The sequence below is a fragment of the Rosa rugosa genome, chromosome 5 (assembly GCF_958449725.1).
Source record: "Rosa rugosa chromosome 5, drRosRugo1.1, whole genome shotgun sequence".
NCBI classification, from domain to species: domain Eukaryota; kingdom Viridiplantae; phylum Streptophyta; class Magnoliopsida; order Rosales; family Rosaceae; genus Rosa; species Rosa rugosa.
The window spans coordinates 10206518-10267465 of record NC_084824.1 but is presented as its reverse complement, the minus strand read 5'-3'; the positions used below and the strand labels follow the sequence as shown (position 1 = coordinate 10267465).

At 40.0% G+C, this 60948-nt stretch overlaps 6 protein-coding genes, 1 long non-coding RNA gene and 1 pseudogene across 8 annotated transcripts; 3 read left to right on the top strand and 5 right to left on the bottom strand.

Annotated features, from left to right (window-relative positions):
- Positions 1-442: 442 nt before the first annotated feature.
- LOC133711176 (acyltransferase Pun1-like) lies at positions 443-6685 on the bottom strand. The gene is given in 4 exon segments (XM_062137336.1): positions 443-952; positions 3385-3392; positions 5890-6192; positions 6195-6685. Coding segments are annotated over 4 exon segments (1275 nt in total). The 5' UTR covers positions 6649-6685.
- A 1024-nt stretch (positions 6686-7709) lies between these two features.
- Positions 7710-8436, top strand: LOC133711175 (ABC transporter C family member 6-like; annotated as a pseudogene).
- Positions 8437-9496: 1060 nt separating this feature from the next.
- On the top strand, positions 9497-10806 carry LOC133712214 (uncharacterized). The gene is made up of 2 exons (XM_062138330.1): positions 9497-10224; positions 10310-10806. Exons 1-2 carry the CDS (start codon positions 9676-9678, stop codon positions 10544-10546), a joined length of 786 nt encoding a protein of 261 aa, XP_061994314.1. The 5' UTR covers positions 9497-9675; the 3' UTR covers positions 10547-10806.
- Positions 10807-14963: 4157 nt separating this feature from the next.
- On the top strand, positions 14964-16137 carry LOC133707943 (uncharacterized). The gene is made up of 4 exons (XR_009845436.1): positions 14964-15171; positions 15348-15437; positions 15783-15864; positions 16005-16137. It is a non-coding gene; the product is annotated as an uncharacterized LOC133707943 (long non-coding RNA).
- Positions 16138-18030: 1893 nt separating this feature from the next.
- Positions 18031-20951, bottom strand: LOC133708528 (acyltransferase Pun1-like). Its single transcript, XM_062133993.1, has one exon. The coding sequence runs from the start codon at positions 19474-19476 to the stop codon at positions 18142-18144; it is 1335 nt and encodes a 444-aa protein (XP_061989977.1). The 5' UTR covers positions 19477-20951; the 3' UTR covers positions 18031-18141.
- Positions 20952-21148: 197 nt separating this feature from the next.
- Positions 21149-25027, bottom strand: LOC133708527 (serine/threonine protein phosphatase 2A 59 kDa regulatory subunit B' eta isoform-like). The gene is made up of 3 exons (XM_062133992.1): positions 24721-25027; positions 22893-24566; positions 21149-22000 (listed from the first exon to the last, which is right to left on the bottom strand). Exons 2-3 carry the CDS (start codon positions 24108-24110, stop codon positions 21686-21688), a joined length of 1533 nt encoding a protein of 510 aa, XP_061989976.1. The 5' UTR covers positions 24111-24566; positions 24721-25027; the 3' UTR covers positions 21149-21685.
- Positions 25028-26801: 1774 nt separating this feature from the next.
- LOC133709654 (serine/threonine protein phosphatase 2A 57 kDa regulatory subunit B' theta isoform-like) lies at positions 26802-30732 on the bottom strand. Its single transcript, XM_062135464.1, has 3 exons — positions 30473-30732; positions 28657-30293; positions 26802-27434 (listed from the first exon to the last, which is right to left on the bottom strand). Exons 2-3 carry the CDS (start codon positions 29863-29865, stop codon positions 27075-27077), a joined length of 1569 nt encoding a protein of 522 aa, XP_061991448.1. The 5' UTR covers positions 29866-30293; positions 30473-30732; the 3' UTR covers positions 26802-27074.
- An 808-nt stretch (positions 30733-31540) lies between these two features.
- Positions 31541-39252, bottom strand: LOC133709653 (probable thimet oligopeptidase). 2 transcript variants are annotated; one of them, XM_062135461.1, is made up of 20 exons: positions 39026-39252; positions 38811-38932; positions 38445-38608; positions 38248-38338; positions 37987-38166; positions 37339-37419; positions 36874-36954; positions 36108-36200; positions 35267-35347; positions 35029-35191; positions 34777-34897; positions 34617-34689; positions 34019-34126; positions 33343-33440; positions 33198-33243; positions 32944-33040; positions 32636-32709; positions 32456-32560; positions 32206-32286; positions 31541-32069 (listed from the first exon to the last, which is right to left on the bottom strand). In XM_062135461.1, exons 1-20 carry the CDS (start codon positions 39174-39176, stop codon positions 31959-31961), a joined length of 2121 nt encoding a protein of 706 aa, XP_061991445.1. In that variant the 5' UTR covers positions 39177-39252; the 3' UTR covers positions 31541-31958. The 2 variants fall into 2 exon arrangements, with proteins under 2 accessions (XP_061991445.1, XP_061991447.1); XM_062135463.1 differs by lacking the exons at positions 31541-32069; positions 32206-32286 and adding an exon at positions 32806-32843 and having other exon boundaries at positions 32454-32560.
- Positions 39253-60948: the final 21696 nt, after the last annotated feature.

Sequence of the window (60948 nt, the reverse complement as noted above, 5' to 3'; positions counted from 1 at the left end):
GCCTATTTGGAAGGCCGGCCCAACCCGGCCCTTTCAGCCCTAGCAGCTCGAGCCTTTCGGGCGGGTAAGGGTCAGCATATTTAAGCCCCGACCCGACTAAGGCTAAGGCTTAGGTTCTGATATAACTGCAAAGCTAATCGATCTATGATTATTGGACTGTCTTATTCTCTTAATTTGACCTTCATGGTCATATTGCTTTTTATACGTTGTTAAGGTTCATCTGATACTGTACCAAAATAGAGTGGTGGGTTACAAAAGTTCTTCAAGATTTAAGTTCAACAAGCTCTTTCTGGGCTAGTTATCTAGGTATATTTACTTTATCAATGTCAATGGAAAGATACCGACATTCTTATTCTTAAAATGATCGAAAAACTCGTACTTAAAACATGGGATTACAAAGATCCTTTGAAAACAAGCACCAACTTCAATTATGTTCTAAAGATCACATATTGTAGTCTATATTAGCACCGGGATTCAGAGAAACAAATGCAAGAAGCTCTGCATCACGCTCAAACACATCCATGTGTTGCTTTTCAAAATTCAGATATGCTTCAATCCCTTCCCCATTCCTAGTATCAATCAGAAAGATGCTATTTTTCAGCACGCAGCTAGCAATAGTGACCCAAACTGGCTTTCCCCAACCAAAGTCTGCCTCATACACTGGGAATCTGCACCAACTGCTACATCTATACATAACCAGGTTTTGTTTTTGAAACAGTTTCCTTGAATCCTTCATACACTCCATAAATATGAAAGGCCATTCTTTTCCAAATTTATCGGCATATGTAACACAGAAATGGGCCATCTTCTCCTTTATTTGAGTCACTAGGACATGCAACTCTATCACACTCTCATCCTCCGCTGTGGGCATTGCATAGAACCAAACCATGCTACCTACTGAGTTTTTCGGCAATGGAGGAACCATTCTACCACGCAAATCCACCGTCTGGATCTATTTAGGAATCAAATCCTACATGATCTAGAATACTTATTGTTAGATGATTTGCTGTATCAAGTAGTTATTAACTAGATATGTATTACTATAGTTAGCAGCATAGATAGTCCTACAAGTTAGGGGATTAGCTGTATAAAACGTTGTAATCATTCATCAATTTGTATTAAGAAAACACTTCTTCACATTCTAAGAATTCTATATGGTATTAGAGCATATGCTCTTGGGAACCTAGAAACCCAAAAACACAACTTACCTCATGGGCGGAGAAGAAGAACAGAAGGCTGAAGTTCAGTAACAGAACTCTTCCAAAGCCTCGGCACCATGGGAGAATGCCAATCACCCTTTCTTTCTTCATCATTCAGATCAACCAGGAGATGTCCTAGTTGCACAACCTCTGATGGAAGATAACTACACGACATGGGAGTAGTCGATGACTATGGCGCTTACCATAAACAAACAAAAAGGGTTTTATTGATGGAACCCTCACCAAGCCAACTCACAACGCTTCTGAGCAGCTACAGTGGGAACGATGCAACACCCTTGTGAAAACCTAGTTACTAGGAGCTATGTTGAAGAAGATTGCAAGTAGTGTAATCCACTGTAAGGATGCGCGAGGTATGTGGTTAGAATTGAAAGAAAGATTTTCTCAGATCAATACAGTTGCACTTTTTCAAATTGAAAGCGCCATCCATGGTTGCGAACAAGGCACAACAACAATCACATCATTCTTTACAAAGCTTAAAAGCTTATGGGATGAGAAAGATGCACTCTGTGCTTTCCCTCCTTGTAGTTGCGAGACTGCTTCCAAAGTCAATGATTACATCAAGACGCAGAAAACCATGAAGTTTTTTGTGGGGCTGAATGAAGGCTATGTGCAGACCAGGAGTAACATTATCGGTATGGATCCTTTACCAACTCTTAACAAGACTTATGCTATGGTCCTTCGTCAGGAGAAACAGACAGAGGTATCATCAGGAAAAACACACAGGCCTCAGAAGCTTCGGCATTTGCTGTGAAGAAGTCTTCTCGTGAAGTTCAGTTTACAGGAGGAGATACCAAGTGGTGCGAAAAATGCAAAATGGACAACCACAATACCAAAAGCTGCAGGGCACACCTCAAGTGTACATATTGTGGCCTCAAAGGCCATACGTATGACTACTACCGCAAGAGAAAGAAAACATTGGCAGGAGAAGAAGGGAGCTCGAAAGCAAACTTTGTGGGAATGTCTAATGAAGGCAATGAAGACCTTACTGGTCTTCCTTTATCACAGAGTGAATGCAAGCAGATGATGAGATTTTTGAGCAAGGTTAAGGTCGCAGCTAGCAAGACCAATGACGACCATCAGTTGCTAGAGATGTTGAACACTACACAGTCATCCTCTACAAATCTTGTTGGTAACATTCCTAATTTTGAAGAGATGTCAAGCAAAGCATTTGCTCTCGCACAACATAATAAAGATGTGATTTGGATATTAGACAGTGGAGCTAGTGACCATATTGTATGTGATCCTATCCATCTTACATCATCTCGGCCTGTCCATAATCGTACAGTCAAATTACCTGATGGTACCATGTTGCAAGTCTCTCATATTGAGACTATAGTCTTTTCCTCACATTTTATGCTGCATAATGTCCTATGCGTCCCATTGTTCTACTTAAACCTCATATCTAGTAGCAAGCTCGCGTTAGATTCATTTTATGTCACCATATTCATCAAACAAGTTTGTTTTATACAGGACCTTCAATCAGGGAGGATGATTGAGACGGGAGCTAAAAGTGAGGGACTCTACTGCCTCAATATGCCCAAGAAAGGAACGTGTAATGTGGTGAAGACCAAAACTCAAGACTTGTGGCATCAGCGACTCAGCCATCCCTCTAGCAAGGCGACTTCTTTGTTTCCTTTTATGAAAAATATAACTTGTGATCTTAGTCACTGTTTCATTTGTCCTCTAGCTAAGCAAACTAGACAGCCTTTTCCCTTAAGTTTTTCGACTAGTACTTCTTGTTTTGATTTAATTCATGTGGACATATGGGGTGGCTATCATGCCCCATCTCTTTCTGGAGCTCAGTATTTCTTAACAATTGTTGATGATCATTCCAGGAGTACTTGGGTTTTCCTCATGCATCATAAGTTCGAAGCAAGATATTTACTCATTCATTTTATCACTTTAGTCGAAACACATTTTGGGAAAAGAGTCAAGATTGTTAGGAGTGATAATAGTCCCGAGTTTAAGTGCGCCAAATTCTATTCTTCTAAGGGTATTTTACACCAAACGAGTTGCATTAATACGCCTCAGCAAAATGGCATCGCTGAGCGTAAACATAGACATTTGTTAAATGTTGCTCGTGCACTTCTCTTTCAGTCACACTTGCCTAAACCTTTTTGGGGGGATGCCATATTGACGGCTGCTTACTTAATAAATAGGACACCAACACCACTCTTACAAGGGAAAACACCCTTTGAGAAGTTGTTTCACAAACCACCGACCTATTCCCAGCTTCGTGTCTTTGGTTGTAGGTGTTTTGTTTCCACCCATCCGCTGCGACCTAGTAAATTTGACCCTCATTCTACTGAATGTGTTTTTCTAGGTTATCCTCACGGTTAAAAGGCTTACAAGGTTTATAGCTTAAAAGACAAGAAAACATTAGTATCTCAGGATGTGATCTTTTTTGAAACTGAATTTCCTTATCAGACTAGGACTCCCACATCTTTGACTCCTGATAACTCTCAGCCATTAAGTCACTTATTTCCTTCCTCATTTAATTCGTCCCAAACAGATCACCACCTTTCACCAAATCTTTTCAAATCTGAGTTTGATTCCAATCCCATCACGTCACCAGATCTTCCAGGATCACAATTTGATTCCAATCCTAACTCTCCAAATCTTCCAGGATCACAATCTGGTTCCAATCCTAACTCTCCCACCTCTTCCTCAACCGTATCACCTACCACTCATTCTCTAATCATCTCAGACTCTTCCACTTCCCAAGACGTCGCTCCACAACCACGACGGTCTACAAGAGCCACCAGAACGCCGACCACATTGCAAGGCTTTCACATTGAGGCAGCCCTTCCTTCTCGCTCTACACCATCGTCCTCCACGAGCGAAGTTCAACCATCAGGTACTCCTCATTCCATTGCTCATGTCTTATCCTATGACAGACTTTCTCCCACACACAAAGCTTTTACTGTCAATCTTATTCTAGAAAAAGAGCCACAGTCTTTTTCTCAGGCCGTACTTGAACCAAAGTGGAGAGAAGCCATGAATCAAGAAATTCAGGCCTTGCAAGCAAATAAGACATGGAGTTTGGTACCACTTCCTCCCAGCAAGAAACCAATTGGCTGTAAGTGGGTCTTTAAGATCAAACATAATCTTGATGGCACCGTGGAACGTTACAAGGCTCGTTTAGTTGCCAAAGGTTACAGTCAAGTTGCCGGAATTGATTATCGAGAAACCTTTGCTCCTGTAGCCAAGCTCACCATAGTTCGTATCCTTCTCAGTTTAGCAGCTTTGCAGGGTTGGCATCTCCACCAATTGGATGTCAACAATGCCTTTCTCAATGGTGACTTATATGAAGAGGTTTTCATGAAGCTACCTCCTGGTTTCAGACGAAAGAGGGAGCATAGAGTTTGTCAACTTCACAAATCACTGTATGGATTGAAACAAGCATCCCGACAATGGTTTTTGAAGCTTTCTACTGCTCTTAGGGCTGGTGGGTTTAGTCAATCCTGGTCAGACTATTCACTTTTTGTCTGAAATGACCAAGGAAAATTTACAGCCCATTTAGTATATGTTGACGATGTCATAGTAACCGGGAAAAACTTGGAAGACATCTTGAAGACGAAGCAATTTCTTGCAAGCAAGTTCAAGCTCAAAGACATGGGGCAGTTGAAATATTTTCTCGGCATTGAGGTAGCATGGTCTAAACAAGGTATTGTTTTCAGTCAGCGCAAACATGCACTTGAAGTTCGTGAGGATGCTGGTTTTCTAGGAGCTAAACCATCACGGTTTCTCATTGATCAGAACTTGGTGTTACGGCAAGGTGAGGGAATATTGTTAAAGGATGCGTCTAATATCGGCGATTGGTTGGAAGACTCATGTATCTTACAATCACTAGACCAGACCTTGTGTATGTAGTGCACATTTTGAGTCAATTCATGGACAAGCCTCGCCAACCTCACTTGGATGCAGCTTACAAAGTGTTGAGATATTTGAAACAAACCCCAGGTCAAGGGATATTACTGCCTTCCACCGGACAATTAGAAATAAAAGCTTACTGTGATGCAGATTGGGCGCGTTGCAAGGACACTCGAAGATCTACTACCAGGTACTGTATTTTCTTAGGCAATGCACCAATTTCTTGGAAGACTAAGAAGCAAGGAACTGTATCTCGTTCCAGTGCTGCGAAATTACATGGATTAGAAATCTGTTGAAGGACTTGAATGTTAACTACACACGTGCAGTCAGATTATTCTGTGACAATCAGGCCGCAATTCATAGAGCATCAAATCCAGTTTTTCATGAGCGGACGAAGCACATTGAAATCGATTGTCACGTTGTCCGGGAAAATGTACAAAGAGGATTGGTTCAGACCGTTCATGTCAAAACACAGGAGCAGCCAACCGACTTGTTCACCAAGCCGCTGAGTTCTAAACAGTTCACTGTTCTCTCGAGCAAGATAGGTGTAATCAACATACACTCTATCTTGAGGGGGAGTATTGAGGAATCAAATCCTACATGATCTAGAATACTTATTGTTAGGTGATTTGCTGTATCAAGTAGTTATTAACTAGATATGTATTACTATAGTTAGTAGCATAGATAGTCCTACAAGCTAGGGGATTAGCTGTATAAAACGTTTTACTCATTCATCAATTTGTATTAAGAAAACACTTCTTCACATTCTAAGAATTCAATAGGATCAAAAGGGTACTAGGATTCAACAAGGACCCAGAATTCGATTTCAATGCAGATATGGCACATCTATGAATAAAAGCAGTCACAACTTCAACTTTTGAGGGATTTTGCACTCTGTCACACACCATGGCTTTGAGGGCAGCAAGTTTTGGGGCAACAAACACGAATCTCTTGGAAACGTAATCCCCCTTCTCAATCACAGATTGCGGTAGCAGTGGAATCTCACCTTGGGGGAATACAGTTGCTGCAATAAACTCAGGAGACACATATTGATCAGCTTTGTGATCACGGGTTATGGCTGCTCAGTCGTTGATGAAGTGATCATGGTGGAAGGTGACATACAGATAGTAATTGCCATTCCACCACAGTCGAAGAAGCTTACTTGAACAGCCAAGATGACAGTTAAATTGGAGTCATCGTTCCACTGTAAATTGTCTGTGAATAACAGGTCAGAGATCTTGACTTTGATTCTTGCTTCTACAAATATGACTCCTTCATCATTACAATCAATGGAGACTCTATCTATGATCCTACCGGAAAGTAGGTAGTATTTGGCTAGAGTTTCTGACAGAGATTTATTGAGCTGATTGGATTTATCACCAAAATTAGGATTATGATCAGAATCAGATTCTTCCTTGGGGTAGAAGTAAACAACTGGTGTATAGGTACGAGGATTTATCTGTTCAAGGAAAGAAAGGTAGTATGTTCCGTGATGTGGTAGGGTTGGAGTGGATGGTTTGATGGTTTCTCTGGATATTATTTCAACTTCCATCATGACTGCTATTGTTTGATGCTAAAGATCCAAAGTTGCATACCTTACAATGAAACATGTATGTATAGGATGAAAACTAATGAGGTCATATCCCTAATAATTCACTTCTGAATGCTGTGGCTCCACATTGATTATCAATGTAAATTATGACCCTTAAACAATATAAGTTGAAAAGGAAATCACAACTGAAGATAAGGAAAACTTTATCAAGTTGAAGATATTATACTAATTGGAGAAGTATATACCTATGTATTTTATTGGCCAATGATACAACTATTAAGTAGTGACCAACATTGAAAATGATAGAAAAGTTCTCTCTTCACTATTTAATGTCAATGTCTAAGGGCACTATAGATTATGGAAGCCATGATCAATGTAGAGATGGTCATATCATAAAGGCCAAAGAGACAAAGGTACCATTCTATTTATAAGATTATTTAAGAATTAAATACTGTTTAATTCTTGAATTTTTGCCCAAAAAACACTTCAGTCCCTTACTTTCTAATTTCACACATTTAGTCCTTGTAATGTTGAGTGATTTGGAATCTATGCAATGTTGAAAACAAAATGATATCTGTTGAGAGAATTCTTCAATTCACAGGAGTACAAAGTGAGGCACCACTTGTGATCGAAGCTTCTACGCCAAACTCAGAATGGCGAACTGAAGGACAAATTGAATTTCAAAATGTGCAAGTTCAATATAAGCCTGAAGATCTAATGGTATTGAAAAGGATCACTTGCACATTCTCTAAAAGGATGAAAATTGGAGTGGTGGGAAGAACAGGAAGTGGAAAGTCCACTATGATCCAAGCCTTGTTTAGAGTTGTTGAGCTCTCAGGAGGGAAAATTCTCATTGATGAACAAGACATTTCTAAACTAGGCCTGCTGGATTTGGGGCCAAGTTTAGGCATAATCCCACAAGACCTGACTATATTTCAAGGAACTTTGAGGAATAATCTGGATCCTCTGCAGCAACATTCTGATCTAGAAATATTGGAGGTTGCCATCTAAATCCTATATTTACTACTAAAAGATATCAGATGGTGGTCAATTAATTTTACTTATATGACTTGATATGTATATGGTCACATAACTCATGTTGTGAAAAAATGTCGACTTGGCAACTTAGTGCGGCAAGACCAAATGCTCCTGGATGCACCTGGTATCTACCTAATCATAGCAATTCCACTGTCATTATAGTATAGTTGATTTAGAACTAATATCTGGATTGTAAATTCCAATGCAGTTTCTGAAGTAGAAGAAAACTGGAGCGTTGGACAGAGGCAGCTTGTTTGTCTTACCAGAGTGCTTCTAAAGAAGAGGAAAATTCTAGTGCTAGATGAGGCGACAACATCTATAGATACAGCAACAGATAATGCAATTCAAGAGACAATAAGGAAAGAGACAAGTGAATGCACGGTTAATTATCATGGTGGCTCACCGGATTCTGACTGTTATGGACAGTGACATGGTTCTAGTTCTTGATGAAGGTAAGAATTTATAGCTTAAAACAAACAAAACTTTTGCTTCAAGAAAAGAATTTTCTATTTTTTATTGGTCTAAAACTTTTCACAGATAGTATACATACTGCAGTTGGAATATATGTCATCTAGAATTTGATACGGCTTGCATTAGTGACTGAGTTTCGTTCACATTTCGGTTCATACAGGTAAGACTGTGGAGTATGATTCTCCTGCTCGGCTAATTAAGGAAAACTCTTCTGCATTTTCGAAGTTGGTTGTGGAATTCTTGAGGAGATCTTCCATAAGAAAGAACAACTGCTCATCTTGAGAATTCATAGAGCTTGACATTTTTGCGTTAGCTGTTCCAATTAGAATTAATGGTTGATTAATTGATTGACTTGTAATTGTAGATTTATTGATTTGTAATTGTCGGTGATTGATTGTAATGATAGGAGTAATTAATGTAGCTGTTAAATGTTTACTTTTTATATACTTGATGCAATCCTATTTAAACCTCAGATGAACAGAAATATAAAATTATTCTCCTATACTTTCTGATAGACATTCCAGAATGTTGATGAGTTGATCTGTGGTCAATTAGTCTTCGTTCCAGAAGCTAGGTTATGTTCCTGAATTTTCCTAATGTAAAGTTGTTGTTCCCCCAACTATGCCATTTATGGTCTAGAGCAACTTACTGCCACTTTTTGTGGGTCATTGTCTCCTATAGGTTTGTATTTGAGATTCTCATTGCACCAGGTGTGGATGTGGTTCAGAATGAGAATTATGAATAGAGTCAAGTGTATACAAAGAACCAGTTAACGTCTAATTGGGCTTCACATGAGCCATTGGGCCCTCCTTCACGTGCATGCATGGACCAGTCTTGTAGAAATACGAACAGTAACATGTTACTCATGAGTCATGACCCATCAGCACCCATCTTTTGAAGGTCCGAAGATGATGATGGTGGTGCAAGTGACATGACTGTCCCAACAAAAAACAGGGAAAAAAAGAAAAGAAAAGAAAAAAGGTGCCGTAGGGTTGAGGGAAGTGGTTAAGAAGAAGAGAATAGTGGAGATAGATTGGGTGTCCTAAAGAGTAAAAACTGTAGATTTAATTACCACATAAAGAGATAATGTATGTTTACACTTACACTAACTAAAGGTGAAAAGAAAAAAAAACATTGTTTTCTCATTTCAATACATTGATCAGTAAAGTAAAACAGACAAGACATTTTATGAAAGTAATGGTAAGAGATATTTTACACCTGCACCCTGAGTAATTCACCTGCATGCATAAAAAGTTTTTTTTTTAAACTTTTTTCCACTTTTTTTTTTGTTTAAACCCCCATCCACGCCATTCTCTAAAAAAAAAAAAAAAACCATCCACGCCGAAGGCTCACCTCACCAAATTTGGAAGAAACAGGTTGATCATGCAATTCGTCACCCTACAACCTACACAATCGGCGCGGCTTATATAAATGCGTGGCCCCTAAATGCGTTAGCTAAGTAGGAACATACTTGTTCTTCATTTTCAATCTTCTTTTCAGTTGTAATCGAAAAAGAAGGAGATGGCAATTACTGCCTTTCTGTTCTGGTATTATGTCTATTTAATGCCTGTAACTATGGACATTAGGATTTTCAAACACTATCTCCAGAAAAAGAACTTCGATAACACTCCCTATGTAACTGCACCGCTTTTCATCTCTACTCCCATCCTTCGCTTCCATACTCATGGCCGGTGCAATTGGCGTTTGTATCCCAATTCTAGGGATGATTCCGTCTTTGCAACCGGAGAAGAATATCTTCTTCATCATCAAGGCCTTTGCCTCTGGTGTCATATTGGCCACCAGATTTATCCACATGCTTCCGGACTCTTTCGACTACTTGACCTCACCGTGCCTGAAAGAAAACCCATAGGGGAAATTACCCTTCACCGCCATCGAAACTTTGATGGTGGATTCCATATATCAATTGCTACTTCTTATTTCAAAAAGGCTCAGAATCAGATCAATGGAGAGCATGAGGGGCACATACATGTTCATACACATGCCACTCATGGTTCGCTTGATACGAATTCGGCTGAATCACAACTTCTTGGGCACAGAGTGATTTCAAAGGTTCTTGCACTTCAGATGAGTTTGCTATGATAATTTTTGTTTAGTTTTATCACTTTTATGTATAATTTTGATTCATATGGTGTAGGTTTTGGAGTTGGGAATTGTGGTGCACTCAGTTAATATTGGAATTTCATTGGGTGCTTCTGAAGGTGCTGAAACAATTCGACCTCTTCTAGTTGCTTTGACTTTCCATCAAGTTTTTGAAGGCAGGGCCATGGGACTTGGTGGTTGCATAGCTCAGGCAATTTCTCCCCCAATTACTGACGGTCTGTATAGTCTGTGGCCTTCTTTAGTACCAAGTCAGTATCAGCATCTGGCTTAGCAATGACATGGCAAGTCACTGGCATGCACCTTTCCCACAGTAATGCCCCAAATGTAACTTTTTCCATAGGAGCTCTTGTTACCCTGATGATAATAATCTTGTGGGGGGAATTTTGCTTGCGTTTTCTTCTATTTGCAGCAACTGAGAACGACGTCATATATGAGTCGAGGGAACGAACACCCTGAAATGATAAGATCCATACGTCTTATGAGTAAAGTAAACACAAATACAACACAAAACTAAGAGTAATATTAAGATGCGTACTTACACTTTGTATAATTTTAAGCTTGTCAATTTCTTCAAAGATCCAACTTTTGTGGTCTGAATAAATCTCCATGAAAAAACCAAGAGGGGTTGTGAGGAAAAAAAGAAAAAAGGCCACCCAGAAACCAAAACCTACAATAATAGATTTTTTGTTTTAAAGTTTCTTTTTGTAATATTTATGTCTTGGTAATTATTGAAGTTAGAGAAATATGAGGAGTTATCTGCAGATGAGGGTAGTACGAAGTTATCTGCATAATAGGATAGTGGGAAGTTAGTGGGAACATTTTTTTTCTTTTAACTGTTTACCAATATTTTATTATTTACTATAGTACCCTTCAAATATTAGAAATTATTTAAAAATAATATATGGTATGGGGGTCTTTGTGTCTTTTCACGTCTACTTTAGCTAACAAAATGGGTTCTCTTAATAATAATACTAGTATTCTTCATACATGCTTTGCATGTGTAATAGTTTTTTTTTTTTTAAGAAAATTAAAAAATTTTAAAACAATTATTGCAGAGAAAAAATAGTGGGAGAGAAAAGTGGAGGTTGTGAGATAATTTTTTGGATTAAATACTTGTTACTCCTCGTACTTTGCCCTGAAAAACAGTTTAGTCCCTCGCCTTTTAAATTAAACTGGATAGTCCTTATTCTTTGCAAATCTCATACAACAGGTCCAAAATAATCCGAAATGACTATTATGCCCCTCATTTCCTATTATATTTTAATTTTTTTTTCTCTATTTTTTTAATTTTTCTCCCCATTTTTTTTTTTTTATATTTTCTCTCTCCCTCCTCTCTCTCCCCTGACCTCTCGCTCCCTCTCTCTTCTTCCCTCTGCAACCACCGGAGAACACCTGCAACCTGATGGCCACCTCCCCATGATTCAACCCCTCCATCCCTAGCTCCAACGCCTTCATGGCCTCGCCGCGCAACTTGTCGCCGGTCTCTCTGACCCAGCCGAGCTCCTCCTCGATGACTTCGATGCCGGAGAGATCGTAGTCGTTGTAGAGCGCCAAGATGGATCCGCCACCCCGACAACACCGCCACCCCGAACGCTAAGACCCAGGAAGCTATGTCGGCTTCGGAGCCCAGAAAAGCTCAAGAACATTATCAGTAGAGCGCTGATAGGAGGTTTGGGATTTGGGATTTCAGAAGATTGAATGAGGATTGAGGTTTGGGATTTGGGATTTCAGAAGATTGAATGAGGAGCGAGGTTTGGGATTTGTTGATTTCGTATTTGAGATGAACTAGTTGGATGGTTTTCTGGGTTTTCGTCTTTTCGAATTGGGGAAGAAGTGAAGATAGAAGGTTTATGGTTTGCTGGGATTTCAGATGAATGAGATGATTGAATGAGGGTTTGCGGGGATTGGCCGATTTGGTATTTTAGATTAAATGAGGGTTCTCAATTTTTTTGGATTATTGAATGGGGGAAGAACGAAGAAGGGAAGAAGTCGAAGAACAGAAGAACTGAAGAAGAACAAGATGGAGAGGCTAGGGTTTCGATTTTGGGTTTGGTGAGGTTGAAGCAGGCGTTGAGGGAGTGGGAGTGGGAGCGGGCGGCGTCGTGGTCGACGATGAGAGGGACGACGAAGAACTGGTGGGGGGAGTTGGTGAGCTTGATTTTGCAGAAGCAGGGAGAGGAGGTTTTGAGTTTTTCAAATTTGGGGATTTGGAGAGAGAGAGAGAGAGATCGCTGGCCACGAGGCTCGGGCCAGGGGAGGGCGATGGTGACGGTGGCGGGTCGATGGTGAGGAGGCCGTAGGTGGAGGAGGTGAGGGAGATAATGTGGGATCAGCCACTGCTAGCGCTGCTGGTGCTGAAGAGAGAGGGAGCGAGAGGTCAGGGGAGAGAGAGAAGGAGGGAGAGAGAAAATATAAAAAAAAAAAATGGGGAGAAAAATTAAAAAAATAGAGAAAAAAATTAAAATAATAATAAAAATAGGAAATGAGGGGCATAATAGTCATTTCGGATTATTTTGGACCTGTTGTATGAGATTTGCAAAGAATAAGGACTATCCAGTTTAATTTAAAATGCGAGGGACTAAACTGTTTTTCAGGGCAAAGTACGAGGAGTAACAAGTATTTAATCCTAAATTTTTTTTAAATTTTTTTAATAAAAATTCATTTTGTAATTGTCATATTTACCCTTGTGATTTAATTTATTTTCAAAGTTTTTTAATATTTTAGGGTTAAATCTGTCAAAATTTTTTGTTTGTAAAAACAAAACCTCTTCTCTTAATAATAGTATAGATATAGACAAAATGACAAATTGAAGATTTTTCTGAGAAAAAATAAGTTCGAAGATTGTCCAATTTCACTTACGATCATTGAAGGAAGTCAGTTATATGATGCTGAGATACATATAGCTGACTCATAAACAATTCTTAGGACCACACATGCATGGTCACAACTTGCAAGTCGTCTAATATTGCAGCCTTGGCGGTTAAGACTATGAGAATTGAGAAGGCAAATGTTTGTCAATTATGAAGTGAGAAAGGCTGGCTCTTAAAATTTGTTTTGTTTTGTTTTGTTTTGTTTTGTTTTTTTTTAACTGAAGTATAAGCGCTTGAAGATGAAAATACAACAAACTTGTAAGAAAACCGAAGTTAGAAATCCCGGATGTCAATTCTTGCATAAGACATCATACTATTATACAAGGGGTGTGTGTGTTTGGTGGGGTGGTAAGGCTTTAGTCTCATATATAAGAGGTCAGGAGTTCGAGCCCCATCAAGGGTGGGAATGGGGTGGGGTTTTTTTTAAAAAAAAAAAAAAAAAAAAAAAAAGTCATACTATTATACAATGTCCATTGGATAAGAAGGTTGTTAAATTTGTTAAGTCATAATAGCGAGACTTTGGCTTTGATACCCTACGAAAACAACTGACTGCAAACAGGGGTCGGGAAAGATGAACTGAAACCTAAGATGGAATTTATTGGCTACAGGGGTCGGGAATTGGCTGGGGAAGAAGAACGGGGATGTTCTGTTGTTGAGAAGAGGTGAAGAAAATAAATTTATAACTGGCGATTGCATCATGCAATTTCTAGCTTCTGACTCTCTACCAGCTAGGACCATGTAAGAGTAAGAGAGTTACTTAACTTTCAAAAACCATGCAACAGAAACACCAAATGAAGCAAATTTATTTAGTTTTCCCACAGTGACACAGTCTGTCCCTTTATCAAAAAGAAATTTTCATCATCATTACTTCGGTGACTGCAAGAGTTGGTGAAATCCTAATGACTCAGCTATCTGTGACCCATTCCATATATTTGCCACTTAGTTACTTCAAAGTTGATCAAATTGTTATCTTTTTTTAGCTCATATGAAGCAATTTAATATTGGAAAATTGAGGGAAGCCACGATATTCAAGCACCTAATTCCCAACCTGAACTGAACCACATGTGGAACAGTGGAAGGAGTAACATGGACAAGAAAAACCTTGACCAAAAAAAGAAAAGAAAAAGGAAGGGGATCGGATCATGACAGACAAATTAAGAGTGTTACTGGTTATACCTAGCTTAATGGTGAGACGAGGTGAGGAGTTTTATCTCAGAACAGGGAAGACCAAGCACATGCATTGCGGCATTCCACATGCACATTTGGCTATTATATCCTTCCTAGCTAACCATTGCAAGTGGTCTAGTGGTTATTGTCTAGTTGGGTGTGCTCCCCAATCTATGTTCGAACCCCGAAGTTGTCAAAGTGGCCAGGCACTGTGCTGCAATGCACAGTTGGAGCATTTCACATGCGCCGAAGGGCATGCCTTTGGGTTCTCCTTGGCAAAGTCAAAAAAAAAAAAAATCTTTCCTAGCTATTCTATAAATTTTAGATCTTAAAGATTTTTCCAGATGTGGGTTTAATGGTAATTAATTGCCAGGATGTAATTTAGAATTACATGAAGACAATCTATTCTCATAATTTGTTATGGTAAGTTTGTTCAAAATAAGGTCAGTATGCTTCTCCTACATAGTTATGGACTTATGGTTATTGCTTTATGGATTTATGGTTATTGCTTTAGAGTTTCTTGTACGATAAATAATTAATATGTTGTCATGCATGCATGTCGACACCAAAAATTTGCACAAATATTCTCCCTTATAAATATATATATAAATTTTTTTTTTCTTCCCTTTTTTTCTTTTCTTCTAGAGGAAATGGAAGACAAAACTCTCACCCATCAAAGGTACTGAAAGCCGAGATCACTTCAATCCGAAGAGTTTGCCAATCCTTTGATCCTTATAAAGTACTTCACTACTACAATTTGTTGATCACCAAAGGAGATGTTTCTATATAGCCAAGGAGAAAGATGAATGGTTCCGTTCTTGATTGGTTGATTGGAAGTACAAATTTGAGTGAAGAGAGCGTAAGAATTTAGAGCCTACCTTCATGGATAGATACACTAAGGATTTCAGTAGATTCTAAGTTGGATTTGTGAGTTGCTCTTTTTTTGGTCGAAGATCTATGAGTTGCTCTGGTTGTAAAATTTGTGGTGGTTCTGTTTGTTTATAGATTTGTATTAAATGAGTATTGTTTTCGCAGTGGGATGACTCGCTAGGTATGGCAGTTCACTTGTTTCTAAGAGGAAAAGTTAAGAGATGGAGCTTACATGAAGAAGACTGGTGTGCAGAAGTATGTCCTTGTTTTTATACTTTCTGCATCTATTTTTCCAGCTTCTTGTTGTGAAAGGGACGTTCCTATTTTTAAATTTTTATTAAATTGGGGTTAGATGGTCATTGTGTAGGTCTTAGCAGATTATTGGTAATGGTTTTGTATTTCTTTTCAATCCTATCAAGCTCGTTAGTCGGAATGTTTGGTTGCTTCATAATTCTCATCTCTGGAAAGATTATCAGAATTTTATGTCCTTAGTACTTACTGGCAATCATGCCTCTATTGGCTGAGTAAGTAGCAATCGCGATTAGTTTTAAGCAATTTCTAAGTTCTCATCAATTAATATTGTATCCTTTTCTAATGCAGGTATGGCAAAGGCAATTGGAAGTTTATCTTAAATACATACAGAGAGTCAGAGATGTGAGATGTATTTGAAGAAAGAAATGAGGTACCTACTTTTTGCAGTATTTGGAATGGCTGTTAGCCGCGTACATTAACTTACGTGTAAAATGGTTTTTTGTTCATCTATAATGTTCAGCTTCAAGCATCTGTATCGTTTTTAAGACATTTGAGGATCTTGTGTTTCAGGTTGATCCAAAGGACAAGTGGAGAAATATGTGGAAGTAGAGGCACCTGTGAATAGTCTGCTACTCGGTTGATTTTTTGTATATATTGATGCCTTGTGCCTATGAATTGTAATAAAGCCAACCATTGTGGTTAAGGCTACTTTTTTTTTTTTTTTGGTACAATGGGGGTCAGAGACCCAGAAAAGAAAGCAAAAAACAGAAAGAACTAAGAAATAGCTGTGGCAACAGCTCTCGGCCTTACAAGGCCATTAGTATCATCAAGGACGTCTTGGACAATGAAGTTAGTATCATCATTGTGGTTAAGGCTACTTTGAATCTTCATTTTGCTACTTTTTCGATGGTGGAAGAGCCTGCTAGTCGACTCTTGTTTACCTTGGGATGAAGATGCATTGTAAATGTAATGGGCTGTGATACCGTGAAATTCTTGCCGATTGTTGTAAGGGATAATGTTCCATAATGTGTCACTAGCTTTCTATTTTCCTAATTTCTTTTATTTATTTTTTTCTTCAGCAGCACTGTCAATGGAAGTTGATATTAATCCAGAGCTCCCAAGGGAAATCATACACTACCTAATGCTTCCCAGGCTACCGGCCAAGTCTCTTATGCGCTTCAAGTGTGTATGCAAGTTCTTGGCATTCTCTCATCCCACCAGAACTTGCATTGCGGCAACAGCCACACTGGTCACCTCTTAACCGAAACTTGGTACAGACCCAGACAGCTGAAAATGCATGTTCTCCTCACAAATGGAACGAGAAATTACTACTCCCAACACCCGACAACATCATCATGCAAATTAAGAATGATGTAAATGTTGGACGATCGAGTTTGGGAATGCATACAAAGTTTGTGGGATGGGATTTAGGGTAAGGCTAACTGGTAACGGTAACGGCAATGGCACGGGTAACGGATAATGGCGAACGGGTAATGATCAACGGGTAACGGTGAATGGGTAACAATCAACGGATAATGGCAAACAGGTAATGGGTAACGAGTAATGGCTAACGGGTAATGGGCTTTGGTCCAAACAAGAAGGGAGACTAATTGGAGTTAGGGCTGTCAATGGATCGTGTCGAGTTGGGTTTGTGTCGGATCAAGGTATATGTTGTGCCACAAGAGACAAACCCAAACCCGACCCATTTATTAATCGTGTCAAAAATTTAAATTCAAACTCAACCTATTTATTAAACGGGTTACCCGTTTCCAACCCACTTAACCCATTTAATAAATATGTCGTGTCGTGTTGGACAAAATAACCCATTTAATGGTTAACACTGCGACCCATTTAACTAAAAAAAGACATAAATTGATTAAATTTACTAAGAACTCCATAAGACAAAAAATATAAATAATTATATATAATTCATAAATAATTAAATCCAATAATAATGAAACAAAATAATTCAAATTGTCCAATCCTAGGATCAAATACTCCAAACGTCGTTGGTGGGTTAACCCGCGGCCGACCCATTTATTAAATGGGTCATGACGGGTTAACCCGTTGCCGACCCGCTTTCTAATCGTGCGGGTTCAACCCGCTTTATTTCGTGCGGGTTTCGAGTCGTGTTATCGGGTCATGTCGAAATTGACAGCCCTAATTGGAGTTGAGACCAAAACAAGTTTCGACCGGGGCTAAGGCTTAGAGTTTGGGGTTTAAAATAATGGCCAACGGAAAAGGGATAACGACCAACGGCTAAGGGATAACGGCCAACGGATAACGGTGAACGAGTAACGGGTTTTGGTCTAAACAAGAAGGGTTTGGACGAATTGTAGTCGAGACTAAAACAAGTTTCGACCAGGGCTAAGGCTTAGGTTCTGATACAACGGCAAAGCTGATCGATCTATGATTATTAGACTGTCTTATTCTCTTAATTTGACCTTCATGGTTATATTGCTTGTTATACGTAGTTAAGGTTCATCTGAAAGATTACTGTACCAAAACAGAGTGGTGGGTTACAAAAGTTCTCCAAGATTTTAGTTCAACAAGCTCTATCTAGGCTAGTTATCCAGGTATATTTACTTGATCAATGTCAATAGAAAGATTCAGACATTCTTATTCTTAAAATGATAACTCGTACTGAAAACATGGGATTACAAAGATCCTTTGAAAACAAGCACCAACTTCAATTATGTTCTAAAGATCACATATTGTAGTCTATATTAGCACTGGGATTCAGAGAAGCAAATGCAAGAAGCTCTGCATCACGCTCAAACACATCCATGTGTTGCTTTTCCAAATTCACATGTGCTTCAATCCCTTCTCCATTCCTAGTATCAATCAGAAAGATACTATTTTTCATCACACAGCTAGCAATAGTGACCCAAATTGGCTTGCCCCAACCAAAGTCTGCTTCATAAACTGGGAATCTGCACCAACTGCTACATCTATACACAACCAGGTTTTGTTTTTGAAACAGTTTCCTTGAATCTTTCATGCACTCCATAAATATCAAAGGCCATTCTTTTCCAAATTTCTCGGCATATGTAACACAGAAATGGGCCATCCTCTCCTTCATTTGAGACACCAGGTCATGCAACTCTATCACACTCTCATCCTCCGCTGTGGGCACTGCATAGAACCAAACCATGCTACCTACTGAGCTTTTCGGCAATGGAGGAACCATTCTACCACGCAAATTCACCGTCTGGATCAAAAGGGTACTAGGATTCAACAAGGACCCAGAATTCGATTTCAATGCAGATATGGCACATCTATGAATAAAAGCAGTCACAACTTCAACTTTTGAGGGGTTTTGCACTTTGTCACACACCATGGCTTTGAGGGCAGCAACTTTCGGGGCAGCAAACACGAATCTCTTGGAAACGTAATCCCCTTTATCAATCACAGATTGCGGTAGCAGTGGAATCTCACCTTGGGGGAATACAGTTGCTGCAATAAACTCGGGAGACACATATTGATCAGCTTTGTGATCACGGGTTATGGCTGCCCAGTCGTTGATGAAGTTGATCATGGTGGAAGTGTCAGCTACTTTGTGTGACATACAGATGCCAATTGCCATTCCACCACAGTCAAAGAAGCTTACTTGAACAGCCAAGATGACAGTTAAATTGGAGTCATCGTTCCACTGTAAATTGTCTGTGAATAACAGGTCCAGCACCTCATCTTTCGGGTGCTCGAGAATTTCAGAGAGCTTGACTTTGATTCTTGCTTCTACAAATATGACTCCTTCATCATTACAATCAATGGAGACTCTATCTCTGATCCTACCGGAAAATGGGTAGTATTTGGCTAGTGTTTCTGATAGAGATTTCTTGAGCTGATTGGATTTATCACCAAAATTAGGATTATGATCAGAATCAGATTCTTCCTTGGGGTAGAAGTAAACAACTGGTGTATAGGTACGAGGATTTATCTGTTCAAGGAAAGAAAGGTGGTATGTTCCGTGATGTGGTAGGGTTGGAGTGGAAGGTTTGATGGTTTCTCTGGATATTATTTCAACTTCCATGCTTGTCATGACTGCTATTGTTTGATGCTAAAGATCCAAAGTTGCATACCTTACAATGAAACATGTATGTATAGGATGAAATCTAATGAGGTCATATCCCTAATAATTCACTTCTGAATGTTGTGGCTCCACATTGATTATCAATGTAAATTATGACCCTTAAACAATATAAGTTGATAGGGAAATCACAACTGAAGATAAGGAAAATTTTATCAAGTTGAAGATATTATACTAATTAGAGAAGTATATACCTAAGCATTTTATTGGCCAATGATACAAATATTAAGTAGTGACCAACATTGACAGAAGAGTTCTCTCTTCACTATTTAATGTCAATGTCTAAGGGCACTATAGATTATGGAAGTCATGATCAATGTAGAAAGGGTCATATCGTAAAGGTCAAAGAGACAAAGGTACCATTCTATTTATAAGATTATTTAATAAGTCATGGTTACCAGAATAAACACCTACAATAAAGCAAAGTTAGTGCAACAACTTCAATTGCCCTTGATCCCTACAATATTAGGACAAAAAAGGCAGTTGTGGCCATGGCTGTTCAGTTGAACTTGTTTGACTGTGGTGGTATGGGTACTGGTATCTTCATTTCACACCAGATTGCGGATGGTGCAACGCTCTTCTTTCCTCAATGCTTCGGCTACAACATCACCCAACATTACCCCTTGCCTAAGTTCAGCCTCTATATTTCCACCTAGGGACATAGAATTCATCATGCCATCCAATGTGATTAGAAGAGAAAAGATTTTGACAGAGGTTTGTGTTTTATGCATCCAGTTTAGCCAGGCTTAAAGCCAAAGCATCCAAGGGCTTGTGTGTGGACGATGCTGCTCCTACTTGTGTGAAGCTCTAACAGCCCTCATATGGAATCCGGTATGAATGCGAAAATGGGTACACCAGTTGAGTGTAAGCCCTAAATGGTGATTTCCCATGGGGATAATTTAAGAGAGAGAATGGTTTCGCGTTTGTGGTTCAAATAAGAAAAGTTAAGGAACACCAACTTTGATTATGCCAAGAAACTACAGAGTGAATGTGGGTATTCACAAGCTTGCAAGCCTCTTGAGGAAGTAAGTGCATTGGTTTCTGGCGAGGTGATTTTTTAAGGTACAGCAGTTGGATAAGGTTTTGATTTTATAACACTGATTTTGGATGTGGAATTTGGAAAACCCATGTGGGCATGCATTCCTAACGTGCCCATCAAAATGCTGTGATATTTATGAGTAACAGATATGGTGATTGAATACAGGCATGGAAGGCCTTGGATGGAGAAGACATGGCTAAACATGAACGCAATCATGAGCTTCCGGAGTTTGCTTCTCTGCCACTGAACTCCTAAGCTTGAGCAACTAGGTTTCTGGTTCTTTTCCAATTCTATGGTTCAAGTAGTTCATGCTTATTGTTCACATAATTGAGAAAGTTTATCTAGAGTCCTTGGCATATGTGCCCTGTCTCACTACTGCTTTCATCATACCTATAATAAAGTTGAATATAATTTCTTCATTCATTCATTTCTAACTATGACATGAAAGTAAGTAAAAGGCCAGCAAACTCATGATGATGTACTAGGTCAGGAAACAGAAAATAAGAGGGAAACATGCTTGTCATAGTAGACGAATAATAACATATATTCAACTGAAAGCCATTTTTGCGCATAAATCAATATGTATATAAAAAGATCACACACAAAAATGATAGTTTCTGACCAAAAGACGGGTATTATAATACATAGAGGCATATTGAAATTTGAAATGAGACTAAACAGTTTCAACAAGTACCTTGAACTAATTAAACAAAAACTCCAAGTGAATAGAATTACCTATATTTAGTAGCTTCTTCATGTTAACCTTTACAACCATCAACTATACCACTATGTTCACCATCCTGAATATGTAATGCAGCTTCTAACTCCTGTTCTGTGGTATCTTGCATACGGGTATCTGTGCAACTCCAAAATCACAAACTTCAATGCTGTCTACAGTGTCTCCTGAACATGAGGGTGCAAGCCCAAAAATAGAGGGATGAACAGATGAGATTATGGACCCATCAATTAGTGTTTGACCTCTCAAATCACGCAACCACATGATACTCCCTCCTGAACAATCAAATACAGCAGTGAGAAAGAGGTATCAGACCGCCATGCTACAAGAATATATGGCTCTCTATCATTGACTTGAAGATGTTTGGACTGGGTTCAGGCAGGAAGCTACTTCCCACTGACAGCTTTGGAAGCAGCAATCTCTTCTAAGCGCTTCCAGGTGGTTTCTTGTTTTGTTTTAATCTCCTCCAGTTTTGCTTCATCTTCCTGAAATTTGAGCAAACACTCCTCAAATAGCTCAGGATCAGCATCAGAGAAGATTTTGCGGATGTTCAGCGACAAACTGTGTACTGCTTGGTTCCAGTGGTTGCGTCCATTCTTCTCCAAAGCAGGAAAGATAATGGGCAGTATGACTCTACGGTTTTGTTTGATTAAGTTCTCAATATGTTCATTGTTCCACAAAAACAAGGCCCTCTCTGCCACCTGTAGAAGCAAAAGCATCATTCAGCTCAAGGTTTTGGTTCAGGAAGGATCAGATGGGCATGGCATTTGAACTCATCAGAACAAACTAGAATCTCAATCCTTACTTATTATCTTCTCAATCAGGAGTTTATATAAAAGAGAGGAATTTAACTAAAAATTGAAAGGCAATTAAGAAATTGAGGTCAAGTCCAAAATTATTTCTTCTTATGCTTAAATAATATTCTTAAATATTTCTTGAGCCATGACAAAATATAGAGTCAACAATTGATCCCGTTAAATAATTAACCTCCAAATTACATTATTTATTATTCAGAACTGCTCGGTAGGGCATACCAGTATTTGAATCCTATTATGCCATTACCATCAGTCAAATTGTTCATAACGATAGTAAGATAGCTGGAAAAAAAAAATTGGAATCCAGCACATAGCAGTCGATCACCAGTTGGAATTGTTCATCAGAAAACATGTTTGACCAAAAAAAAAAATTTAGATAACTAGATATGCAGCTGCAGATATGACTCAGATACATTTTATGTATATCTAATCTTATATCCCAGGTTTAAGGTTAATCTCTTACATCAGTCCAAAACAAGCAATTATCTGTGAATTTCCAGTAATAATGTTGAAAGCGGAAATGCAACACTGCAAGGATTTACAAACATATATCTGGAGTTACTAACATAGGGTCTACCAACTTAACACAACAACAAATTAGAAGCAAAGGGGGCACAAGGGTAAGAAAGATATAGGTTCCCTCACACAAAAGCGTGTTTCCAGAAAGTGACAGAATTTGTTTATGAAAAGAAGTAAAGAGCTTACTGGGTACAAACATGCCTAATATTTTAGAGCATAAGAAAAAAATAGTAAACTAGTTGAAGACACAAATCACTACCTGAAAGTGTGAATTGCTCAAGCAACGGGCTATTTGGCGGAAGAGGGGTACCATACATCTTTGAAATTCTGCAGGCTGGGTAGCTTCTAAAATTTCCTCCAACTCACTTAAGAACATGACTTCCTTTGAACTACTAGTGATCGGCCAATACTTTAACAAGCCTCTTATAACAGTATCTGTAAGTTTGCAATCTTTCTCTACGAACTGAGTAATGCAGTATGACAACTGCTGATGGTACATTGATAAGCATTTAGGTTTGTGAAGGGGGATCAGAGCCCGAATAAGAAAGAGTTTGTGCTCTTCTTTAAGTGGAAGAGCAAATCCATTGATTATGCTGCCCAAAACCTCTAGCATCTCAGCAATCCCATTATGCTTTTCTGTTTCAAAAATGAAACGGAAGAAGATGTTGTTTATTCCTTTCCTTATGAATGGGCGATGCACCATAAACTTCCCATAGATTCGATGCAGAATTGTTTTTAGATACTCTCTCTCCCTAGGATCTTCAGAATCAAAGAGATCCAACAACTTGAGAATAAACGACTGATCAATGTACCTCTTAGCCAACTTCGCATCTGTCTCAGGAGATGCAACAAACCTGAGAAAAAATTCGTACACAATTTGTAAGTGTGGCCATGCAGGGTCCATCAAAGGCTCATCATCCTCCATATCAAAAGATTCCAAAACCTTGTTCTCACGGGGTTGTGGAGAGAGTGACCTGAACAGATTCACACTCACCATCTTTATAGCCTCTTGAATGATAGTTTCATTAAATTTTCCACTGGCAGAACTAACATGATCCACCAGCTCAAGCAATGTCTGCCGTTTGATGTCTTTTTCCTTCAGATGCTTTGCTGGGTCAGTGAAGTCAAACACAGTGCAACACAAATTCAGCTTCTTGATAAACAAGATCTGCTTCTCAGAGCCAGGCACATCCCTAAATGCCGGCAAGGCTTCATAAGAAGCAGACACAGAACTACCATTCAGCTTTGAATTTACAACTGGGGGAAGCTTGCTTCCACCACGATTTGCAAAACGCGAAGCACCATCGAGGTCCGAAACGGGTATGCTGTTTGCGTTTATTGGCCTATCACTTGCTAAGTCACTCTTTCTTGAACTGATTGAAGCATTTAAAGAAGATGCAGATGCACCCCCTAATTCACGATTGTCAGCAGACTTCGAGGGCTTCCTTGGAAGCCTACCAAGTATCTGCTTGATCATGACTTGATCAACAAAATGACCACAAACACAAATCCTATCAAACGCAGCAGGCTCCTTCAAACCAAAACCCAATCCACACCTCAAATCAAAGAGTCAGACCCCAATACAAGCAACCCATTACCAATGAACAACATAATCCATCTTATTCGAAATTGAAAACCCAGATAGAGACACCCATTTCCATAAACTTAATCACAGAAGCAATAATCAAAGCAACCAAAAGTCTTGTTTTTGATGTATCATTCTTTCTCTCTCTCTCTCACACTCACCGAGTCAAACCCAGAAGCAGAAACACCTTATAATTCAAAAACCAATAACAAGGTCCCAAATAACAACATGTAAACACACCAGAAGCTCTTATCTTTAATCTTCTTCCAGCTGAGCAAACGTTGAAGAGCTTTGCCAAATCAGCAGCTACCCAAGTTGGCTCAGTGGCTGACACGATCTGGGTGCGATCTGAAACACAAAGATTGCATCCCACATCAACGAAATGATCAAATGAAAAAAAGCAATTCACAAAAGAAAAAGCAAAGAGCTTTGCAAGCTAAAAGCAAAAGAACACAGAAACAAACATAGAATATAGTATCCAAAATGAAGGCTTGACACTCACAGAAGCAGAGTCGAAGAGAAGCAAGAAAGCAAGGTTCTTTTTCTGTGTTTCAGTTTCTTTGGGTCAGAGAGATATGGAGGAACAAGACAAGCTGACCACAACAGCCCTGTGAAGGACAAGACTTTTGACAATGTCACAAATCCTTATTATATGTTTATGTTTAAAACCCTTAAGTGAGTCTCAGAGAAGGTAAAGAAGAGAAAATGAAAGCTGGGGAAAAGAGAGAAAATTAAGGTGAAGGCTTTCACTTTCCAATCCCAATACACATAACTAAGCTCACAGTTTGGATTAAAGGAAATTATTTTGTTAAACAAGTTTTAAGTGCGATGTGAGTCCCTTGTAGGAAGAACAATGCCAGCAACATCAAAATCGCCAACTCATCAAACCACAACCTTATTTTGGGACGCTAATGATTGTTTTAAGAGTGTCCCAAAAGAATGGCCGCAACAACAATCCTTCGTAATTGCAGACTTCACTTTATTTCGAATTCTCTTGAATATTCTTTTAGTTACATTAGAATTGAGTAGATTCTGTTTTAGACTTTAGTCTAATCTTAACTTAATTTTTTATTCTGTCTCCGTTAATTCTAAAAACTCATTGTTCTAAATATTTTAACAATCAGATAAATTCTGAAAGATAAAATAATTTCTACACTAATAAAGAAGATAACGCTACTTCACAAGAAGGTGGAGACAAAGTAAGTGAAAACTTTTACAGATGTTAAACATTCTATCTTTGCAAATTGATATTGTGGAGTCCCGAAGCAATTGAAGTTTCTCAAACAATATAACTATTGACAGTCAGTTCTTAGTAGGAATCAGTAGTTCGTACGTAAATGGGCACATGTTCAATTTTCTATGTGAGCAAAAGCAAATACATAACACAAAAATGCCTGATATTTCAGTCATAGGTGAGATAATTCGTTTTTACAGGACGAGTTCCCATTAAGTCATCAATAATGCCAGTGAAAACTTTTTTTTTTTTTTAACGATGTTTCACCCTGCTCTTTTAGTGGTTTTGTTATTATGGTCACATCCATCTTCAACCGGTGATGTAGCGAAGTTTGACATTACTCATACCTCACTCAGCCAGTCCAACTTCACTACCCACCACATTACACACAACAAACAGCAAGACCCTCCACTAAAGTCTAGACCTAAACATGACGGTTCAAAACCCCAACGAAGACTATTCGATCCAACATGATTATATTCAAGTCACGGCTTATTACAAGAAGCAGAGGTTTGTTTAGGTGAATTTGACCTCCTTTAACCAAGGTAAAAAAGAACACAACTCATCTCACAGTGCCATTGAAAGGAAACCAGCCGATGATTTTTGCCGATCAAAACGACGACGGAGGTGGAGCTGGAGCTGGAGCTTTCAGTATTGATGCCCAGCTCTCTCTTGAAGACTTATGCTACAATGACATATTCCAAGTTTTCCTATGGAGTTGGGGAGAAGTGAAATCCAATATCACATGTTACTTGGAGGTTCCTTTTACCGGTACTAATTGCTATTACTGATGATCAGTTTTCTTTTCTTCAACTTCACCATTTGGCAACAGCTTTGATTCTTTCTCTAATGCGTGGTGGAGTATCTCTCACGGTTTATGGAATGGCAACCACACCATTTGTCTCCGACTCTAATGACCACTTTTGGGTTACGCTACAAACTCAATGAGCTAAGCTAAACCACTCAATCTTTGATCCCACTTATCATTGGTTGCCAAAAGCTGTGTCTCCCTTTTAAACACGAGAGGCTAACTGTTCGTCTGTGAAAGTGTACTTTTTCTTCTTCTTTTTAGATTTTTGTCCACCATAGTTCATCGGCAAAAATGTTTCTTTTTTATACACGTTTGCCGACAAGGCTGTCTTTTCTTAGTTTAATTGACAGTTTGACGATCAGGTAAATGCCAAGATTCTCAAAGATAAAACTGCTTTCGGCACTCATAAAACTATAGAAAGAAGATAAATGCCTACTCTTCAGAAATAATGGCCGCAGAAGAAGTGTCCTAATCTTCAGAATTTAATTTATTTCGTTAAAAAGAGGAGAATGCCTAATAAGTCTTCAAGTCATTAATGTAGTGATTGAATAATCATGCTTTGCATTCCAGAATTGCAGACTCCTGTATATAATTTTACGCCAAAGAACAGCTACAAAAGAACTTAGAAATGAAACAAATCAATGAGGCAGACAGAAGTTTCTTGGAGACTGGTTATCTGCCAGAACCTACCTTTCCTAGAACTACATCATACATATAGCAATTAACAAAGCATGAGTATTCCACCTGAACCAATCCCGTTTCAACCCAAAAAAATATTGATGTCATTGAATTGTCAACAGTCTCTCTCCAGCTAACGTGAAGCAGTGCGCAGAGGTGCTCTGCCACGAACAAGCACAGGTTCGTTGCTCGAAGCCTTCTTTGCAGCAACTTCTTCCAAACGTTTCCATGTGGCTTCACGTCGTGCTTTTACCTCATCCTCCTTCGACTCATCTTCTTTGAACTCCTCTAAGCATTCGTTGAACAGCTCGGGATCAAGATCATAGAAAATTTTGCGGACATTTAAGGTCAAGCTATGAACAGCTTGATTCCAATGGTTTCTAGCATTTTTCTCCAATGCAGAGAACATAATGGGCAGTAAAACCTTACGATTCTGTTTGATCAAGTTCTCAATGTGATCGTTGTTCCACAGAAACAGAGCCCTCTCTGCCACCTGACACAACAAGTACTGGTTGCATTAGATTCATGAAGCGAAAGCTGCTCAGGAAGCTATTTACAAAGAAACATCACTATGGAACTAAGCAATTAGCATAGGATCTACTTATTTCTGCAGTTTCAAACCTTTACCATAGAAATCCTTATATAAATAGGCTTAGGGTTTATACATAGTAATATCAAATTCTATATATTGGCTGGTGTGAAACTTTCAGAGACTCGGTCAAAATTCACTCCAATTCATTCACTGCTAAGAAAATTCACATGCATAACCATTTAAGTTCAAAGGAGTATAGCCTGCAAGATCCAAACCAAAAAAAGATACAGAGAACGCTGCTCATGGAACATGTTCACAATTTATTTCATACATCTGTTAATAAGACCAGAACGCAATATGAATCAAAATGGTACTTTTAAAGTTCTCTATGTCAAACCAAACTGACATCCAACAAGCACCCAAGTTCTCCAAGAAATTTTCTAAGTCCTCACAACAGCCAACACTAATTTTCATAGAGAAAGCTAAAACCGTGAGGCACTGAACAAAACTATTCAAGTACTGCAGGACAACTACTTTGACCACATGAGATATCACAAAGATTAAGCTTTAAACTCAGTTTTTCTAGTTTTCTTCCCAACCTCAAACAGGCATAAACTGCACCTCCCACACATTAGAAAGGCCACAAACTACCTTGACAAACTGCAATATCAGTCCGGGAGTTGGCTGCACTTACTCAGTATCTTATAATGTCTCATTTCAATTTCTTTAACCATTCCAATGTGGCGGAACACAATTATCTCCAAATTATGTAAGTTTGTGAACGAACAACTTTCAAAAGACCTCAATATACTTAAATCTTCCAGCAAAGATATCCTAAAGTGATAACAGAGGGAAGACTAACAAAGTGAACAAAAAAGTCCAACTAGCTTAAGGGGATTCCCCTCCTCCCTCCTTTTTGTCAGTGACACATGAGTTAAGGCTTAGTACATGGAAATCCCCAAGTAAGAATGAATCTCAGAAACAGCTTTAATTGAGGATGTGATGCAGAAAGAAAATGCTCCTGATTATGTGTTATGGTCAACATGGACTACAATAAAATGATGCAGAGAACTCTTATGACTGCAGAACTAGAGTAAGTTTCAAGAGGAATAGGTGCACTAAAACATGCATATATACAAATTAAATAAAATAAAAACATAAAAAGTATAGAAAGACCCGCTACCTGAAAGTGAGAACTGTTCAAACAATGAGCAATCTGGCGGAATAAGGGAACCATGCAGCGCTGGAATTCAGATGGCTGAGTTGCTTCTAAAACCTCCTCCAGCTCGCTAAGAAACAATACTTCCTTTGAACTGTTGGTGACCGGCCAGTACTTCAATAAACCCCTTATGACAGTATCAGCAAGCTTGCAATCTTTTTCTACAAATTGCGTAATGCAATAGGATAGCTGTTGATGGTACATTGCTAGATATTTTGGCTTATGCAAGGGAATTAGAGCCCGAACAAGGAACAACTTATGTTCTTCTTTCAGTGGCAGAGCAAATCCATTTATAATACTGCCCAAAATTTCTAGGAGTTCAGACACCCCATTATGTTTCTCAGCCTCAAAGATAAAACTATAAAAGATGTTGTTGATAGCCTTCCTGATGAATGGGCGATGCACCATAAATTTTCCATAAGTTCTGTGCAGAATTGTTTTCAAATACTCCCTCTCTCTAGGATCTTCGGAGTCAAAAAGATCAAGCAACTTAAGAATGAATGAGTGATCAACATATCTTTTAGCTAATTTTGCATCCGTCTCAGGTGATGCGACAAATCTTAACAAGAACTCGTAAACTATTTGCAAGTGAGGCCAAGCAGGATCCATTGAAGGCTCCTCCTCTTCCAAGTCAAAGCCATCTACTACCTTGTTCTCCCGTGGCTGCGGAGAGAATGACCTAAACAAATTTGCAGACACCATTTTAATACCCTCTTGCATTACAGTTTCTGAAAATTTACCATTTGCTGAAGTCACATAATCCACTACTTCCAACAGTGTTTGGCGCTTGATCTCTTTTTCTTTCAGGTGCTTAGTTGGGTCTGTGAAGTCAAATATAACACAGCACAGGTTTAGCTTTCGGACTAATAAGCTCTGCTTCTCAGAATTGGGAACATCTCTAAATCCAGGCAATGCTTCATAAGAGGAAGACGCCACAAAGCCATTCAACTTCAAATTCACACCCTTTGCATTCTTGTTGCCATTACTTTTCCCAACATCTGAAACAAAACTACCAGCTGGTACAGATGAGATCACATTACCAGACTTGCTAGTCCCTAGCTCACCACTTTTCGAATAGTTGGGAGCATTCGAATACAATGTATGGCCTCCATCCCGACTTTCAGAATGCTTAGAAGACTTCCGGGAAACCTTACTTAATATCTGTCTTAACATAATTTATACACCAACCAAAATGCCGCCCTCCAAAAAGCACAACACAAGTATCAAAGACTCCCAAAGTAGTCGAGAAAACACTCAGGTATGATGATTCACAAAAAGAACCCCAGAACCTTTTATGTCTGCCTTTCTGAAAACAAAGCAACAAGGGGGCCACAAACCCCCATTCTCATCTGAAAACTGAACCCAGACTCTCGCTAGCCTAACACCACAAATCACACCCAGCCCGAATCTCAATTTCCCAGAAGATAAACCCTCCTTCAGCACTATGCCCTTTTCACAGAAACAACAAGACTCCCACAAATCTCTAACCTTCTCACCACCAAGACTCGAACTTTCCACTAAAAACTTACAAACCCAGATGACCAACTCCAAAAATCAGCAAGAGCTTCCCAAATTGAATTCAAGAACCCCCATTTTATCTCCTAATGAAAACAGATTAAGCAACAAATTAGACAACCGCAGCTTCCCAAAACAACAATGCTCTAGAAAATTCAAATTCAAATTCAGCAGAACAAAAGAAGATGAAAGAAGACAGCAAGATGATGATGATGATGAAGAGAGAGGAAAACCCAGATGGGAAATAAGGAAGAGAAAGGCTTACAGAGATGAAAAGACTCGTTCTTTGTTGGTTGTAGTTTGTTGACTGAGAAAGTTTGCTTCTTTTTGAATATATTTGATTGATTCTTTTCCCTGTTTTGCTGTGAACAAAGCTTTGGGGTCAATCTGAAATAGAGAGAGAGAGAGAGAGAGTGCGTGGGTGTCTTTCCCTACTCTTTTTCTCTGATTCTGGGCTCTGTCCTCTGGAAGAGTCGAGTCAAAACACACAAAACCCGATCACGTCGTTTTTCTTTCTTTCTTCGTTTTTTTCCTTTTTCAGTCGGAAAAAAAAATAGACAGCTTGCTTTGCTTGTGGGCTCTTCCGGAGCTCGGCCCACAGGGTAAACCCCAAGGATAAAATAAATTTTACCATCCAGTGATGCTCCGAAGTAACTCGAGTTTTCATCTGTAGGCACATTTACTTACATAGAATGGAGATTCTTTATGAAGGTATCGGTCTCCTATCCCTACCCTTTCGTCATGTAATCGAATCTCTGAACAAAATGAAGAATTTAGCTACAACTTCACGAAAAGTAATGGTGACAGAATTTCAATATATTTCCCTGATTCTTATACCCAACTATGTACCGTGTTCGTCAATGTCACATTTTTTCTTCCGATACATCACTGAATTTTCTATCTATATAAGCATAAAAGAAAATATATTTGACAACCAAAAAAAAACACAATATTATTATATCATTTTCGATGTCTCATTCTCTTTTTCTTTAGGCCAATTCCTTCCCTAGTGTTCAAGGGGCAAAGAATATGTGCAAGGGAAAAGTACTGTGTTTCAAGAAAGTGTTGATAAAATTAGTTGACCACTAAACTATTGTCATGTAATTGTCCATTCTGTTGGTCAGTTTAATTCTTTGGTTTCAGGAAAGGGTTTCTTTCGTAGGAATATTCAATCTTCAACTCAAAAAGGTGTCAACCGTCAAATCATGAGGAAAAGGAATTGGTCAGAAATTGCAAGTTTTTGACAAAGTTCTATATGCAAATGAAAACACAACGCCGGTCAATCTAAACCAGCACGTTTGGGTGGTTAAGGGAATCAAAGATGAAAAACATATAACAAAATACAAAAATGGAATACAATAATAACAATACAATCGAGACTAATGCACTGACGCATTGAAGAAGATGTCAAAGATTGAAAACTTGGTGCAGTCGTCTTTGATCAATAGATGACTACATTAAACAAAAGAGAGAATGATAATTACAACTCTGGGGCGACGAAAACTACAAAGCTCTTAAGCAGCCTGCACCGCATGTCTGGACCTAACCTTAGTTCAAAATTCATTTTGCTTATATAAAGATTAGTTACAAATACTACCAACTTCTCTTTTTTCTAGCATGAAAATGGGACCATAAAATAAACATGAGAAATCGAACATCATTACTTGTAACAAGACCATGAAGATACTGAGAGAGCACTGTCTTACATTCTGACAGAATGGAGGTGGTAACTTCAGTAAAATATGTATACATCACAATCTGTATGGGGATCTACTGTCGATAAAAGCTTGAGTTGATGGTTCTCTCCCAAGAAAGCCTGTTAACACTTCAATCGGTTCTTTTGATCCTCCTGGGGCCAATACCTACAATGACAACAAGTCATATAATAATAATAATAATAATAATAATAATAATAATAATTGAAAGATTCAGCAAAGAAAACTAAATCAGCACCAGACACACATGGACACCTATAAAAGAGGAAAGGATATGGGTTACCTTGTTCCTGAACTGCATGCCAGCATACTGGTTCAAATAACTATCATGAAACTTTGAGGCAAATATATCCGCAGTAAAGACCTACCGGTACAAATCAGGGGATCAGTACTCATTGTCATGAACCAAAGACAATTAGAATGAAATTTCCAAAATTGATTATTGGGCAATGATTACATATAAAAGGAGTTGTTATTGTAGTTTGTAAAAGATATGTTGCTTGACTATTTCCGAGAATGAAGAATTGACAAACCTCACTCCAAATACGGCTGTAACAAGAAGATTCATAACCAATGGCACTACATGGAAACCGTGAAGCTGGATTGACACCTTCCAATGCTGGCAAACCTAACATGATCTGAGAAAACAAATAGTTAATATCAATAGCCCAAAACAAAAATTTATAAAGGAATAACTGCATATAGCCACGTACCCTTGGATGAAGATGCTTGAATAACTCAACTATGTCAACATTTTCAGCAGAATGTATGATTTGGTCGAAAAGACCTGACAATACAGACACTTTTACGTTCTTGACAAGATAAGGAGAAATATCTGCATGAATATTCTTAAATGAACTAAATGTACTAGCCAATACCATACCTTTACAAAAAGAAGGGCAGAAATTTGAGGAAGTAAAGCTTTTCCAAGCAAAAATTGTAGCCAACATGTAGTTTTCTATGTGAATTTCTTTTCCAAACGAAAGCCAAACCAATTAATTTGAGGGCCAAGAGGACTTACAATAAAGAATCTCTTGCTTCATTTTGAGGGCTGAAAAGGAATATCGCCATCTTTTAATGGCTTTGCACATTTCATCTTTAATAGGCTTTGTTATATCCTACAAGTAATAGATATCAGCAATTTTTTCCATAATATGGAAAAAATAAAAGCAAACATTGTTACTGAAAAATGAGAATTCCATATGGGGAAAGGGATAGACTTTCCAAGGATCTACTAGTTAAATAAAATAAACAAATAAAGAAAATATGTGCCACCTGATGGAAGCCGGATATCAACTTCAAACTGAAGCTTTCATAACACCTGAAAATTTAGTAATATACAGTGTTAAGAAGTGTGAATGTAAAGAGTAGAGTGTAGACCAAGTCTATACAGAAGGGAACAATATGATCTGTTACTTACCAATTCTCTAGCACCTGAGCAGGAACCTCCACAAAATCTGGATCAAAACCCAGACCAGAAAACTTGGAGAATGATGCACGATTGCAAATATGTTGGACCTATAAGATACATATTGACAGAAGGAACTTTTATTTGTGGACAACATATCACAATACACAATATATCAGACTAGAAACTTTACTAAGTTTCAAAATATAGAATCCACACATCAAAATCCAACATCTAGATTAATCTGTTCTACCAGAACTGACTTAGAAGAATAAACTCTCTTTCTGTGATTTATTAGCTGTACTCAAAATTTTTCATTTCAGGACATTTCTACTTGTAGAGCAGTACAAAAGGCCTCAACTTAATCTCTACATCTTATTAAGACACAACTGGTTACAGAGGAACTCCCCTATCACTCATGTAACTCTTAGGATTCAGATGTCAACCATCTTTCATATGTCATCCACCTCACAGTGTGTGCAAGTGCATTGCCTAGTTAAAATATTTTTAGAGGCAGGCAAAGCATTATTTCCTGTTAGTTGGTAAAGATACGACTCACAAATGATGAAGGTGACTGACTACCATTCAACCGTGCAGCATTTTGAATTGCAATGATTCACGCTTATCATACAAGAGTTCTTATACGAAACTATATAAAGGAAGCATGTGATGATGACATACAACATACCACATGGCCAAACTCATGAAAAAGGTTCACAACTTCAGAAAATCGCAGTAATGCAGGATGACCGCTAACATCCTTTTGGACTTGAGATATCAATAACGCAACTGGGATCTAGTTACAGAAAACAAATGATAAGTTAAAAACACAAGATAAAAGACAAATGATAAGTTAACAAAACAAGATAAATGGTTTAGATTATACTCCAATACTGTGTCTAGGCACATTTCTTTTTGGGTGAATATGACAGACAATTAGATATCTGAACTACAACTCAAAGCCACTTTCACTTTGGCAATAAAAAGAAGAAAATTCATATTATGACCAAGAAAATGACAAATCAATCCAGATCAATCATCCTGAAAATAATTTCCCAAGACCATCTGCTTCAATGAAAAGGGAAAAAAAAAATCAATGAATGCAGAAGTAAGTCATTTCCTGGGAAAAATAGTAATTGATGTATGTTGTGGTAGCATTGGTGATGGGGATCACTTGCCATCACCAAAAGCAATTGTATTCTTTCACTACAGGTACAACATTAGTTTCCATCTCAATAAACCTACACTACAAGGATACCATGTTTCATCACAAATTAGAACGCAACCTGACGTGATCCATTGGATGATAAAGCACCATTTTGAAGAGCCACCACACATGTATGACTATATTTTTCTTCCCTGTTCAAAGACAACATAAACCCATTTATTCATAACTCAAGTGATAACATAAGAATAGGTAAACCTTTAACATAAGTTCTCCTTAACCTTGTGTACATATCAAGGTAGAAATGGCCCAACAGTTCACCAGAACTCAGGTCAAAAACTGAATACGCGGAAACATCAGAATGCCAAACCTCAGCATCTGTAATTTCCACAAACCTTAAACCTGCACGAAATAAAATAGCAGTTGAGCTATCGCTACTATCAATGATGATATGGATAAGTTTATGGATATAGTAAAATAGATTTTATTTTTAGTATTTAAGGAAGTCTCTAAACAGTAAAACGAATAATTACCAAACAGGTCTTGGACTATCTTGAAGACCCCAGATAAAACCAAGTTTACTGGAAAGTATTGCTTGAGAGCTCCAAAGTCAAAATTAAACTGCTGTTCTTCAGCCTTCTTCACATAGTATAGTAGATCCTCAACTCCAAATGGATAGTCTCCTTCCTCTTTTTTCTATTCCGCATAAGAGAGAAAAGAATCAGCCATGAAATAAGCCAAACCAGGAGGAAATACAAAAATCATTCTGACCTTCAAATCTTTCAACAAAGAAAGCTCCATGGTAGCTGAGTCAGCCAAACTATTGGAGATGTCCTCTAAGAACTCAAAAACCTGGATATCACCGTAGCACAAATGAGCTAAAGAAACAAGTGTGGGTAAGTGATCACAAATGTGAAGGTCCTTACAACAGAGGCTCAATCATACTTTTGATCACCATCTAAGATTACTAGGCTACTTCACACAACTTTCTAAAGCCTTTAGAAGGATAAAACTTTAAAGCAGGGCCATATCATAAAGGTCACGAAGCAGAACAGCCAATAATCCCAGCAGAATTTACTCAAACTTCCTTAATTAATCATTGTCAGTCAACTAAGACCTGAGGTCCCTTGAGTATCTGAAAAGCTAAACGGCAAGCACCAACAACCGAATGATCCCCATGATCTATGCACTTTTCAGAAGGGAATACAAGTAAATCCCCTTGATGATGAATCGCTCATGATGGATGACGCCAGCGCCTCCCAATTCGAGGAGGGACCGACCAAACAGGGGATTTTTAATATATACATCTCTCTAGACTTCTGCTTAGTGGAAAAGAAGTCAACAGAATCAAGGTTCACCGGAAACAGGCCACTTACACAGTTTATTTCTTATCCTTTACATTCTTAGTGTAGTACTTCAAAAATAATGCACGTCAATCATGAAGAATGGGTTAAGATATCCCCAGTTGACCAACCCTTCCTCAACAAATTCAGAAAGAAGAACAAAACAAATGCATCATGAATAATTTTCTTTTGACTTCATCTCACAGTTCTCACTTCACCAAGTTACCACTGCACATATTATCTTAACAATAAGGCAAGATCACACAAACCTTTGCAGGCGTCTTTGCCATTCTAAGACCAACAGCATAGTCAGCATAATTTGAATAGCCAAGTAACCGAGCAAACTTATGGCGCAGATGGACCTGAACCATTAAAACATTGGAATAAAATTATGTGCATATACTTCAGTGCTACATAATAATAATCAGAAGTGTGAGGAGAGTCAGGAGACACAGAAAATCAATGGCAAATAGAAAACAAGCTTTTTGATCCATATTCAATAATAATCTCTAGAAGATCTTCAAGTCAAAACCAGTTAACTATGGGAACCGAAGATATGCATAAAGAACTAGTTACTAAGAATTGCTACAACAACAAACGTTTAGTACTTTAGACTCATGTTCATTGAACTCGTAACAACTACAGTATCCAATTAACAATGTGTAACCTTCAACTGATATTGTAACTTCACAACTTTAAACTTCCAAAATTTGCCATGCTAATGAATTCCAATAAGTTTTCTCCCTATTAACTGCAATAGACCGATTTTGAAAAGGAGCCAATGACATATCTAACAGCTTCTTTGTAATCTAAAAGTCATGGCACATATATAAAAACTACAAATATTTCGGAAATTGGGAATTTCTTTGGGCAAAGAGGGTATCAGTTGATAAAACAGAGCGACCTTCTAAAGAGCCTTCATAAGATGGGAAGTAAACTAAGGGCTCACTGATATCCTTGTATAGAGATAAAATGGATTTAAAAATTGATCATCAAACTGGAATTACGATAATGGGTAAAAATCACAATAATTACCAAATCTTCTAAGATAGAAAGATTGACTTCTCCGCACCTCTTTCCATATTCCACTGCTACCATCTTCCTTGTTGTTCCAACCTTCACAAGAGCTTAAATTAATTTTGTAGAGTAAACTAACAGATGTTCTGAAACTATCAAGTAACAATAAAAGGATTATCAATGATTCAATGTCTGTTGCTACTGGCATTCACGGAACATATCCAAATATAATCGTCTTGAACCTTAACATGATGACTTTTGTGGAAATGGCTGGTAAGGAAATGAAAAGAGCTAAAACCCTTGGAGATTGCCTATGCCTAATGATATTTGATGGTTGCTTATACATTCCTATCTTTTTTACTTCAACTTGACCATATCCACAAGTAAAAATTTGGGATCATCAATTAATCTTTGCCAAATACAAACAGAGGTAGATACTTATTGTTAATACTGAGAAACATAAAACAACTCCGCAGAGCATACCTCGCAAAGTTCTAGTACTGCCGCCACATGATGACTTTTCAGGGTCACCTTCAATTTACCATTTTCAGCTTTGTCTAAGCTCTGCACATGTACAATATTAGTTCAGAAATTGAACAAATTATTGTAGGAAGCTTACTGACTCATTTAAAGACAATGTATATCGATTAATGATGAGCTTAGTTACCTATTTTTCTTGCACATGATTTAACTGAGTTCATATTTCAAAAAGTTACATATAAAATAAAAGATTATACACATACATAATGAATTGTACTGGAAATGGCTGGCAAGGAAATGAAAAGAGTTTAACCCTTCAAGCTTGCCTATGACTAATGGTATTCCATGTTGCCTTATATTTTCCTATTTTTTCTAATTCAACATGAGCATATCCACAAGTAAAGGAAAGTTGGGATCATTGACTTATCATTGTCAGATACAATCCAGGGTAGAAACTTAATTTGATACTGAGAACATTGAAGAATTCAAGGTATCATCCTAAATAATTTACTGGTTGCAAACAAGCACCAAAAACTATATTAATCTGAAATTAAGTTTGGGGAAACTTCATCCACAATACAGCCCAAGTGAACTTGCATATGCGGCGTTCAATATGGTTGATTTAAAAATGATGGGAAAAATATCCTATACCTTGAGAAACTCTTGTGGTACCCCAGCCAACTCAATCTCAGTGAAGACAAGGAAAGAACAATCCTCTTGTAGATTTTGGATATAGCGCAAGCTTAGCTCATCAATTTGGACTCTCACACGCTGCATCTCCTCTCTCTTAGTTAAAGTAAGATTCAACCCATTACGTTCAAAGTCTCTCATCTGTCACTGATTGGGAAAGAATCAACATCCAGCATTTACTCTTCTACACACCAAAAACACAAAAACGTTCTCACTCCTTACCAAGGCTTGAGTATAGTGCTTTGCTTCAGCATTCACCCACTCTCCTCTCGTAGCAAAAGCTTTGACAACACGGTACACATCCTCACGCATGCTGTTTAATGTCATCGCACACAAAACACAGTCAAAGCCGAAAATAACACTATGCACGGTTCAACTCACTCCACATAAAAGACAGTCACCGAAAAAAACAACAATACCTGCAGGTGAGAACATGTGCATCAATTCTCCGCTCGGCCTCGGCGCTTGCTTTTCGAACATCATCACTAGTAGACACCATCTTTGGAAACAAACAAGACTGTACAAGTGGAAATTGCTGCGCTTCCAATTCAGCTAGTGGTGAAATAACATTCATATACGTGACCTGCAAAATGCAACACATACAAAAAAAAAAAAAAAAAAGCAGCTCAAATTAACCACTACAATAGTAAAATTACACTTCCTCCATTAAAATTACATATTCTCAGCATAAACAAATGCTTGAAAAGCGAAATTCGTAGCAGAATTCAAATGCATGAGCTATTCAGCTGGATTATCATACTGAAATGAGTGAATTGCTTCAAAACCTTATCTAGCGGAACCGAAGCCACAGCGTCGTGGACCTCTTTTGACTTGGAAATGACTCGGTCGGCCAATTTCAAAATCTCCGACGCCGATAGAGTAACTCGAACCTTCGAGCCCTGAAGATCTGCAACTTCCGCAGTTCAATTTGAGCAAATAGCATTGTTTTGATGCGAAGAAAGCTAAGAGAAACGAAAAGAGAAGAGTAGTGAAGAGAGACCTTTCTTCTTTCTGTTGTTCCTGTGAGAGTTGAAGGCGGTGATTCCGAGGTTGACGGCGAGAGCGAGGAGAGCGGCGGCTCCGGTGACGGCTATTAGGCGGTGGTTCCGCTTCGGCATTTTGACGGCGTTGCCGCCTGGACTTTCCGTCATCGTTTTGGACTTTTGGTTGTGTTCGCTCTCTTACCAAACGGCAATTGGGAGGGAGGGAAATCTTGTGAGGGACGAAAAGGAGGGCGAGTTTTTATGAGCCGGACGATAAATTGCATTTATTGAAATTAATTTTAATTTAATTTGAAATTTATTTTTTTTGAAAAATGGGGGAAAGGCCTATCCTTATCATTTGTCGCTGTGACGGGCTTTGGTTGCTTAAATTCAGGGGTTGTTGAGCCGGATATGGACCTTGACCCGTTTCGTATGACCCGACTTGGCTCTGATTTGAATATTGCAATTTAGAAAAAGAAAAAAAATTTGGTACGAGTTTATGTTGATGATGTTCAAGTAAAACCCTATTTTGTGTTTGGCCCAAACTCTAGGTTACTTGACCTAGTGGTAATAGGGTTAAATTAGAATGATCTAGTTCATATTCAATGTAAGATTACTTTCCCTGTATGATTGATATTCTATGCATTATAATCCTCTATATAAAGAGGCCCCTATTATCAATGAGAATACACAGCGAATTTCTCTCAATTTCAGTTTCTCTAAAACACGTTATCAGCACGAAGCCCTAACCCTGAAACCCTAAATTCGTAGCCTTCAAACCACAGAAACCACCACCGCTCACCTTGAAGCTCTCAATCCCAGGAACCCAGAACCGGCAGCGCCACCCCCAGAACCGGCCGGACCTGAACTGGCCGCCGAAATTGACTAAACCGGCCCCCAAGAAGAATCCGTCAATCTTCTGCCTGATTTCGCATCCTTCCCGTCCACTGATCACCGCCAAATTTTGTCAGAAGCTGCCACGCCACTCCAGGATCCAGGAACCGGTGGAAATTTTCCGGGAACCGGCCGGCAAGACCCCGAACCCGCCAGTAGATCACCTGACGTTTCCTTGCCGGTCTGCATCTGCCAGATTTCGTCCAGTCAAGCCCAACCCAGTCAAACTGCAGCACAGCCCAGCGGATCCAGCCCTGCTTTCGGCCCAAAAAGCAATCAGACCCAGAGGCCCAGAAGACGGAAGTAAGCCCAGAAGCTTGCCACGTCAGCACCAGACTGCCACGTCAGCAGGCCGGTCAACCTTTTTCCGGCCACTTTTCCGGCAACATTTTTCCTGCCAACTTTTCGGGTCAAGATTTCCAGCAATTTTTCAAGGTAAACTTTTCTAAAAGTTCTCATTTTTGAAGTTTTTATTACTTTTCTCTTCTTTTTCTCGGGGACTTCCAACATCCCTTCTTCTACCCCCCTTTCTTTATCATAGGGGAGACCAAATTAAGCCAAACTGTGGGGGTTTGTGCTCACTCCAAGCTTGGAGCTTGTAGAGTCCTCCAAACTTAGAGTTTGTTGAGATAAAACGATCGACCGCAAACATCATTGTTTCGATCTAATCCAACCCCTCTTGGAATTGAATTTCTTGGAAGCGACTACGCTCGGAAATTCCTAATTTCTTGGAAGCGACTACGCTCAGAAATTTTATATGTTTTCGTGGTAGCCTTTCACGCTCCGAAACTAACCCTAATTTCTTGTTCTCTTTCAGGATGAGTAACCTGAACAAATTGGACTTTGCTCCATTGTGAACAACTGGCTCTAAATATCACAGGTGGGTTCGTGATGTCCGCCAGCATCTCAAGGTCGATGGAATCCTGGATACGATTCTCGAGCCTAACCAGGACGTGCTAACTGTTGAGCAAGCTCAAGCTTTGGAAGCAAATAGAGCAGCCTTAGAGACAAATAAGGCGAAAGTCATCATCCTAATGACTAGTCATATGGATGATTCGCTCCAGTACGAGTGTATGAATGAAGAAGACCCCAGAAGGCTGTGGGTCTCACTTGAAGAAAGATTTGGCAACGTCCATGACTCCCTGCTTCCTGACCTAGAAGTGAGATGGCATAACCTCCACTTCTGTGATTTCAAGTCAGTTCTTGACTACAACTCGGAAGCACTTCGCATTAAATCCTTAATGGAATTCTGTGGTAAAGAAATCACAAATGCGATGTTGATTGAGAAAACTCTCTCTACCTTCCCCGTCTCTGCATTGATGGTTGCTAAGAACTATCGAATCGATGTTAATGCAAGACGGATCACAAGGTTTCATGAGCTCATTGGAGCTATGAATGTCTCTGAAAAGCATGACAATATCCTTGTGAAGAACTATAATTCGAGATCCGTGGAAACAGAGCATATTCCGGAATCCAATTATAGTCGCGCCTCTAAGAGAGGGTGCCAAGAGCGAAACCCTAATATTAGGGATACTTCTGGACGTTCTGGTCCATATAATCGCTCTACTTGGGAAGGTAACCGCCAAAATAGGCGAACGCGAAACCGAAGAGGTAAACGTGGAAAGAGAGAGGGAGGCAACGCCTCTGGCCATGTTGTAGGCGCCACCAACACTAAGAGCCATCTGAATGACGCTTTCAAAGCGCCTCAATCAATACAGTTCGAGCAAAGAGATGTATGTTCTCGATGTGGAGTATCCGATCATTGGGCACACATTTGTAGAGCTCGTGAAGAAATTGTCACCGCCTACAAAGCATATTGTGAAGCAAGAGAAGCTCACTATGTGGAACAAGAAGATCAAGAAGATGATCTACAGTGAAGGGTTGAAGACTACAAATCTGGCTGGGATCAATAGATCGCCAATTCTGTTTAAGTCTTTATTTTTCCAAGAGATGTAATAGGCAATTGCCACATACTTTGTAGTAAATGCCAATGGTTTAGTCTTTCTTCAAAGTAGGCTCACCCAAAGTAAGTGTGATGTCTAGGAAGGTTTTGAGATTAGTGGTACTTAAGCGAGCCTTGCTCCACCGACATCTCTCTACTCACCTGGTCACATTTATTTTGGAATTACCGAAAGAAGTTAGACGACTACCATTGTTTTGCATTAGCTAGCATTTGGATTAGATTCTCCTAATGGTTAAAAGACAATGATGTACTCTGTTGGCTTATGAATAAAATTTCGAGTTATTTTCATTATGACTTCATTTTGATTCTGAGCATATGACCTTGTGACTATGATGGTTGGGCCATCAGTATTAATTCAAGGACATGGAATAGCCTAAGTTCCACTTGCCAAATGGCATCTTGATTACTGTCACAGAAACTCTCTACGCTCTTAAGGCAAATCATACCCTATGAATAGCCAACGAATTCCATACGAAAATGCATGTAGATAACGGAAATGAGTTCCTTTGCAATACCTTTAATGATTGCGAACAAAGACGCATCTTAGAGAAGTTTATGTGCCCCTCTAGTGGACTCTATGTCACTATTCGAGCTATTAATCCAATAAAAGTTATGAGAGAAGATCTCTTAGATTTAGACACATATTGGCTTTGTCACGACAAGATAGATCATCCTAGTCATGATATGATGATCCGTCTACAACAGACTTCACACGGACATCTTTTCTATCGAGCAAAATGAAGCATGAATCAAAAGTTGATTCCTGGATTAAGTGTGACCGACGCTGCTGCCTAGGGCACGGCCTCCGTCCACCACCAGCCTAGGGCTGGCATAGTCCCTATCCATGACGCCATGGATGGCGTCCATCATGGTGATGGCGCCCAGGTGATGCTGCAATCACCAACTTTGCTTCAAATAGCGTTTCAGACTCTCAAGCCCAACCAAAATCTTCATTGGCTACTTCTAAAGCCTCTCGCTCGTTTTACAAAGTCTGTTCCTTAGGGAAACTAGGACTGAGACCGTCCTATGCAAAGGATATGAAAATACTCATTATGTTCTTACATAGAATCCGTAGGGATTCTCTGGACTGATTCAACCAACTTGCGGACGTTTAAATATCTCATGATGTTGGTTGACATGCAAACACGCTGGTCACATGTTGTGCCATTGTCCACTTGTAATGCTGCTTATGAAACACTCCTAGCACACATCATATGACAACGGGCTCACTCCCCGAATCATCCTATTCAGTCAATTGGATTTGACTATACTAGTGAGTTTACATCGAAGACTTTCGATGGTTATTGCATTTGGGACTGATGTTGCACATCATATTCCCATGAGCACACCCAAATGGTCTCGCGGAAACGACTACGATGGTAGTCCGGACATTGGTAATGCGCACCAACATCCTTATATCCGCTTGGGGTGATGCAATATCGCATGCAGCTATGCTAATTCGTCTATGACCCACTGCCACTCAATCTACCTCTGCGTTACAGCTAGTGACTGGGTACAAATATCGTACTTACGCATATTTGAGTGTGCCATTTATGTGCCAATTGCACCGCCACATCGCTCTATAATGGGTCCTTACAGACGAATGAGCAACTCAGTTGGATTTGAGACTCCAACAATCGTCCGCCACTTAATGCCCTTGCATGGCGATCTCCTTACCCCCTAGATTTGCGGAGGTCACTTTGATGAGACAGTCTTCCCGTCATTAGGGGGAGATAAGAACACAGATGTTCAGCAGGAATGACAGGAATTGTCGTGGCCTGTCCCCACTATGTCTCATCTTGATCCCTACTAAAGTGACGAGAGCACACAAATATGCTGCAAACATTCCTGCAATGATGGACGTCTCTACGAGAGGACGTAGCGCCACCCTACACAGATGTAGGCATGGCGCCAACGCCATAGAGAGTGGCACTTTGGCGTTACAGGTCATGGCCCCAGCTAGGATGCATGGGAGGCCCGTGGGTTCGAATGATACTTTGGCACATTGCAATCCTTTGATCATCGACACTCAAAATCCGACTCATGAGTATCTTCCGGGTTATGGTTATCGTTGGGGGACGCCTCAACGTCAGAACCTATTCATGAGAATATAGAGCTATATGAAACTTACACTAGTGTACGTGAGACGTGGGATAGAAACTTCATCATAATTGATGATGTAGTTGCGCATTTCGTTGCGCATGAGTTTGTTAAGTCCGATGATATCGAACCACGCTCCGTTGATGAATGAATGCCAACGTAGAGAAATTTGGCCTAAATGGAAAGATGTGATCCAGGTTAAGATGGATTCTCTAACGAAGAGGAAGGTTTTCTGAGCCAGTAATGCCAACACCTCCTGACATAAAACCTATTGACTAATGGGTCTTCGTTAGAAAGCGTGGTGAGAAAAAGAGATGGCAATCTCGCCTTTTGGCGCAAGGCTTCTCACAAAACATTCTGGAATCGACTACGATGAGACATATTCTCTCGTAATGGATGTCATTGCACTCCACTACCCTGTCAGTTTGGTAGTTTCCGAATAACTGAACATGCAGCTTACAAATGTGGTCACTACGTATCTCTATGGGGATTTAGATACGGAATCTAAATGAAGGTTCATGGTGAACTTCATTTGCCCAAGTCAAGTGGCTCTAGACCACGGAGCGCGTTTACAAAGAGGTTGAAACGCTCACTAAGATGACTACTTGATTGGGAAGGGATATGCCCACGCGTTTCCATAACAAGTTTCGAATTCTATCATGGTTCATGTTGGACATGATCTTCATTGGAAGCCCTTAAAGAGTTAAGGGAAACCGCTGAACACTTGAAATCCGATTTTGAGATGAAGGATTTTTGGGAGAACACGATTATGTCTCGGTTTGGAACTTGAGCATCGTGTTGATAGATGCTTAGGCATTTTGAAAAGGTCAAACCTTCAAGCACCCCCATGATCGTCCGTAGTCTTGATCCTGAAAAGGATCCTCTTCGTCTGAAGGATGATGACGAAGATGTGCTAGAGGCATAAGTGCCTTACTTAAGTACAATAGGCGCATTATTGTACTTAGCTCAATGCACAAGACCAGACATCTCATTTGCCATGAACTTGTCAACTAAGGTATAGCTCTACGCCAACGCGACGCCATTAGATTGGTGTAAAAGACATCTTTCGATACTAGATGTACGATTGATATGGGCATGCTTTATCCCTATAGAGAGATGATGGTTTCGGACCCATCACACACCAGGAACGCCGCCAACACTGGCCTGCGTCCACTATCCCCATCCCAAAACGACATGTGTTTTGTAATGTTTTGTTGATGTTGGGTATCTCTCTGACCCACACAAAGGTCATTCCCAAACTGGTTAAGTGTTCACCATGGGTAAAGACCGCGATATCTTGGAGGTTTAGAGAATAGACCCTAGTCGCTATATCCTCGAACAATGCAGAGATTATTACTCTTCACGAAGTGGTTCGTATGTATATGGATTGGATTCATAATTACGCATGTTCGAACAGTTGTGGTTTGAAGTCTACCACAGATGAGCCTACACAAATGAAGCAAGGCTACATCAAAAGCGACAACACCAAGCATAATCAGCAACAACAAACTCTCCTCAAGATCAAAGTGAACTAGGTTCGATCTGAGGACAGTATGGCAGACTTGCTCACTAAGTCATTGCCTAAATTCCACTTTCGAGAAACATGTTGGTAGCATCGTTTGCAGAAGTTATCCGAACTCCAATGACCGTAGTCATCAGGGGGAGATGCAGACATCAGGGGGAGGTGTCTACATGTATGGTCTCAAAACGTGAAGGGTGTGTTGTGCTCTTTTTCCCATTCGACAGAGGTTATTTTTGTCCCACTGGGTTTTTGTTACTCGGCAAGGTTTTTAACAAGGCAACGAGAGAAGCACCGCGTTTGGGCAACACAAGACTCCCCCAAGTAAAACCCTATTTTGTGTTTGGCCCAAACTCTAGGTTACTTGACCTAGTGGTAATAGGGTTAAATTAGAAGGATCTAGTTCCTATTCAATGTAAGATTACTTTCCTTGTATGATTGATATTCTATGCATTATAATCCTCTATATAAATAGGCCCCTATTATCAATGAGAATACACAACGAATTTCTCTCAATTTCAGTTTCTCTAAAACAGATGAAAGATTTTGCTCGCTTTGACGGAAAATTTTTAGCGAAATCTATATAGTATACAATCGGTCTTATCTCTATTTTTTTTTATTGTCTGGTTCCCATGTCATATGATGTTTTATGCCGTGAAATCTTACATCCAATGATCCAATTATGTTTTTGTTAGATTTATTATTGCATTGTTCTTGTTATTTTTTTAGCTATAGTTGCTGCATTTTTTTTTAATTTAAATAGAGTTTGTTGTTTCTAAAATAAAAAATAATACTTATAAGCTTGACATGTGTGTATTATGTAAGAGTTCTTCATAGCCATTGTAAACAGTTGGAGACTTGGAGTGGATTTGGTTGCTTCAGTTGTACATCTGACTATGCTTTGTCATAAGGATGCATGTGTACTAAACGACATAAAATCTGCCTCATTAATACTATGAATTTAAACAATTATCATTTATTTCATGCTGTATGTAGTTGGTGTTGTACAACTATATATGAACCCACTTCTTCTTCCGCATTTTTTTTTCTATTTCTATTTTTCTTCTTCTCTTTATCATATTTAAGTAAGAACCAAACCAAGCATTTTGTATACGAACTTAGTATTAATTCAAAAAAAAAAAATCTCACTTTCTTGAGGGCATCGAGACAAAGATATAACTTAGTATCCCTCCCAAGGTCCCTGGGAAGTTTCTGAAGGAATTTCCCCACATCAACCCCTCTGGTTTCTTGCCATCTATATTTCTGCTATTTCCTGAACCGAGTCTTAAGCCACTTAGGAAGCTTCCTAAGTGAATGAAAGTCCTGTTAATTATCCAGACCAAATTCAAAGAATGTTCATGAATGATCTATTGGTTCTAGAATAATGTATTCTAGTTTCCCACAAGGAATTTATGAGGGGTCAAACATCTCTTGGTTCTAGAGTTTGAAGTGCTTGGACCAAGATGAATGTGGAAGATTCATGAAGGAGCATTAAATGAAGGTGGTTGAATGGAGCATTAATGAAGTCATCTAGAGGGTTCCTCCTTGGTGTATATAAGGAGAGGTCATTTGCCCATTCCAATCAAGTCTCATCTGATCCAATCCAATCACATCTTCATCCAAGTTGAGAGTGAAGAGTGTCCACTCCAAGTTGAGAGTGTTGTAGTTGTTAGGTAGCAAAACAAGTGTGAGAGAGAGAGTTTCCTTCAAGTAGTATTCTTGAAGTTGTGTATCTCTTGTACCCACCTTATCATAGTGGAAGTTCTTGTTGTTGCTGCCCCGTGGACGTAGGCACCTTGCCGAACCACGTTATATCCGGTGTTCTCTTTCTTTTATCCCTTTATTTCTTTGCATATTATCCTTTTGTGGTTGGGGTTATTATTTCCATTCTATTAATTTTCCCAACAGTGGTATCAGAGCCCTTGGTTCGTGAGGGGCGTTAGAATGGAAGGTTCAAGGAGTACCATGATCCGACTCAACCACTCTAATTGGATTACATGGAAGCCGAGAATGGAGGATATTCTCTATTGCAAAGATTTACATGAGCCAATCGAAGGAGAGGAGGCCAAGCCAGAAGAGACCTCGGATGCGAATTGGACGAAGATGAAGCGCAAAGCCATTGGTCATATCCGCGAATGGGTGGATGATAGTGTATTCCACCATGTGTCCAAAGAAACCAACGCACATGAATTGTGGTTGAAGTTGGAGTCCTTGTTTGAGAAGAAGACTGCTGCCAAGAAAGCATTTTTAATCAAGGAGCTTGTAAACATGAAGTATAAAGATGGTGTTAGAGTAACCGAGCACCTCAACAACTTCCAAAGTACAATCAATCAATTGGCCACGATGGACATGAAGATTGATGATGAGTTGCAAGCCTTATTGCTATTGGGATCGTTGCCGGACAATTGGGAAACCTTCGTTGTAACTGTAAGTAATTCCGCTTCAAATGGTGTATTGTCTATGGATAATGTTAAGAGTAACATGTTGAATGAAGAAACTAGAAGAAAATCTTCAAGCTCCGACAATACCCAAGTCTTTGTGGCGGAGAATAGAGGAAGGAGCAAAAGTAGAGGTCCCAAAGGCCATGGAAGGAGTGTAAGCAGATCGAGGACAAGATTCAATGGAAAGTGTCATCGTTGTGGTATTTTTGGCCACATGAAGAAGAATTGCAACAAGTTGAAGAATGATCCAAAGGAGGGTCGAGATGGCAATACTCATCAACCCAAGGATGACACGAAAAACACTGCAGCTTCCGTGTCTCATGATGAGTGTGAGTTCCTTTGTCTTGAAGGTGAATGTCTACATGTTGATGATTGTCCCGGTGTTGCATGGGTCGTTGATTCCGGAGCCTCTTTCCATGCCACTCCACACTTGGAGTACTTCACTACATACAAAGGTGGTGACTTTGGGATTGTGAAGATGGGCAACGATGGCTACTCCAAGATTTCAGGAATTGGAGATATTTGTTTTGAGACCGATTTGGGCAACAAGCTTGTGTTGAAAGATGTTAGACATGTTCCAGGTCTACATCTCAATTTGATGTCAACCGGTGTGCTTGATCGACAAGGGTTTCATCATCATGGAGGTGATCAAAAGTGGAGGCTTACCAAGGGATCACTAGTGGTTGCTAGAGGGAAGTTGTGTTGTACCCTCTACAAGACATATGGCAAGATATGCAAAGGGGAGTTGAATGTTGTAGATGATTCTTCTCCAAGTTTATGGCACAAGCGGCTAGGCCACATAAGTGAGAAGGAATTGCAAGTTTTGGCAAAGAAGTCTCTAATTCCCTTTGCCAAAGGTACCTCACTTGACCCTTGTGATTATTGTTTATTTGGTAAGCAACATAAAGTTAGTTTCACAAGAACATTTACAAGGAAAGAAAATGTATTAGACCTAGTACACTCAGATGTATGTGGCCCCATGGAAGTTGAATCACTAGGTCATAATAAATATTTTGTCACTTATATTGATGATGCTTCACGAAAGGTTTGGATTTATTTGTTGAAATCAAAAGACCAGGTGTTCCAAACTTTTAAGGAGTTCCATGCCATGGTGGAGAGGGAGACAGGAAGAACCCTCAAAAGTATCCGTAGTGACAATGGCGGAGAGTACACTTCGAACGAGTTCAGAGATTATTGTTCGAAGCATGGCATCAAACACAAGAAGACAATTCCTGGCACCCCACAACATAATGGTGTAGCAGAGAGGATGAACCGAACCATTCTAGAAAAAGTGAGAAGCATGCTGAAGACGGCCAACCTGGCAAAAGAGTTTTGGGGTGAAGCAGTGACAACCGCATGTTACCTTATCAACCGAACACCATGTGTACCGTTGGGCTTGGAGACTCCCGAAGGCGTGTGGACCGGTAAAAGTGCTTCATATTCCCACTTGAGGGTGTTTGGGTGCAAAGCATTTGTACATGTACCAAAGGAGCAAAGATCAAAGCTAGATGACAAGTCCATGCCATGCATCTTTCTTGGGTATGGCAATGAAGAGATGGGCTACCGGTTGTGGAATCCAAAGACCAAGAAGTTATTCAGAAGCAGAGATGTGGTGTTCCATGAAGGTCAAACCATTGCGGATTTTGACAAAAAGGAAGTAGAACATGCAGACCGCCTCACCTACGATTCATCACCGCTTCTACAAGAACCTAGTGACAAAACTCAAGATATGGTAAATGAAGATGTTCCTGATATGGCGGAAGCAGAAGCAGGAGCAGAAGCAGAAGCAGCAGAACCTGAAGATAATGATCAGGAGGATCATGATCATGGGGAGCCTAATCAGGGGGAGCAGCTAGAAAATGCCCAAGTACCAGTTCGAAGATCCAATAGAGTGCCAAAGCCAAGTACCAAGTATCCTTCTTCACAATATATTTTGGTCACTAGTGATGGAGATGATCCATATTCCAAATACATTCTATTGACCAATGATGGGGAGCCTGAATGCTTTGAGGAGGCAAAAACTCATGCAGACAGTGATAAGTGGATGTTGGCGATGAAGTCTGAAATGGAGTCCTTATTGAAGAATGGCACCTATGAGTTGGTGGAGCTTCCTAAAGGCAAAAAAGCACTCAAAAATAAATGGGTGTTTAAGTTGAAGAGAGATGAGAATGAACAGTTAACAAAGTTCAAGGCTCGCTTGGTTGTGAAAGGTTTTGGGCAGAAGGAAGGAGTAGATTTTGATGAGATCTTCTCACCAGTTGTCAAGATGACTTCTATCAGAGTTATTTTGGGCATGGCTGCTAGCATGGATCTTGAGGTGGAGCAATTAGATGTGAAAACGGCATTTCTTCATGGTGATTTGGAAGAAGAAATATACATGGAGCAACCAAAAGGTTTTGAGGTTGAGGGAAAAGAGCACATGGTTTGCAAGTTGAAGAAAAGTTTATATGGGCTTAAGCAAGCGCCGAGGCAATGGTACAAGAAATTTGACTCATTCATGGTGGGTCATGGGTACAAGAGAACTGATGCAGATCCATGTGTTTATATCCAGCGGTTTACTGGAGGTAATTTCATAATTTTGTTGCTCTATGTTGATGATATGTTGATTGTGGGCCAAGATGTTTCTATGATTCGCAAGTTGAAAGCAAATTTATCAAAGTCATTTGACATGAAAGACTTAGGGCCAGCTAAGCAGATTTTGGGCATGGAGATTGCTCGTGACAGGAAAGCGAAGAAATTATGGCTGTCACAAGAGAGGTATGTTGAACGGGTGCTTGAAAGGTTCAACATGAAAGAAGCTAAACCAGTAAGCTCACCTCTAGGAAATCATTTCAAGTTAAGCAGAAGTTTATGCCCAACTACACAAGTGGAGAAAGACAAGATGGCAGGTATCCCTTATTCATTAGCTGTTGGTAGTCTTATGTATGCCATGGTATGCACCCGCCCTGATATTGCACATGCAGTTGGTGTCGTTAGTAGATATCTTTCTAATCCTGGCAGAGAGCATTGGGAAGCTGTCAAATGGATACTCAAATATTTGAGGGGCACCTCAAAGTTGTGTTTGTGTTTTGGTGGTTCAGGACCAGTCTTGGAAGGTTTCACAGATGCAGATTTGGCAGGAGACCTTGATAATAGAAAGTCCACTTCTGGATACTTATTTACATTTTCTGGGGGAGCTGTGTCATGGCAGTCCAAGTTACAGAAGTGTGTTGCCTTATCCACCACAGAATCTGAGTATATAGCAGCAAATGAAGCTGGCAAGGAAATGATATGGCTGCAAAGGTTCGTTCAAGAATTGGGTGTGAAGCAAGAAAATTATGTGGTGCATTGTGATAGTCAGAGTGCTATTCACTTGAGCAAAAATTCAATGTATCACCCTCGCACTAAGCACATTGATCATTGCTATCATTGGATTCGAGATGTAGTGTCAAAGAAGTTTTTCCAATTGAGGAAAATTCACACCAACAAAAATATTTCTGATATGTTGACTAAAGTGGTTCCACAGCAGAAGTTGGAGTATTGCAGCAAGTCCGCTGGGATGGACTTCAAGTAGAAGTCTCACTTCGCATTTCCCCGGATTGGTCTGGAGGGGGAGATTGTTAATTATCCAGACCAAATTCAAAGAATGTTCATGAATGATCTATTGGTTCTAGAATAATGTATTCTAGTTTCCCACAAGGAATTTATGAGGGGTCAAACATCTCTTGGTTCTAGAGTTTGAAGTGCTTGGACCAAGATGAATGTGGAAGATTCATGAAGGAGCATTAAATGAAGGTGGTTGAATGGAGCATTAATGAAGTCATCTAGAGGGTTCCTCCTTGGTGTATATAAGGAGAGGTCATTTGCCCATTCCAATCAAGTCTCATCTGATCCAATCCAATCACATCTTCATCCAAGTTGAGAGTGAAGAGTGTCCACTCCAAGTTGAGAGTGTTGTAGTTGTTAGGTAGCAAAACAAGTGTGAGAGAGAGAGTTTCCTTCAAGTAGTATTCTTGAAGTTGTGTATCTCTTGTACCCACCTTATCATAGTGGAAGTTCTTGTTGTTGCTGCCCCGTGGACGTAGGCACCTTGCCGAACCACGTTATATCCGGTGTTCTCTTTCTTTTATCCCTTTATTTCTTTGCATATTATCCTTTTGTGGTTGGGGTTATTATTTCCATTCTATTAATTTTCCCAACAAGTCCATCCACAATTCAATCTCTTGCCCGTTCGATTTCATTTCCTTCACTCTTTCAGCTTTCGAATTCAAGTACGTCTGTTCCAGAAGCAACAAATTGATCATAATTCTATGTTTAAATCTCCGGCTATGCTTATGCAATGGCTTAATGGAGGAGTTTTGGTTGTTGTAACAAAAGAATCAAGCAACAAAAGAATTAATGAAGAACTGTTTAAATCTCCGGCAGGGTTTTTGATTTCCGGAGATTTAAACAGTTCTTCATTAATTCTTTTAAGGAATCGGCGATGTGCTACTTTGCTCCTTGTGGTCGTATTGGTACTGCAGCCCCGGTTTATTCTCTGCTGGGAGTTTCTCCTCTTAGAGCGCGAGCCCCAAAGTTTACCCCTGTGGTTTGGGAGTCTCCGCCTCCGGGTTGGATCAAGGCGAACACGGATGGGTCTTTTTCAGATCTTGCTAGAGCTGGCTTTGGTGGGGTCTTTAGAGATTCAGATGGTCTCTTCCTGGGAGGATTTTCTTATAAGGCTGCTGTCCCAAGTGCTATTGATGCTGAGGTTCTAGCAGTTATTGAAGCAGTTGAGGTGGCAATGGTTAGACGTTGGACTCATGTTTGGTTGGAAACTGATTCTGCTTTGGTGGTGCGTTACTTCAATAAACCTGATCTGATTCCTTGGAGATGGCGTATCCCTTGGATGAACTGTTTATACAAGATTTGCCATTTTACCTTTCAGATATCGCATATATTCAGAGAAGGAAATGCATTGGCAGATAAATTTGCTCGCTATGGTGCTTTGAATATGGGGGCAGTTTGGTGGAGGAAACTCCCTTCATCCTTTCTCCCAGAGTATGCTAGAGACTTGGCTTCTAGAGTTACTTTTCGCTTCTCTTAGTGCAGGCTTGTTCTTATTTATTTGTTCTGTTACACTTTTAGGTCTTGTTTTCATAATTGTTATGTTCTTATTTTGTACTGTGTAGGGTCTGTCTATCCATCCAGGGAGGTTTTGGTCTAGTCCCCCTCCCATGTTTGTATCTTTGTTCTTTTTAATAAATTCCTGGCAAGGGACGGGCGGTGGGCTCCCGGTTGTTGCGGTCCCCTTCGAGGTTGTGTGGGTGCTAGTCACCCCTTTCAGACTGCTTCAGAGGAGCTAATATCGCCTAATCCTTGCTAGTTTAAAAAAAAAGATGAAGAGTTATGCAAAGAATTTGTGGTTCTAACATTCCCCCTCAAACTTGAGGGTCTTGGACTCACAAGTTTACTCGACAGCAAGGAATGGCTATGCTTATGCAATGGCTTGGTGAGCAGATCAGCCGGTTGATCTACGGAAGGAATGAAACAGACCCTATGGCTCCCAATGGCAACCTTTTCCCGAACATAGTGATTATCAAGTTCTATGTGTTTTGTGCGAGCATGCAAGATGGGATTGGAAGCCATGTATGTTGTGCTCAAATTATCACAATGCAATAACACAGGAAACTGAATATTAGCACGAAGTTCATAGAGAAGATAGCCTAACCAAATTGTGTCAGCACATGCATGAGCAAGGGAGCGGTATTCACTTTCTGCGCTGGAGCGAGCTATGGTGGGCTGCTTCTTAGAGCACCAAGAGATGAGATTTGAGCCAAGGTACACGAGATAGCCAGAAGCGGAACTCCTAGTGGTCGGACAACCAGCCCAATCAGCATCAGAATAGGCTGAGAGATTAACAGGCTGACGCTGAAAGGTAAAGAGTAATCCATGTCCAAGAGTGCCCTTAACATATCGGAGAATGCGTTTGGCGGCAATGAGATGTGGTACACGCGGCTGACTCATGAACTGAGACACCATGTTTACTACAAATGCAATGTCAGGACGAGTTATAGTAAGATACTATAATGAACCAACCAATTCCCGAAAAGTTGTAGGATGTTCAAGAAGTGGTCCATCAATAGCAGTAAGATTAGACTTGGCAGACAGTGGTGTACTGACAAGCTTGCTCAACAAAAGATCATAGTAACACTAGATAAATGGATAACTATCAAGTCAAACTAGAGTTATTTTTGACGTAGTAACACCAGCTATTTGTTCAGGACAATGAAGTATTTTTGGTTATTTCTAAAATAACGACAATATATCATAACTTTTTTTTTCAGTCTAGAGGTTGAATTCTTGCATTGTTCTCTGGTCCAAGTTGTCACTATTTCCTTCCACAGTTCCACCTGAATATGTCATATTGATGTTGTATTCCTTCCACTGACAAAACATTTTGTACCTGTAAACACAGGATCATTAGATGTACAGACAAGCAGAAGAGGGAAACAAACCCAACAGGATTATAATAACTTGAGGAAGGCTTTGTGTGTGGGGTATGCAAATCAGCTTGCTGAGAGAATGGTATTTCACAATGGCTATCGAACTTTAGGTTTTAAGCCCCAAGTAGTACATGTATGGATCATTTTGTTTGTTGGATCCTCCTTCCATTAGTTTATTTAGCGAGGAAAGGGATTATGGCTTTGGCGCTCTCTAACATTAGTCAGAGTTTTGAGTACCGACTTTCTGGAGGTCTAGAACTGAGACTTATTATTGATCTTTTACTGTTAGCTAGGTGCATCCGTCCTCTCTGCTCAAACCAGATGATGAAGGGAAATTTCCAAATTATGTCGTGTACCAGGAACTTATTGCCACTTCTCTTCCATACTTGCGCATTGTATGTGCTGTAAATGTTGCATGGGTTACACCCATTTTGAACAAGGTTAATAAACTAAACATCAACAAGCTGAGGTAAGCCAGTTTCCATGAACACAATTATGTAGAGAATCATTATGTTCCTAATTCAAGGTCCCATATTAAAAATATTTGTGTTTTTCCATAATGTAGCGGTGGGATTGGTCATATTGAAGAGCATGCAGAGGGAAATCTTTCTGATTTGCCAAAGAAAGATGCTGTTACAGCTATTCCTGATGATCAAGAAAGTAAAATACAAGCAGCCAGAGAACGATTTCTTGCTCGTAAAGGAAAGAAATGAGCTTGATCGGCAGTTGTATTTGATGAAACAGTCATCGCATTGGTGCGCTCTCTGTCAACGTGGAGTAAGATTGTAAAGGCTGCTTCAAAGAGAGAGTAGTTGCTGCTCAAATATCAACTACAGTGCTCACTCCCCACAACCAAGGAAACTAACTTCCTAATTTCCTGATCAAGATCACGTTACCCTCGTCCATGATTAGAGAGTATCATGGAAAATCCATTGGAAGTCTTGGGAATTTTTGTGTAATCCGAAGGAAGAAGGTGGTTTGGGGTTTCGCAGCCTTACTGAATTTAATTTGGCGATGTTAGCAAAGCAAGCTTGGAGAGTTATTTCTGACCCTCATTCTCTGACTGCTGGAATTTATAGGGCTAAATATTATCCTTCATGCACTTTCTGGACAGCAACAACTCATGCTTGTCCTTCGTATTCATGGAGGAGTATTGCTGCTGCAAGGGATTTAATTATTCAAGGCTCTTATTGGCAGATAGAGAATGGAGTGCAAGTGAGGGCATGGTTGGACCCGTGGGTGCCAGGGATTCCCAATTACACACCGGCAGTATTAGCTCCTGTGGTGAATACTTCGCTAAAGGTCAGTGACTTAATCCTTGACTTGTCCTACTGGAATGAGGACTTAATTAGAGACTTGTTCTCTATAGAAGAGGCTGAGGCTATTTTAAGAATTCCTTTCAGTACTAGGGATGTTGAGGATATATGTGTTTGGAGGATGGAAGGTGATGGGACCTTCTCTGTCAAGACTGCATATTAACATTCCTTTGTGCAATCTTCTTCTAGAAGACCTAATACATTAGATGTTCCTGATGACTTTTGGAAGAAGATTTGGAAGGTGGTCGTCCCTACTCCGGCTAAGTTGCATACCTGGCGGGTGTGTAACAATGTTCTTCCATCTTTGGAGCGTCTTGCTTCTAAACATGTAGTGTTGGAGTCCCAAGTATGTGTGTAATGTGATGGGGAGATTGAGACTACTCTTCATTTAAGTCGCAATTGCTTGTTTACTAAGCAAGTGTTGCAATCTAATAGAAGAGTGAGTCAAATAGGCTTGGATATGCAAACAGACAGTATGGATGTAGTTGAGTGGCTTAGTTTTTGTGCTAAGCATCTTCAGAAAAAAGGCTTTTGAGGAATTAATGTATCTGTTATGGAGCATTTGGAAGGAGAGAAACAACACAATTTAGGATCAGAAGTCATCTCAGGCTAATGATGTGGCTTTGCGTGCTAGTACAAGACTAGCTGAATTTCGATTCCATAATGGGAAGACAGGGAGTACTGGTAGAAGGGCCAGAGACGTGGAGTGGATGTGTCCTCCTTTGGGGGTTCTAAAACTTAACATAGATGGTTCTTTTCAAGCTGCTTCAAGGAAGGGAGGTCTTGGGTTTGTAATTCGGGACTCGACTGGTTCCTTAATTGCTGAAGGGGCACGACCTCTTCACAATCTGCTCTCAGCTGAACATGCCGAGGCCTTAGCATGTCAGGCTGCTGTAAGCTTTGTTTTAGATCATAACATGATGCCTGTATTGATAGAGACTGATTCGAAGCTGGTGCAACAACAGGTTTCGGTCAACTCCATTTCAAATACTTCTTTGCTGGGAAGAATTTATAATGATATTGGGGAGAGTTTGCTCTCTTTTCCAAATGTGAAGATTAGTCATATAGGTAGGGAAGCCAACAAGGTTGCTCACCTACTACCAGATCATGCCAAGTCTCTGCAACAAGAGCTGGTTTTTGTTTCTCCACCTAGTTTTTTGCGGGCTGCTGTAATAGCTGATTCTAATGCTTTGTAGTTCTTCTAATTTTCAATAAAGGGATGACCTCGTTTTACTATAAAAAAATGATTAGAGAGTATCAATCAACTGTCTGTTAGAAATTGTTTTATTCAATGCTGATCTTTGGTGAATTTTGACTTATAAGAGTACACGTATCGTCCTAGTATAGGCCTATTTTGTGCTTGCTGGCCGTTTGTTGACATGTACACTTTGTAAATATTTCCATATATCAAAGCTCCTCAACATAGAATGAGTGAATGACCATACAGAAAACAAAATTGTTTGCTTCTACCATTCGACGTCACCGTCTTTTTGTTCCACTGTTGGGATGATTAGCGACTTGTTACATTATTACTGATTCGCGTGCAATAATGAATACCATTGCTTTGCAGTATTGCTTCACCGATAATACTGATATGGAGGGGAAACTGTGGCAAACGGGCAATTCTGGTTCTATTCTAAATTAGTAACCAGCCATACTCAAAACACTTATGCCAACAAAGTTTTGTCGCAAAATTCCGTACTTGAATTTCTTTAGCCAAAAATCTATTTTGGTTTGGAATGAGATGCTAGGACATTTGGAAATGAGAAATTTTATATACACACCCCTTTATACTTAATACACACGTCTTAAATTTTTTTGTCCAAATTTTTTCCCCAAACTTCCTCTTATGCCCTCTTTATTTTACTTTATACACACTCCTTAAATCCATCATCTTCTTCCTTCTGCCAAATCGAACCCAAGCATGCTGCTCCTCAATCTTGCACCCTATTTCTCACGGTCTCACTTCTATGACCCATACCACCATCCTCCAAGTGAAACCAAATCGAAAGAAATTGGCAAGCAAATGAAACTCGACAAACAATCAATGGAGACATAGTGAGAGAATATTGTTTTTTATATTAATTTCCCATTCAATTAACCTCCAAGATTGATTAAATGTACCATGAGAAAGTTGAAATCACCAGGACGCTTGCAGACCGTAGACCACTTGGAGTCCTAAATATGTAGAGAAACTCAAAAGCTTAATATTCAAATTTGAATTTGTTACTTCAGCCTATCAAATTCATGAAAAAAAAACTTGAATATAGTATGAGAAGTGTAGATACCTACTAGCATGACTAGTTTGCTATCTCACCAAGCATAATTAACACCCTCTTTGGGACACCCATAAGCCATGGTGAGGCCCAACCGAGACTTGCATCTTGTAGCCCTATGTTCAAGCTACGCTACGGTATCCGGAAGTAGCAAATCCGTCGCCGGGAAGCCACCTTTCCGGCCTTGCCAAGTTGCCTCCACAATATGCTTTTCTAGACTAGAATAGTAACTTTGAGTCCCACATCTAAGAAAATGTAAATGAGGGAGCCTCCTTCTCCTATAAAAGGAGACTCCTTCCCACTTACTCAACATCCCATTACATGCTTTGTAATCCCTCTCGGGCCGCAAGGCTCAACACACTAGTATAAGCTTTCAAGTGGACGTAGTCTCCCGCCAAGGCGGAGACGAACCACTATACATCTTGTGTCACTCTCTCTCTCTCTCTCTCTTTACTTATCGTTAATTAGATCCCTACGGATCCAAGCATTAACATTGGCGCCGTCTGTGGGAAGCCAACACAAAGGCTTCGTCACCTACCACGAACTTCGACCCGAAAGGGTCGAGTCAACGCTCATTCAACATCAAATTGGGGCCGGTCAATGCTCAGTCAACGCCCGGTGGGGTCGGTCAACGCCCATAGGGTCCGGTCAACGCTGAACTTCAAAAAAAAAAAAAAAAAAAAAGGGCGGCAAACTTCTCTGGACACCCAGAGATTTGCTCTGGGCACCCAGCCACTTCCGCCAGATCTTCTTCTCCGCTGCAACTTCTCCGGTCGACGCCGCTGCACATCCCTCCGCCCAGTGCTGCGCCGCCCGACCCCCAACCGCTCCGCCCAGCGCTCCGAAGCTCCTCCGCCCAGTGCTCCACTGCCCCGCCCAGCGAACTCGTCACGCTCTACAAGGCTTCGTTGCAGCTCCGCCGGGGATGCTCCGCTACACTGCTGCGCGCCAATCTTCCCTCCGCCCAACTCGTTGCCCAGCGCCTTCGCTCTGCCGCTGACCCACTCTAGACGCAGGGCACCTCTAGCGGCACAACACCTCCGCTGGCAAGTCACCGCTAATCTCTTCCGCTAGCCAGGCCTCCGTCGAGCAAAACTTCCGCTAGCCAAACTGCTCCTTCACCAACCATCACCGCTGGGCTTCCTCCGCCAAGCGGACACCGCCGAGCTGCACCGCCGGAACTTCACCGCCGAGCTGCACCGCTGGAAGTTCACCGCCGAACTTCACCGTCGAGTTCCGCTGCAAGTTCACCGCCGGATAGCTCCGCTCCGCTAGCCAAAAGCTTCCGCTGGCCCAAACCTCCAACACCACTAGCTCCGCTGGCCTACATCCGCTACTGTACACCGCTAGCAAGCCATCGTCCGCTAACTTAATGAACACCGCCAGCGTCAACAAGCTAGTGGCAACGCCAGCAGGTCACCGCCGGCATATCGTCATCATACGTCAGCGGCAACTACCAACTGCTATCTGATCATCAATCTCAGATTCAATCATCTCCCTCCACCAGCCGCTCCCGCTGGCCATCACCGCTGATCATGATCCGCCAGATGCAAAGCTAGTCGCCGCTGGCCAATCCCAGCCACCGATTGAGCTCCGCCGACCGCTGACCGCTAGCCCTCCACTGCTGAAAATTCATCCACTAGCCAATCCCCACCACCGCTGATCTGGATGTTGAGAAGCTGATCCAAATCCACCCACCTCTTACGTCCTTCTGCGAGCATCACACTCTTACCCACTGCGATTCGCCGAAGAATCCAAAGCAGGATTCAAAATCCGAACCTCAGAGCCCAGAACTTTGCTCGACGCGGCTGTGACCAATGAGATAAGTACTCATTGTTTTCTCTATTTTGACTTCGTTTGTGGACCATATGAAACCACGCCTATTATGCCTGCATATTTGCACGTGATCTGCTCTGTTCTAAATTGAGGACACCACATGTGGCATACTCTGCTTGCTACAGCACACATATAACTGATTTATGTGTTGTATATACATGGCCTATTTATGTCTTCTATATGCATGGCCCATAGCACACCCACAACACACATTCTTAATTGATGAGTTAATCAATTGTACAAGCTATAGCTAGCTCTTATCTACACGTTCCAGAGATGCATGCATAATTGCAATTAATCATCACATGGCATACTCTGCTTGCTACAGCACACATATAATGACAATTCAAAACAGCAATCATGTACATTTTATATATACTTGGCTAGCTGGCTTGCATGTTAGCAACTAGACAATCACTCTCCATGAGTATATGCCTACTACATACTTATAATAATCAAAAGGCCTACAAGATCATTTCCTATGCTTTAATAGTCTCTGCCTGCTTTGCTAATTAAGTGATCTGCCATGCTCTACTATAGTGCCACATATGTGCAACGTCACACACTTATCGGTCCATTAATTGAGCTCATGCTTATAAACATATATCTTATGGGCAGGAACGTGTACGCACATGTATTGGCTGCTACTTGCATATATCAAAGTGATTATTTGTGCCATTTGACTAGTGCATTTACATATAAATGATGTCGTCACGGCTATGCTCCATCATCGCACATAAGGAATTCCGTTCCTCACACATTTGACATTCAAAGTAGATATATATATACATGTTATTTGTCATCAACCACCACATTTGCTTATACACTTTGCTTACAATTTTGCCAAAGTACACATGCAAATTGTTGATGTTGATTTTACAAATCTACATATTAATCATCTATTTTGTTGCAAGGAAATTCAACTATTTCTATTGAGCATTCAATCTCAACTACGAGTTGATGTACATGATCGGAATACTTTATCCGCCACAAGCAATGGACCGTCATGCTCGGCCAACTCCGCTAACCTCCAAATCGGCATAAGATAAGTCACTATCTTATCTTTTACGCTCTTGCAATTAGAGTCTTTGCCATGACTATACATGTCTCCATGACCCTTAAGCATGCCTA

Excerpts from the sequence above, each read along its gene's own strand:
- LOC133712214 (XM_062138330.1), top strand. The coding sequence starts at position 9,676 with ATGGCAATTACTGCCTTTCTGTTCTGGTATTATGTCTATTTAATGCCT. Across the intron at positions 10,225-10,309 it reads GGCACAGAGTGATTTCAAAG|GTTTTGGAGTTGGGAATTGT; the intron begins GTTCTTGCACTT and ends CATATGGTGTAG.
- LOC133708528 (XM_062133993.1), bottom strand. The coding sequence starts at position 19,476 with ATGACAAGCATGGAAGTTGAAATAATATCCAGAGAAACCATCAAACCT.
- LOC133708527 (XM_062133992.1), bottom strand. The coding sequence starts at position 24,110 with ATGATCAAGCAGATACTTGGTAGGCTTCCAAGGAAGCCCTCGAAGTCT. Across the intron at positions 22,001-22,892 it reads TGAGCAATTCACACTTTCAG|GTGGCAGAGAGGGCCTTGTT; the intron begins GTAGTGATTTGT and ends TTGCTTCTACAG.
- LOC133709654 (XM_062135464.1), bottom strand. The coding sequence starts at position 29,865 with ATGTTAAGACAGATATTAAGTAAGGTTTCCCGGAAGTCTTCTAAGCAT. Across the intron at positions 27,435-28,656 it reads TGAACAGTTCTCACTTTCAG|GTGGCAGAGAGGGCTCTGTT; the intron begins GTAGCGGGTCTT and ends TTGTTGTGTCAG.
- LOC133709653 (XM_062135461.1), bottom strand. The coding sequence starts at position 39,176 with ATGACGGAAAGTCCAGGCGGCAACGCCGTCAAAATGCCGAAGCGGAAC. Across the intron at positions 36,201-36,873 it reads TTTCTATCTTAGAAGATTTG|GTCCATCTGCGCCATAAGTT; the intron begins GTAATTATTGTG and ends TTAATGGTTCAG. Across the intron at positions 32,287-32,455 it reads ACAGCCGTATTTGGAGTGAG|GTCTTTACTGCGGATATATT; the intron begins GTTTGTCAATTC and ends TTGTACCGGTAG.